The sequence below is a fragment of the Sardina pilchardus genome, chromosome 4 (assembly GCF_963854185.1).
Source record: "Sardina pilchardus chromosome 4, fSarPil1.1, whole genome shotgun sequence".
Classification (NCBI taxonomy): Eukaryota; Metazoa; Chordata; class Actinopteri; order Clupeiformes; family Clupeidae; genus Sardina; species Sardina pilchardus.
In genome coordinates this window covers 25,119,647-25,189,646 of record NC_084997.1, presented here as the reverse complement: position 1 = coordinate 25,189,646, position 70,000 = coordinate 25,119,647, and the positions used below count along the sequence as shown (strand labels likewise).

Genomic DNA, 70,000 nt, shown 5'->3' with positions numbered 1-70,000 from the left:
TGAACGGTGGTCAGGCTGTTGGACTGACAGCCAGCTGTGATCTATGGCAAACATGAGAACAAGGTTTTACTAATAAAATACCCCACCTTCATACTGTACATGTCACATAAATAACCATTGCACCGTTACAGACTTTAATCAGTGACAAAAGCTATGCACGTGAAACTTAATTTATGACTGAATGAAACCTTTGTTGCCCCGAGGGGAATTTGTCTTGCACTCAATGATATAGATAACATACTGTAACGGACTGAGCCTATCTGTTCCAGACTTGAGCTCTTAGAGTAGTCTGGCTATCACCAGACTGAGCTCAATCTTTTAAGATTGAATATTAGTATGGGGAGTCTGCGCTTTATTTCTACTACACGAGAGGCGTCTGTCCTTAATCCTGTTTGGATTAAGTAAGTTGGTGTTGTTTGTTGTTTACCTCAACATATCTGTTATCAATGTATTTTTCTTCAGAATTAGCCTCCAGTTTTCCAAGAATGTTGGTTACACACCGTAAGTGTGTAATGATGTAGGTATGAACATATACGCAGCGCTGTAATGTGGCATCATTGTCAATTTTGGCAAAAAATCTGACCCCCCCCCCCCCCCCTATATATATCCATATATATATATATATATATATATATCTGCACACGCACGCACGGACGCGTGCACGCACACACACACACACACACACACACACACACACACACACACACACACACACACACACACACACATACTCTTATACACAAATGCAAACTCACACATGCACACGCTCATTCATATAACCTACACATGATCTGCAAGAGTAGCCAAGATTAAGTAGCCAAGCCCAAGAGTAGGAGATGTATGTATATAAATTGCAGAAATAGGAGATACAGACAAGTTGACAAGCGTAATTTATTTTTGGGGAGAGAATGCGCAGAACTGAGCAGCGGTCATAATCATAATTGTACCACTACGAGGTACATCTAGTTTCTACATTGTCAACTGGCAGTACAAGTTAGCCATTGCGGCCTACCTTGGCTTTGTCTGTGCTATGGGCAGGAGTGGAGAGTGGAGGAGGGAGCGTCGGCTATGGATGAAAAGAAAGGGAAACATTAAGCCAGTGTGCAGTAGTCTGGTTTTCACCTAGCCTGGCACGCCCTCCCAGTGACGCAACGCCTTCAGGCTTTTGCTGCTGGTCTGGTCAACTGCTCATTGAGAAGGATTTCTGAGTTCCCGAAATCTGCGGAACTGCCCCCTTTGGTCGAGAACCAATCAACTTTGAGCAGCTCCAACGGCTCAGGGTAGAGGCGTGTTCAAGGCAGCGGAAAGAGTGTTGTTATTGGTTTAAACTCGGCAATCCGCTTTCTGACATCTACCAGTAGCAAACCGAGGCACTTAAAGGAGGCGGGTCAACCAGCGCTGGCAAGAAACCGTGTTAACACAGGCTGTTGGTCAGACTAAAGTCTCGTAGAGCCTTTGAAAGTCGATGTTAATCAGGCTAGTTTTCACCATACTAAGCTCAATCTTTTAAGATTGAACATTAGTCTGGCGAGGCTGCGCTTTGTTTCTCCTGCACTTCGCGTCGCTTAAGTTTCAGTTTCGGCGCGTCACCGGCCAATGGCGTGCCAGGACTAGAGCATGGACGTTTCTGATTGGAGCCAAAGATTCTGGCAGTAAACAGAGGATTTTGATCTGCTCCTGTCCAGCCTGAGCTGCCGGGCAAAATTCAAATTTCCCGGAAGTTCAGGCAGGGTTCACCCAGCCTAAGTGTGCAGGGCAGGGGCGTTTCTAGACGTTAAGGACAACCTGGGCTTAGCCCCTGGGATGTGTGCGTGCGCAAAGCGCGCGCCGAATTTTTTTTTAAGGGGACATTAAGGAGTGCGCGAAATGAAGAAGGCAATGGAGGATCTACAGTAGCCTATTATGTTATAATCCTACATTGTATTTTTTACAAGGAACACAAGATAGCCTACTTATAGGAAGAGCACTGAGAGAAAAATTAGGCTTATCTGACTATAGCTGTTACAACTACCCATAAGCTTACACTATCCAGAGACACACTACAGTGTACCATGTGGATGACAAGGAGTCTGAGTAGATAAAGCCTATTGTAGGTCTAAATCAAAACATACAATTTTCCTTTTGGAAGTTTAAGCGGAGGACTTTTAAGCCTAGCCTACACTCATCTGCTCCTCTCAGAATGTGTGTAGACAAACACATAGTCCTACCAAGATTCATATCAAGCATCTGCCATGGCTATATGACAAACAGGGGTCTGACTCTGAATACACAACTTCTGATAGGAAAAATAAATTATTTTGAAGTGGGGGAAATGGGGAGGTATGAAAAAATGCAAAAATTTGATGTGATTTCAAAAAAAGGATTTCTCGTGATTACCGCTAATTATACAGATACATTCCATACGCCATTGATCTCCTGTTTATTTTGATATGCAGTTTGCCATAGGTCAGTAACGAAATCATGAGATATTTCACAGAGAAGAATGGGTATGACGCAGAACTGCATGTGACATTCATTTTTGTATGTAACTGTAATTTTCAACGCTAAGTATCTCGCAAACAGTTTCTCATAGAAACTAGTGGCTAGTGCCACTGGAAAGGCCAGGTTACGTAGTTTCATATGATATGCCTGTTATTTCTGTGCGAAAATATCTCGCAGCAATATGACCAAAAAGAATGGGTGCTGCCGTGGCCGCATGGTGAGTCTCTCGGAGAAGGCGGGTCGGCCGGCAGCCCGATGGTAATAATCTTCTCGCGGCCCGGTACCCATAGATTGAGAAACACTGGGCTAGCCCATGTAGAAACGTGTAGCTAGTGTTGTATTGTGATGCCTGTCGATAGCTTGCTTAGCCTACTACTAGTGGTGCTCAACATTTAGCACCAGGCAAATGCTGGTTGATTTTGAAACTGGCTGATAGATTCAGCATTAAACAAATTACCCCGGGCTCGGCTCAAATTACCCCAGGCTGAAGCCCCGGTAAAATCGGCTGGTGACGCCACTGGCAGTGAGTTCTGCTGGCTTGCCATCATATTTGTTTACTAAACAGGAAATGCCTGTTGGGGTTGTCTTTAGTGAGTTGGGGTTGTCTTTAGCTTTGAATTTGTGATATTCAGGACCACTATTTCCCCTTTCCCAGCTGCATGCTCAGCTGGTGTGTATTTGTGTTTGTTTTGTCTGTGTGTGCATGTATGTGTGTGTGTGTGTGTGTGTGTGTGTGTGTGTGTGTGTGTGTGTGTGTGTGTGTGTGTCTGTGTGTGTGTGTGTGTGTGTGTGTGTGTGTGTGAATCAGTGTTGATTACGTGTGGATGTGTGTGTGTGTGTGTGTGTGTGTGTGAGAATCAGTGTTGATTACATGATGTGTGTGTGTGTGTGTGTGTGTGTGTGTGTGTGTGGTCTGACATTGGCTTACACTGATTCACTCACACACACACACACACACACACACACACACACACCTGCAAGCTTAAACACAGTGTCGGCCTCTCTCAGATGTCCTAGTTTGTAGATTAGAGTTAACACCAATGCAAATGTAAGTGTAAACAAACAGAATTTCTGAGCTTAGTAAGCAAACATCCATGCATGCACGGACGTGCACACACACACACACACACACTTGCATGCATCATCCCAACCTGCAAAACAGTAATTTCAGAGAAACATCCTGAATACCCCACACACACAACAATGTAGGGTGTATAGAAGTCAAATCAATCATCAAAATATATTATAATGTGTGGAATGGATGATAATGTGTCTGGCCTCATCATTAAAGACTCCCTGTGTGGGGTGTGTGTTTGCGTGTCTGTGTGTGTGCGTGTGTGTGTGCATGCGTGAGCGGGGAATGCAGAGTCTCATCAAACAGGAAAAGCTGGATAACTGAGCTATTTACCAAAGAAGCATGCAGATTGGAAAGAAGATGACTCACTATAGTATAGTAGAGACCTATAATGGAAGGACACACAGCTTGCACACTTTCATGTTGACCTCCGATCTGCAAAGCACATATACAGTAGCTGTCATAAAGTCATAAAGATATACTGTACATACAAAAGTTAGTTATGAGTCTGATTGCAACTTCAAACAAAGTACCCCTCGCTCAAGATAACCGGTGCTAGAAACAAACAGAAACTGAAATGTCAAAAGAATTTGTCTGCATACTTAAATACTTTCTAGATTCTTTACTGAAAGGCCAAGCTTTTGGTCATTCAACCATCATCAGAGCATAACAAACATTTCACATCAACACCAGTTCAGATGTGTCAATCAATTATGTTCTGATTGCGCAAGAGGCACTTCACAAATGTGGATATTCTGGTCTCTGGCCAACACTTAATATCTTGACTGCATGGAGTGCATCTGTTTTGAATGGGTCTGTCTGCCACTGCTTGTTGTGACTGACTGCTTGAGTTGAGATAAACATCTATGTTGTTGACACTGACAAAGTCACTGAACAACCCCAGGGTTGAGTCAGCATGACCCAGATCATACATTTTAGGTGAAGAGGCACACACGCACACACACACACACACACACACACACACACACACACACACACACACCCGCACGCACATGCATACACACACAAAAGTCAGACAGTCAGGCGTATGATATAACACAGCCTATACTCACAATAGATGTTCAATGAATGTTTCCTGTAGCAAGGGTTAATATACAAAGTCCATTTAGCCCTTTACTTGAGGAAAGCCGAGGTGACTCCCTATCTATGATGTAATGTTGTCATGTGATCTAAATACTCATTCAAGGGTACATAAAGCATCGCCTCTATACCACACACACACACACACACACACACACACACACACACACACACACACACACACACACACACACACACACACACACACACACACACACACACACACACACACACACAGCACACAGCACACAGATCCAGGGCACTGATTTTGTTCTCTCCATGGCCTATCTGCGGAGTGAGTTGATGAAAAGATAGCACTACAGTTCAAAGCAGGGATCAAGCTGGACAAGAAAGTAAAAAAAAGTTGGACAGGGCCAGAGCAGAGACAAGGAAAGCAGAGGAAAGGAGAGGAGAGGGTGGCAGGAAAGGTGGTATCTCATGCCCAAACCAGAAGCCACTGAATATAGGCACATATACAGTATATACAGTATATATATTGTTTTCTTCCATCATGAATTGGTATGCGGTGTGTATCCATGGTGAATTGAGAAAGTGGTTGGGAAGTAGACCCCTATAAGTCAAGACTGTTCCAGTATGCACACTCACAGCCAAAAGAGAGACACAGGGACTGTCGAGCAGGGCTGTCAGATATAATCTTGGGTGTTTTTTGCGTCAGGTGTTTTTGTTTTGTCTCTCCCCTCTCCCTATAGAGCGAGCGCCTCCAGGTTGCTGCGTCTCCCCCAAATGAGCAGTGGTGCACCTGGACCAATCACAAGGCCCTCAGCCTCCTCCCGCCACCAGGAGCAGAGAGATAATTCTCTGGCGGCGGGTTATCCCTGACTGGATCATTTGTTTCCTGCGACTTACTGTAGCTTGGATTTTGGTGCTTACAAAATAGCTATCGATACTGGACTTGTTTTTCTTTCACCTTGTTTTTCTTGCCTCTGTTTTCTCCTGCGCCGTCAAGGGTAACATCCGCCGAGGTCACAACCAGCTTCAATGAGGATGGAACACTCATAGTGACCAATCACCCTCGCTAAGCCGATATGAGGTCATCAACCCAGCTGTAAAATGGGTACCTGGGGTTCTGCTGGGGTTCTGCTGGGTTCTGCTGTTTTCTGCTGGGTTCTTCTGGGGGTTACCTGCGATGGTCTGGTATCCCATCCAGAGGGAGTCCACAACTCTCATCTGCTTAGCACTTAGAAACCAGAGATAAGTTACGGCCTTATTAGCCTACATGGCTAGGATAAGATTAATTAACATGCATATTGGTGTTCACAGTTAACTAAACTATGCTCTATGAACTAGGAGATCTGGCAGAGGCCAGCACTGTGTCTGTATTAGAGTGTGTGTGTGTGTGTGTGTGTGTTTGAGCTGATTTGTGTGCAGACATCCCAAGTCTCCCGGAAGTTCCGGGAGTCTCCAGCATATTGATAGCGGCTCCCTGACGCCCGTAAATTAGATAAAATCTCCCGTAATCTAGAGCGAGCGAGCAAGACCGTGCAAGTTAGGATTAGTAAACCCTTCCTGATCCACCGGCGATTTGGATTTCGCCCTGCAGCTCAGGCTGGAAACCTTCACATCTCTCCTGCTTCCTGTCCACGTTTGCTGGGACCAATCATAAACTGGATTATCCACCAGGCACACCTGGATCGTTGTGTTGTGATTAGTTGAGGGACTATCCGAACATACGGAGTCGTTTGACCTATGCCCATTGATCATGCCTCTTGTGCAGCAGAAATAAAACGCAGACTCCCCAGTATAAAGAAACATAGGACAAGATGGAATCAGCCTTTATGTGCCAACGCCTACCAAGAGACTTCCAATAGAAGTGACACAGAGGAGTTTTCAAGTGGGCACCCCCCTTCATAAATGTTTCGTTGATTTAAGCCCACAACGTCTCCAGAGGGCTCAACAGTGACTTCAGGCGTCCCAGAAGCACCCCCCCTCTGTGTTACCCCCCTAACTGCCACTTGAGGCCCAGCAGGTGTCCTTTCGCTTCAGCCAAAGCCATTGACTGCTCCTTTCAGCTGCCTCTGACGCCGCTTTGATGGCATGGCGCAGGCTTTGGCCTCTGACTCCTACATCCTTGAGCAACCTAGTCGTCTGTGCCTTTCAGCTGCTCTAAAGATGTTGCCATCAAAGGAAGTTGTGGGAAACGATCAACATGATCGTTTCCCACAACTTCCTTTCGGCAGCACCAGGCCATTTCACCAGCGGTCTGCGCCCTGCCATTTTCCTCTCGACTGCAGGTCTTGCTGGTTGGGTGGGTGGGATGGGACTCACCACTGTAGCCTTCTGTGTGCTTGAGGTTACATCTTGTGCAACAGAGGTGCTGATGCACTGCAAACTGTGGTTTGCGTCCTGTTGCTGTGACTTGACACCTTTCTAAAAATGTAGTCAACGCGAGGCCTCTGTGGCCCTTCTCTCAAACACCCTCCCTTTCCCTGGTGTATCCTTAGTCCCAAGTGTGATGTTACTTTACTCCACCCGCAAACGCAGTTCTGCAGCTTGTGGCCCACTACTGCCGATGCAGCTGTAGCAGATGACATGGTAATCTCTTGTACAGCGCTGTGTCTCGTAGTCGTTTCCGGTCCAGTGTCTGATGCCGTACGTTCAGCCGACGAGTCTTCTTGCGCCCTCATTCTCGCAGACTCTGAGGGTATTCTTTTCATTAATCTTGACGTAGCAGTAGCGGGTGCTTTTTCGACATGGTACTCATGCGAAAGCTACAGACATGGGGTGCTAGCCCAATACTGTCCCATTGGGGTCTGTTCCCTCCTGTCAGCTGTCTTTCCATGCTGCCACAAAGACTTTCCCTTGTTGCTCACATCTCTCCTGCTTCCTGTCCACGTTTGCTGGGACAAATCATAAACTGGATTATCCACCAGGCGCACCTGGATCGTTGTGTTGTGATTAGTTGAGGGACTATCCGAACATAAGGAGTCATTTGAACTATGCCCATTGATCATGCCTCTTGTGCAGCAGAAATAAAACGCAGACTTCCCAGACTAATGTTCAGTCTCGTCAGGCTCGTCAATGGCACTTCTCGTTATAAACCGTCTCTGGTTTTGGTAACTTAGCAACAATAAACACTTATCGAAGCGCCGAGAGGAGGAGGTTGTGGGCGCTCTGGCTGTAAAAAACGCGTTTGGTGGACACAGCACCTCAGTTTTCAGTGTAGGCGGGCTTTTATCTTTTTTCTCTCAAACTAAATGAGTCAGTAGGTTCCTCTCATGCTGCGTTTATACATCCTCCCTCGCTCCTCGATCCTCACTGATCTACATAAAGAATGATGGGGCGGCAACAATGGGATAGTCTATCCCTTCTTCTATCTTTCTTTATGTAGATCAGTGAGGATCGAGCCCCGAGGAGCAAGGGAGGACGTATACACGCTGCATGAGAGGCACCCAGTGTAACTAGAAACAGCAGGAGCATCATGGCAGTCAGAGCCCCCCCAAAAGGAACATTTACAGTAAGACCCATTTCACATCCGACTACACGAAAGTCTTTAGTCTCATAAGCATAAAAAAATTATGATATTTTGCACACTGCACTGATTGAATGATTGCAGAATGTTTTTTGAGTAGTTTACAGTAACAAGTGTCATTTTATTTGCATATTATTCAGGCCTATACTAGATGGCTAGCTCATCTGTATTTCACTTTTTTTTTTTGGAGGGGGGTGGGGTATTCAGGATGTTTCTCTGAAATTACTGTTTTGCAGGTTGGGATGATGCATGCAAGTGTGTGTGTGTGTGTGTGTGTGTGTGTGTGTGTGTGTGTGTGTGCACGTCCGTGCATGCATGGATGTTTGCTTACTAAGCTCAGAAATTCTGTTTGTTTACACTTACATTTGCATTGGTGTTAACTCTAATCTACAAACTAGGACATCTGAGAGAGGCCGACACTGTGTTTAAGCTTGCAGGTGTGTGTGTGTGTGTGTGTGTGTGTGTGTGTGTGTGTGCACATGCTTACTGAGCTCTCAAACTCTCAGTTATTGCAGTAAACAGTGAAACTTGTGTACTCAGTGTTGTGCCCTGTGGTTTGGTAATGATCCGTATAAAATCCTTGTTTGTGTTGTTGGATTCTACGCGTCTGACTGAATTTGAGAAAGACTGGATTGTCCAGTAGAGTGTAGATGATGTCACAGAACAAAGGCTAACTGGAATGCACATGTCCAGTAGCCGTGAGATGATGCGCTGTATCTAAACAACTGAGAGCGATGTTGTGGCTAGATGTCTGTGAGATTTATTCTAATCTGTTCTGATGAAGGAAGTTAGAGCACGCTTCTAACCTAGCTGTTCAAACTCAGCCCATTTCGTCATAATCTGATGAATGTGCCTCCCCTTTGTCATCATCATATGAGCCAGGCTTTACAGCTGACTAACTGGCAATAGAAAATATCTGACCTAACTTGTCCATGTAATGAACACTTGGTGTAGTTTAGTTGGAAGTCAATGTAGATGTTGGCAAAAGTTTCCTTTTTTTGCCAATGTCTCCGTCAGGTTGCCATTTATCTTTGCATATTTAATGTATTTATTTTCATGAGGACGTTAACAACGTTGGTGTCTTGGCAAGGTTAAGATATGTTGTGTGTTTCACTCTTCATAAATACATGTATGTTTGTTGAGATATAATAATTAGAGAAAGAAGGCTCAATTATTGGTTCCAAAGTTTGTATCTCCTAGAGAGAGAGAGAGAGAGAGAGAGAGAGAAAGGGAAAGGGAGAGGATAAGAGAGAGACATAACCACTGTCTATACTGTACCCTTAGTCAAGTTTCCATTTAAGTTTTTCAGATCCGCCTCAGTCTGTGAAGATTACATAAATGGTTGATGTTTATCAGTGTGGTGCAGACGCCAACCCTAAACCCGTGTAAACATGTTCAAGATAGTAAAAGAAATAACAAAAGCATGGTACCACAAACCACACAGACAAAACTGTTTCTCTCTGACCCACGGTGTAAAGGAGTGAGATCTGCTCCCTTCAATGTGCGCTGCAGGGTCTTTAGGCGTGTTGAATGATGAGATACATTATATTGCCAGAAGTATTTGCTCACCTGCCTCACATAAGAACTTCATTCACGTCCCATTCTTACGTAATTAATAGGGTTTAATATGATGACGGTCCACCTTTTGCAGCTATAACAGCTTCAACTCTTCTGGGAAGCCTTTCCACAAGGTTTAGGTGTGTGTTAATGGGAATGTTTGACCATTCTTTCAGAAACGCATTTCTTAGGTCACACACTGATGCTGGCCGAGGAGACATGGCTCTCATTCTCTGCTCTAATTCAGCTTCACTGCGTGCCGGTCATGATTAGATCTAATTTGTGGGCATCAGGAGCCGTTAAAATGATCCGTTAAAATAGCCCCACATTATCACATACCCTTCACCATAGATTGACATGGTGTGTTTTCCAGTAAGCCTAATTCCAAAGGCCAAGGGAACTTAATCAGGATGCGTAATATCCTGGATCCATGAAATAGCTGGCCTTTGAAAATAAAAACATATAAAAAAATCCTCCTGCTCCCATGAAAATTTAACATAGGGGTCAAATACTTTTGCCCCCTAGCATTTAAGGAAGAACATTTATGTATTTACGATACATTCTTCAATCACAAAGAAAGTTGGTTAAAGCACGCCTCTAACCTGTCTGTTCAAATTCAGCCCATTTGTCATAATCTGATTTCAGTTGAATGTACCGTCCTTCCCCTTGGTCATCATATGACCCAGTCCTCACAGCTGACTGACTGGCAATAAAATATATTTGCCCTAACATTTTGTATTTCACTCATCTTTAATAGTGTGTTGTGATATAATAATTATTGAAAGAAGGCTCAATTCTTGGTTCCAGTATCAATTCTCGGTTCCAAAGAAAGTTTGTATCTTATAACCTAGGACATGGCACACACCTAGAGAGAGAGAGAGAGGACCACGGTTTGTACAATGAGAAAAAAGTTATTGTGGTGGAAGGCTGACCAGTTCCCTTTATCAAGTTTCCGTTTGTGTTTTTCAGATCCTCCTCAGTCTGTGAAGATCACACAGAAGGATGATGGCTATCAGTGCAGTGCAGATGCCAACTCCAAACCTGATGATACATGGTCGAGGTAATGACCGAGATGAACAGCATGGTACCACAAACCACACAAAGGATACTTTTTGTCTCAGACCCACGGTGCAAAGGTACCGTGTTGCAGATGCGTCGTGAATGATCCCTAGATTTGGGAATCCACCAGCCACAGTGGCAGGTGCACAAAACATATCATTTATGCCCCTGGTCCACTGCACTGTTGAACAACCTGAACTACCTGAGCCTCAACATAAAAAAAAACTAAACAAAACAAAAGAACTGATCATCGATGACAGGAAGAAGCAGGACACACACACACACACACACACACACACACACACACACACACACACTACTACACATCAATGGGGAGAGGGTGCATGCAGAGTGTCCAGTGTGGTACGGAGCAGTTTGGCTGCAACCGGAAGTCACTGCAGAGGACTATAAAAAATGTCCAAAACATCATCAACGAACAATCACCTTCCATGGACACCATCTTTAACTCCTGATGCTTGCAGAAGACACACAACATTCTGATAGACTCATTCCACCCTGCTAATTATGACTGGTGCTAGCGTAGTTATTGTCTTTTTTTTTCCTTTTTTTTTCTGTCATCTACTTCCTGAATTTTTGGTTAACGACACACATACGCACGCACACATACAGTATATACACGTGTGCACACACACACACACACACACACACACATACAAAGACACACACACACACACACACACACACACACACACACACACACTCTGTTATCCAAAAAAAGCAAACTCACACAAACTCGTTTCTATAGCCTACACATGAACTGCAAGAGTATTATTCTGGAATTATTTAGACTTTTACTATTGTGCCAATTTTAATTTTATTTTTATGTAGGCTACGACTACTTTTAAACTGTTCATTTGTTACATTATACATGGCTTTGGGCCAAGAACCATGACCATATAGATCGTCAGCGGGATTACAATAAAATCCTTTCCATTGTCATTGTTTGTGATGTTAAGGGTGGATGCCCTCCTCTGTTATGTAATATGCCTCGTCTGACGTGACTGCTATTGCTAGTGTGTATATGGTTGTTAGTGTTATTTTAGCTTAGAATTTTATCTTTTGGCCACAGTTATAGATCAGCAGACCGAGTCATAACACCTGCATGCAGTCGAGACAGAGGCAGACGCCAACACACGTTTCTGTGTCAAGGTATCTCTCTCATCGAATGCCTCTTGTGCAGTCCGAGAGAGTGCAACTGTATGGAAGCCAAAGCTTGTTGCAGCAGAGTGTTTTGGTACCCAGGACAATGGAGGTGTTTTTAAAAAAAAAAAAAAAAAAAACACAGTGACAGCTGCCTGGGTTAGTGACTGGTTAAATGTCAGTCCTAATATCAGTCAACTGCACTTCACAGGCCCTGAGTATGTGTCCGGGATACCGTCAGGACCAGCAGCCTTACGTGCATTAATGCTGCTCAGTGCTGCACAAGCACACATCAGTGGTGGAGAGTGTGAGGGGCTGGTGATCTGCTGTGGGCCTTGACAGCCATCTCCTTGGGTGCCAATCAAAGCAGAAGTGGTTCAGCTCATCAGGCAAGGAGGTGTCGGTAATAGCGGGGTTGGTGTCAGTAGTTTTGGAATCTGATGTCTCATTACATGCTTCAGGGGTCAGAGCTGTTCTTGAAATTATCCTCAATCCTTAGATTTTGGTTGTGCTTGGCCTTTTTGATGCCCCTTTTCAGGTTAGCCCTGGATGAGCTATGGGCTTGAGCATCACCTGATTTGAATGCAATGTCTCATGCCTTCATAATTCGTTTGAGGGTGATGACACTGTTGATGTTGTGGTTGACACAGTCCAAAATGGAGGCGATATGAATCAATGTCCGTGTTGGACTCACGGGAGGCCTGAATTGCGAACGCTCTCCAGTTAGTGTTTTCAAAATACTGCTGAAGTGCCGAGCTAGCACGCTCTGGCCACTCTGTGACGGCCCTTACTGTTGCTTTCACACGTTCAATGATTGCTGAATTTGGGCAGTATGCATCATCTGACTGATAACATCAGAAGCCACTTCCCTTTCATCATAATACTGCCTGACGACTGTGGGATTTGCTTCTTTGCACATGAGCAACACCGTGTCCATGTTTGTTTAAAATGTCATCATGCCCTTTTCAACATGGAAAGTGTGGTGGTGTGCTGTGGTGGGCAGTTTGGGAAATGTAACCTGTCGCTAGCTAAAAAGGAGCCATATTAAAGAGCATACTGTACGTCGGGTTCGTTTTTTATTATTATTATTTACCAGCTAATGTATAGATAACTCAGTATACATATAAATATCCTTTAAATTATTACTGTATTATCATTGAAATTATTTTTATTGGGTTATTGCATAAGTTTCCAAGCAATATTTACAAGGTCAACATTTTAAGTGATGGAAACCAATACTAACAAATGTTACAATATACATTGAAATCAATGTCTGAAAATAAAATAAAATAAATAAAATACCAGGAAATAGTCAAATTAAATATTGAGAGAAGAAGCAAAAAAAAAGAAGGGGGGAGGGGGGGGGGGTGCAGGGCATAAATATACCGTTATATGCTAGGTCTAAAGTTATTTTCTATATGTTCTATAAATGGCTGCCACACTTTTTTAAATCTTTTATCTGAGCCACCAAGGGAGCATCTCATTTTTTCTAATTTAAGATGTGCCATAACATCAGTCACCCAGCGTCCAAATGATGGTGGGTCAGCTGATTTCCAGTTAAAGAGGATGAGTCGTCTAGCCAACAGAGATGAAAAGGCTAGTACTTCTGATTGAGCGGTTGTGAGTTCAGAGCCTAAAGGTGCAATCCCAAAAATACCAATCATGGGGTCGGGGTCTACATCTTTATCAAAAACCTGAGTGTATGCATCAAAAATTGCAGACCAAAATGGACGGAGCTTAGGGCAAGCCCAAAACATATGATACAGCGTTCCTGCCTCCTGATGGCACCTAAGACATGTTGGATCGGAACCAGCATATATCTTAGCCAGTTTTGCTCTTGACAGTTGGAGTCTATGGCAGATCTTAACCCTCTATTGCATGGCGTTGCCATATGGCAACACATGCTTTATCTTAGTGTTTCTAATTAGCAGTAACACAAAACCTACATTTTATTATCTATATTTGAAAAAGGGAATTTAAATTTTGATTTAAAAAAATAATTGTTAGGTCACATGACTAGGATATATTGTTAATACTTCTATTTATACAGAGAGGTACCTAGGTGACCACCACCACCTATGGGCTACCTTTGGGTGGTCAAAATTCAGAATTTAGGAATAATTTCTTTGAGAAAAAAAAATGAAAACACTATCTGGAGTATGTAAACATGAAGCATTTATCATTAAAATAACTTTATATATAATGAGTTTCTTGTAAATTGGCAAAATGTATTTGTTGCCATATGGCAACAACATGCGAATATTGAACTTTTTATGTCCATTCAAATGAATGGTATCATAGGATTACAATAGGATTGCATAGTACTAGTATACTCTGGGTATATAAACAACTTTTGACAATATTTTGATGTAAAAAAAACATTTTTACACTTTTATTTTTAATACCAGACATATTGGAGTCTTTTAGGACAATGTAAATGTTTACCAATTCGCAAATTGTTTGTGGAATGAGGTTCAGATAGTATAGAGACTGGAGCGGTGAAGATGTATTTTGTGTTATATGTCACTACACAGTCAGCTAGACATGCTGTTTTCATCATTTTTGTTTAGGATTTTTGAGAACATAAAAGCACATTGTTTTCTTTTCCATCAAAGAAGTATCAGGATTAGCTATAATGCTGCAATGAGGAGAAAAACATTGATGTATGTAGCGGATAGAGACTGCAGTCACTCATCCTGCCTCTTTGGCTACAGCTTTAGCACCTGAGGCCCAAAGGTCAAGGGCAAATGGGGTGACCCTTCTCTCCTCTCACTATAAATGGTGTAAGAAGTGGGCTGGCTTGCTGTGGAGCCATCCAAGGCATGCCCAGTGTGTACCTGTTGTATGAACCGCAATAGAGAACCCTAGGTTAGGTTGACCCTTGAATGTGGGACCCCAAATATGATTTAGGCATGGCTTAGAGGGTAGGAGAAGTTTGTCAGGGGTGTATGTGAATGATACCTATGTCTCTCTGTTTGTACAGTATGGATTTGCACACTCTCTGAAGGGGGGGGCTCTATGACGGTGTGGCCTCACTACAGTTGACTATGTCCTCTGACTGCAATAGAACCCTATACATTTGGGGAATGAAAGGCATCTAAATTAAATACAGTAACTTAAATGATGACATTATTTAATATAAACTTTGGTTTTGATCACAACAATTACGTTATGGCCCTAAAGGAAGGCTATATATTTCCAAGGCGGACTGCACTATGGCAATATCACCATGATATAGTCACTTTATTGTCCAAAATACAGTTAAATCTGCATTATGTTAGGTTAACAACTCAATGTATCAGAGCATACCTAATGTAAGCTTAATTAGATTCATTTTTAAAACATTTATAATTAAATAAAAGTAAGTTTTTGAAGAAAAATGGGATTTTATAGCATTTTCCACGACTGCGCATTGTTGCCATATGGCAACAAATTACCAACTACCCCCCCTTTAATTTTTTTTAATTTTTTTTTTTCAATTTTCATTATTTAAACCATTTTAAATAAGAAAAAAACATTAAAACATTTTTTTTAAGTATTGGTGATAATTCATGCAATAGAGGGTTAAACTGCAGTACCCCATGCCTGATACATATGGAAGAAGAGTGTATCTTCTGTATAGCATATTGCCAATTCACATCAAGGATTTCTCTTCCTAATTCCTCTTGCCACTGCTCCTTAATGTGATCGAGGGAGGGTGTGTCTATCGCTTGAATTGTGTAATATAATCTAGAAACTAACCCTTTCCCAGATGGGTCATAGTCAAGGCACTCGTCGATCCAAACTCGGCCTGGTAAAGTTGGGAATGAAGAAAAGTTTTTTTTAACATAGTCTCTAACCTGCAAGTACCTGAAGAAATGTGACTGTGGAATTGAGTAATGTTGTACCATTTGCTGAAAGGTGATGAATATACCATTAGAAAAAAAGTCATGAACACAACCCAGTCCCCTTTCAGACCATGTCCGAAATACTGGGTCCATCATAGATGGTGGGAAGCAAGGATTTGCTGTAATTGGGCAGGCTGATAGACTAGTTCTGTGCTTAACATGCGTCCTGAACTGGGACCAGATTTTGAGAGTGGCACTCACAATTGGATTGTTGGTGAGATGCTTTTTACTGAGAGGCAGTGGAGCGCATACCAACGTGGCTAAATGTATTGGAGAACTTGCATCTTGTTCCATCAATGCCCATAGAGGCTGGCTTTCTGAGGGGGACATCCAAAATAGAATCTTGTGCACATTAGCGGCCCAGTAATAATTAATAAAATTTGGAAGACTGAGGCCTCCATCATTCTTGTGTCTTTGCAAAAACCCTTTCCTAATCCGTGGGACGGCCTTATTCCAGATAAAGGAGGATATAGCCTGATCTAGATCTTTAAAATATGATTTGGGAATAAAAACAGGTAGTGTTTGAAACAAAAACAAAAACTTGGGTAAGACAGTCAATTTGACAGAATTAATACGCCCAGCCAGAGATAAGGGTAAGGTTGACCAACGGGACAGGTCACTTTTAGTCTTATCTATCAAGGGTTTAAGATTCTTGTTATATAAATCCTTATAGTTACTTGTCACTATGATACCCAGATAAGTAAAGCTGTCGCGCACCACTCGGAATGGATATGAGCCCAGAGACATCAGCCTAGACTGTTTGTTCATGGGGAAAATCAAGCTTTTTGTCAAATTGACTCTGTAACCAGAAATTTTGCCAAAGTCTGCAATAATTTGCAACACAGCTGGAATAGAGGCGCTTGGGTTTGATAGAAAAAGGACTGAGTCATCAGCATATAATGATACCTTGTGTGTAATACCCCCTCTTACTATACCAAAGACTTCAGGTGAGCTCCTAAGAGCGGTTGCAAGTGGCTCAATAGCAATATCAAAAAGAAGAGGGGACAATGGACAACCTTGTCTGGTTCCTCTACAGATGGGGAAGTAGTCAGACAGAGTTCTATTGGTTCGGACAGCCGCCTGAGGAGCAGAATATAACACTTTAATCCAAGTCTGAAAAGCTGGGCCAAAACCAAACTTGTCAAGCACCTTATATAGATAATTGTGCTCTATGCGATCAAACGCCTTCTGCGCATCCAGAGAGACAAGTATTTCTGGAGAAGGTGATAACTCAGATGTATAGAGCAGATTGAGCATTCTTCGCACATTACTGAATAAATGTCTACCAACCACAAACCCTGTCTGATCAGTATGTATAAATTTAGGCAAGACTGACTCCAATCTAGAGGCTAATATCTTTGTAAGAATTTTATAATCACACTCTAGTAGACTTAATGGTCTATAGGATTCACATTTGGAAGGGTCTTTGTCTTTCTTAAGAAGTACAGATATTGTAGCTTGGGCCATCGTTGTGGGCAGAGTTTTATTCTCAAAACACTCACCAAACACTTCTAGTAATAAGGGTGCTAACTTCGCTGCAAATTTCTTATAAAATTCGACGGGAAAACCGTCTGGTCCTGGGGCTTTACCAGATTTCAGACGTGTGATTGCATTAAGAATTTCCTCTACAGAGATGGGTTGATCCAGAGCTAGACTATCCGTTTCCTCAATACCTTTCAGCTCTAGAGCATCCAACCACTGGGTTATTGTGCTGTCGGTAGCAGAGTCCAAAGTGTACAAGTCCTTATAAAATTGCATAAATTGGCTGTTCATTGTCCTCTGATCACAGGTGACCTTCCCATCAGGCATTGCTATTTCTCTAATTAGATTTGTAGATTCAGATTTTCTTAGCTGATGACTCAATAACTTGCCTGCACGCTCACCATGCTCGTAATGCTCACACCGGGATCGTAGATGTAAATCCTGAGCCTGACTGGCTGACATGATGCTGTATTCTGTTTGCAAAAGGAGCCTCTCCTTGAAGAGCTCAGGTGAAGGTGTACATGCATGCTGTTGATCTACCTGCTGGATTTTCTCAAGCAATTCAGTTTGGCGTGCAGATAATCTCTTATTCTCACTAGCTGTATATGAAATGATAATACCTCTAATGTACGCCTTCATAGTTTCCCATAATGTACATCTGCTTATCTCTGGAGAATCATTAGTTTGTAAAAAAAAATCAATTTGGACAGCTAGATAGTTCACAAAATGTTCATTTGAGAGTAGACGTGGGTTTAAGCGCCACACACGCTGCGGAAAGACATGATCTGGGAAGCAAAGTGCCATACTAACTGGGCTATGATCTGATATAACAATGGCTTCATAGCTAACTGAACTGAGCAGGGAAAGTAATGCATCATCCAATAGAAAGTAGTCTATCCTGGAATATGATTGGTGTACAGGAGAAAAGAAAGAAAATGCTTTAGATAGTGGGTTTTTATGTCTCCATGGATCAGTAACTCCATATGCCTGTATGAAAGAATTGACTACCTGGGCCGCCTTGCTCGTAGGCCTAGTAGTAATCCTGGAGCGATCTAGATCTGGATTCAAAACACAATTGAAGTCACCCCCCAGAATCAATCTATGTGTCTCTAGAGCTGGAAGTTGGGAGAGAACGTGTTCAAAAAAATGTGCATCATCCCAGTTGGGTGCATATATATTAGCCAATACCACTGGAATGCCATATAGCTTCCCTCTAACTAAAATAAACCTGCCATTTTTGTCAGCAATGACTTCACTCTCTACAAACTGGACACCATTACGGATTACAATGGCAACTCCACGTGACTTACTATTGAATTTAGAATGGTAGACCCAAGAATAACCTTTTCTCTGAAGTCTACAGTGGTCTTTAGGTCTTAGATGTGTTTCCTGCAGATATACTATATCTGCAGACATTTTCTTGAGATGTGCAAAAACTTTGCTGCATTTAACTGGATGATTAAGACCGCGAACGTTCCACGTGACAAGCATCGTTCGTGGACTAGCCATATTTTAAGTCATAGAATACTGAGACATAATTTATTACTAGCATAATACAAGAGATGTATATCGCAAGAGGCCTCTGCAAGGTATAATGTGCGGGGTAACAAAACCAAAACAGGAAAATTGAGAAAGATATAGAAAAATAGAGACAATGAACATAGAACGATGTTCTAACCATGCCTCTACGCGCGAGGCTACAGGAGTCCGTCTAGCACGAACTCTCATCCAATGAAATTAAAGCTTACCATGTGTCTCGCTAGAGCTGACAAAAACTATTGGAATTGTTCACTAACACAAATGCCCCATCACACTGATGAAATATGTGATTTTAAACTAAACATATAGAACTCAGGGCATGCTCTTACTAGATTTAAGTGTCATTAGATAAAGTCACATTGACCGCTTGAACGCTTAGCCTATTCAAATTAATCTACTGCATATGTAACAGGGTGGTCAGGGCAACCACCCCAAATCTGTAGCCTGACTACGCCACCCTGGGGCCTAGCGCCTCAGGGAATCTTTAGGAGCTTGGGACCTTTACCAAACAGAGCTGCACAGGTTCGTTAAAGCATATTGGAGACATGAATTCCTTAAATAAACAATTTATTGAACACAAAAGACAGACATTCAACAGAGACAGAGCTTGCCTGAGGGGGCAGGCTAATATCAAGGGTGATAAGTTTGTACCCAACACAGCAATTCTACAGTATGAAAGTGTTAGGCTGGGATTATACTTGCCGTTAGACCAAATATAAGCGTATGCGCCCGTGTGCGACCTGCTGTGTCCTGTGTACAGACTCGCTGCAGGATTACGCACCTTACTGGAGGTCTTCACCAGGGGGAGACTAGTAGCCTAATATCAGATGTGGATGTGGCCATGTGCCATTGTTTACTCTCATGATTGCCCCCAGCTTTGATGTCGATAATGCATCTTGCAGTCACTTTGTTTTGGCAATGATCGCCCCCTACTTTCTTGTCAGTATTGCATCTCGCGGACGCGTCGTGTTCGCTTGCGACGACGTGCACGACCGACGCACCAAACGACCGCAAAATACGCGAGGCAGCCATGATGCGTACACGAACGCGTTGTCTACAGCAAGTCTAAACGTGCCTTTAAGAAGTAATGCAGCTCTCCACAGCAAGCAACTCTCAGTACACACACGTGCAATTACTATAGTTCCCCAGCAGGTGACTAGGCCCCCCCCCATTAACACTCTGCCTGCTCACGAAAGAAAGACAATGGACAAAGACAATCAAACCAAAAGTAACAGACAAAATAGTAAATCAAACATCAAACAAAACTAAAGGAAGACAAGACAGCAGCCTGACCAACTGTAGCAGTCCGGAGAGCAGGAAACATCACCACTGCTGTGGTCCGGACAGGCAGGGCACCCAGCTACAGTACATAAAATGATAAACATTAACCACAATGACAAAACTAATACAAACAGAAACACTTAAAAAGATGGCATACCTGGTGGAAGGCTCTGGTGTGCTCACACACACACACACTTTCTTGCAGCAGAGCCTCCATTGCTGCTAGCCATCAGACTCTTAAATAGCCAGTTAAGCAATTAAGGTCACTGCCCCGCCCCTCGTTAACTAAGGCAGGCCAGAGGGAAGACACAGGGCCAGCAGTCAGACTCTACCCTACTACATTCTTCCCCCCCAAGATGTATCGTCGTCCCGACGATACACCGTTAAAATGAGCACATGAGGGGTTGGTAAGGGCTCACCTGGGCACATATGAAAGTCAAGCAGGTAAGTGGCAGCCAGGTTAACCCCAGTGCTGCCACTCAACCCCATGATGGGGACGAGTCTGGTCACTGGACCAGACCCCAGATACAGGGGACCCCGCGGCCAGCGCGGCTACCCAACACTCCGGTGGCATGCAGCCTGGCCAATGGGCCAGTTCTGCTACCCAGATTCAGGGGACCCAGTGTCTCAAGCACTGCTACCCAACTGGGGACCCAGTGTTTCAAACACTGCTACCCAACACACAAGGACACAGCATGGTCAGTAGGCCAATGCTGGAATGAGGAACACCAGGGGCCCCTCAGAAAACCCCGCTAATGGGACCCACCCCATGACCCAGTGATTCTCTGAGGCTGACCCCCGGCTACCTATTAAAATGGTTAAAACCATGACAAACACACACATAACCCGACATCCCCCCATAAGTCCATACATCATGCTCATCCCACTCCAACATGAACCCTGACGAAAGTGGGTAGCAGTCCTTCCATGTGTAAGGGTGCCTTAGACTGTGGACATAATTATTCTGTGCACTTTCATTTTGACTGTCAAACCCTCCCCTGTGAAGAACTACATTCAATAGCAGCCTAGGACATGGATTGGCGGTAAACCAATCAGTGGCTGAGGAAGTTGGTGTGCCGTCCAATGGGGTGTGTGGAGAGGGCGGGACTTGGAGGAGTAGCGCGAAAAAGGACAAGGATGGAAGATGGCAGCCTCCGTGGACTCGACACGTTAGCTAAGTAAGCCTGAAGAAAGTGAACTTATTTTACCGAGTTGCATATATATTTGCTAAGTTTAGTGTAAAGTAGTGTTATTGTGTCCCTGTGGTGGACGAAGAATATCTGGAGCGGTCGTGTCACAGAGAAGAATAGACTTCAATCAACTTTGCGTCGTTGCTGTTCAGAAAGTGTATGACGTCGTAGCGTGAGGAGGAATTGCCTCACTAGTTATTTTACTGTGAAGTTAAACTAGCTTTAGAGAATATCATATTAGTGTCGTCGTTCTGCTGGATCGACGTTGGACGCTTCATCCTGCCAGCTTGTACGAGAAACCAGCGCTTCTCCCTGTCATCTGTCCCTCCTCTCTCCCACCCCCGCGGCACTCTCGGTGTGGTCTGTGAGTATTCCCTGCCACATGAGACTCTCCACTCCAGTCACTGACAAGACGTGCATCCCGTGAACAATACTTTTTGTATGGAACACTTTTACGTGACCATCTAGTGGCTTGACACTGAGTGAACACTTAACGAAACAGTGACAACAGTGATCAGCAGTGAGAATACTCGTGACTTTTGTGATACTGGCGTTTTGCCTGCAAGGGTATTTACAATGTGTTACGTGCTATTGATGTTATGATGTATGGATGGGGGTTTACTGAATATAAATGCCTGTTTTGAGAGTGTTGTTAAGACCTACTGGTTATGGTGAGCTATACTTATGAAGTACGTTAGGGAGCTTGTGATTTACAATTACTACTGTCATTATTTGGGTTTTCTACTTCAAATGGGTAACTGTTTGTGTTAGGTGCTCCTCATTTTCAGTTTGATAAATTCCGGAGTAAGGCTTCATTTATGTGTAGATCTAAGGATCTAAGTATAGGACGTTTTCATTTTCAAAGAGTTCAATTGTAGTTAAAGCAATAGAGAAATAAAAGGTAACTTTTCTATACCACAACATGAGTGTGCTGGAGTGAGGTTACATTATGGCGTCCACGAACAGGATATTTACCTAATCAAAACCCCTCACTACTATTCTTAGACTTATTAGCCTTTGTTAGTGCCATTCAGAAGTAGGGTCTCAGTCATCAGGCTACAGTCATGGATGCCTTGAAGAAACAATTTGAAGAGCTGCAAGGAAAATTTGAAGAGCAGTCGAAACACATGAGGGAACAGGCACAGTTACTTGCGCAGGCAAGAAGTGACCAAAGGGATGCAATGGAAATGGCAAAGGTGGTCATTGAGCAGAAAACCCCCACTACAGTATACATACAAAGAGACAGAAAATGTCCAGACTTTAGTGGTGCACAAAAAGAAGGGGAAATGTGCATTGAGGAATGGATCACAGCTGTTAAGTCCCACTTTTCAGTATGTAAAATTCCAGATGAGGACAAAGTTGAATTAATCAGACAACATGTGAAAGGGGAGGCCAAGGTAACTGTAAAACTGAGAGTCAAAGATGATGAGACTGACATTGGAAATGTTTTCAAGATGCTAGAAGAAGTTTATGGGGATAAAGTTCCAGTGGGCATTAGGCTGAGGGAATTTTATGACCGGAAACAAGCAGCAGCTGAGCGGATACGAGCTTACGGGTACGACTTAGAGGAGAAACTTCGCCGTCTAAAGCGTCGTGATCCAAAATGCATCTCGGACACTGATGTCATGTTGAAAGAGCAGTTTGTCCTTGGCCTCAAAGATGATAACCTCAGAAGAGAAATAAAGAGACAGGCAAAAGAACAGTCAGGGCTAACATTTCAGGAGTTGATGAAAGCAGCAATTGATTGGTCAGAGGAGGAGGAGACCTCCCAAACCACACGTGACAAAAGCCATACTCGTAGCACCGTAAATAGTGTAGCCACTGAAGACACACCTTCAGCATTGACATTACAGTCTCTACATGAAGCAATCCAGAAATTAGCTGCGAGACAGGAAGAACTTTACAGCGTAGTACAGAGGCCTGAAAAGCATGTAACCGTTAGGCCTAAACAGCAAAGACCCCCACAGAGGGACGAGTTGGGACAGCTGATATGCTACAACTGTGGGGAGCCAGGACATATAAGCAGGGAATGTCGGATGGGCCAGGGGAAACGGCGCCAAGCTAATGCTATCATATCAGATGTGTCCGGGGGCGATCAAGATGGTCAGGCTGAGGGAGCTATCAAAACAGCAACCGGGGGGGCTATCAATCCAGCATCCACACTCGTGACTGAGCAGAGAGCTGCACCAATGGGTGCCTTTGGCAACTGTTTCACGGTTGATGTCAGCATAGATGGTGTTAAGACATGCTGCTTGCTTGACACAGGCTCGGAGGTTACCACGATGTCTGAGGACCATTTCAAAAAGCACTTCAGAGGAAAGGCATTGTCCCCAGCAAAATGGGTCAAGTTGACAGCGGCCAACGGGCTGGATATTCCGGTTTTGGGCTGTTTGTACACAGACGTTGAGTGTTTTGGGAAGAAACTAACCGGGAAGTGTGTGTTCGTGCTGCGAGATGACACAACCAGGGGGAAGGCGTCTAGTCAGGTACCTGGCATCTTGGGCATGAATGTCCTTTGTGACCTGCGCAGTCTTTTTAATGACATGCACGGAGTGCAGATGATGGATCGCCACAACGAGTCTTCTGGAGTGGGAAATTTGCACCGTGTGTTTGTACAGATGGCAAAGGAAGAACAGTTTGTTGGCCCCAAAGGCAAGATTGGCTATGTTAAAGTTGCCGGTCGTCAAGCTGTCGTGGTACCCCCACTAAGTGAAGTCGTTATTGAGGGCCTTTGCAGAATTCCTCCGAAAGTTCACAGCCAGGTGTTAGTTGAGGCTTCCCCAACTATCAGCATGCCTCATGGGCTGTTAGTTGCGAATGTCCTGACTCATGCGGTAAAGGGAAAGGTGTCAGTGCGTCTTCTCAATGCACGTCAAGAGCCTGTGGTGCTGCCCCCTAGGTCGAGAGTTGCAGAGCTTAGCAGGCCAGAGAAGGTGTTCCCAAAGGACATGCTTATGTTTGAGGAGGCTGAAGGGGAGCTCCATGTTAGAGCACTGGAGGGTGAGAGTGCATGTGAGAATCACCACCCTGGGAGGCTGACAGTGCCTGTCCAAGCCAATGTAATGGGGCTCACACCATCGGAAGTTTCTCAGCTCAATGAGCTGTTACAGAAGTATGGTGATGTTTTCTCAAAGGGAGAGGGAGATTATGGGTATACTACAACGGTGAAACACGAGGTTCATACAGGTGACGCCCATCCTATTAAGCAACGGCACCGGAGGATCCCACCTCATGTGTTTCAAGAGGTGAAACGGCATGTGCAAGACCTTGTTTCACGAGGCATTTTGAGAGAAAGTTGTAGCCCGTGGGCTAGTCCGGCAGTCATTGTTATGAAGCGCGATGGGTCCGTTCGATTTTGCTGTGACTATAGAAAGTTAAATAATGTAACCCATAAAGATGCATACCCTCTACCAAGAGTTGAGGAATCCCTGGATGCACTGGGACAAGCACAACTATTTTCATCATTAGATCTGACATCTGGGTATTTCCAGGTAGCTGTCGAGGAGAAAGACCAGGAAAAGACAGCAGTGACCACACCTTTTGGGCTGTTCCAGTGGACACGCATGCCTTTTGGGCTATGCAATGCCCCGGCGACATTTCAGCGCCTTATGGAGTCAGTCCTAGGTGATCTAGCATTTGATGTCCTGCTTGTGTACTTAGATGATGTCCTGGTATTCTCCAGAGATTTCAAAACTCACTTAGAAAGACTGGACTTGGTGTTCAGCAGGCTTCGTAACCACGGGTTGAAGCTGAATCCAAAGAAGTGTTTCCTGCTCAGACCTGAAGTTAAGTTCCTTGGACATGTGGTGTCTGCAGGAGGGGTTCAAGTCGACATGGAAAAAGTGAGGGTCTTAGAGGATTGGCCGACTCCCCGCTCTGTGAGAGAGGTGAGGCAGGTGGTAGGGTTCATGTCTTATTATCGGCGCTTTGTTCCCCATTTTTCGCAAGTAGCTAGACCCTTGCATGCCCTGCTGAGCAAAGTTAAGAGGGGGGATAAGGAAACTCACCAGTACTTTCAGTGGAGCAAAGAGTGTCAAATGGCTTTTGACAAACTGAGAGCTTGCCTAATGGCACCTCCTGTGCTGGCTTATCCTGACTATCATCTTCCCTTCATCGTGACAACTGATGGAAGCAGACAGGGTCTTGGGGCTGTGTTAAGTCAACGGCAAGACGGCATTGAGCGGGTTATAGCGTATGCGAGCCGGGGTCTGCGTGGTTCGGAGCGAAATGACAGGAATTACAGCGCGTTCAAATTAGAACTTCTCGCCCTGAAATGGGCTGTCACGGAAAAGTTCCGTGACTTACTAATGTACGCCAAGTTCACAGTCATCACAGATCATAACCCCCTCCGACATTTAGAGACTGCCAACCTTGGTGCCGTTGAAGAGAGGTGGGTTGCCCAGCTGGCAGAATTTAACTTCGAGGTCCACTACAAGCCAGGAAAGTCTAACCAAAATGCCGACATCTTATCCCGTCTCCCCACCACCCTTGAGCCTGAAGCAGAAGATACGGGTAAAGATTTCCTAGTCATTAAGGAGGATGAAGTGAGAGCCAGCCTGTGGCCCTCCCACAAGGATTACCTCCAGGAACCAAGGCAGGTTCAAGCAACTCAGGCCGCTGTGAGATATAGAGTAGGTAGTTACTGTTGGGAAGAGGTCCGGGACCTTCAGATGCAGGATCATGATGTTGGACCAATGCTGGAGGCAGTGAAGATGGGCAGACAACCTGGCAAGCAGCAGTTGCGAAGTCTGAACTCATCTCAGCGGAAATTGTGCAGAGACTGGGAGAGACTAAGGCTCCAACGGGGGGTGTTGGTCCGATGTTTGCAAGACCCGCGTGATGGGGAGAATGTTTGCCAACTGATTGTGCCCAGATCGCTACAACGCACAGTCTATGAGAGCCATCATGATCATGGGGGTCACTTTAGTGTTAAGGGCACCTTGGCTAAGCTGAGCCGAGGCTATTATTGGCCGTCCATGACCAAGGATGTTGAGACTTGGGTGAAACAGTGCACTAGGTGCAGTCTAGCCAAGGACGTGTTCCCAAAGGCTCAAGCCCAAATGGTGTGTAGCAATGTCACTGTCCCTTTAGAGGTACTAGCCATGGATTATACCTTGTTAGAGCAGTCAGCAGGGGGATATGAAAATGTGCTGGTCCTCACTGATATGTTCACAAGGTTTACAGTGGCAGTTGCCACAAAAGATCAGTCTGCACGCACCACCGCTGCTGCGTTAGTCAAACATTGGTTTTCCTATTATGGGTGCCCTGCCCGATTACATGCTGATCAAGGCCGGAACTTTGAGGCCAGTGTGATAAAGGAACTCTGTCGCACATATGGTATAGCAAAAAGCAGAACAACGCCCTACCACCCGCAGGGGAATTCACAATGCGAAAGATTTAACCGCACGATGCATGAGATGCTAAGAACTCTCCCGGCGAACAAAAAGAAGAACTGGAGAGAGTACTTGCCAGAATTAGTTATGGCGTACAATAGCCACATTCATTCATCTACTGGGTACTCTCCCTTTTATTTGCTATTCGGGAGAGATGCCCGTTTGCCCCGGGATGTGCTTGGGGGAATGGATCTCAGTGACAGCGATGCAGAAAATCTTGACGACTGGGTGCTGAATCACCATGAGAGACTGCGGGTGGCGGCAGACGCCGCGCGGGCTGCGACTCAAGGTGCCTCAAAGCGACGAAAGAGGTTGTATGATCGACGGGCACGTGGCGCACTCATTCGGCCTGGGGACAGAGTCCTCCTGAGGAACCACAAACCACGTGGCAGGAACAAGATTCAAGATAGATGGGAGCCGGACCCTTACCTTGTTGTGGCCCAGAGCCACCCAGACATGCCCGTGTATACTGTTAAGCCTGAGGCTGGTGGCCCTACCAAGGTGGTACATAGGGACCAAATGAAACCGTGCATATTTGAGACCCCTCTAACAAGTAGGCCCCCCCAAGAGCATAGAGCTCCCCATGAATCTGAATCCGATTCCTATGACTTAGTCTGTGTCCCCCGTAGCTGTAACCCCAAACCCACTGTCAGAGATACACACTCTCACCATAGTCCCTCAGACGACACTTCTGAAACTGATGAGGAGGTTAGGAGTAGGCAGAGTGAACAGGGTGGGATCTTAAGCGCTGACGAGCACGAGTCACATGGGGAAGTACAGTCAGATGATACAGCTGCGATAGGAATTGACAGTGACAGTGAGCAAAGGTCATTCAGACCTCAGAGGAGCACCAGAGGTCAACTCCCTGGTAGATTCAGAGATTTTCTTACAAAATAAGAGATGTTTAAGCAATATGAAGTGTTAATGTTTTGTTAATGTTCTGTTCTTATTGCTCTGTAAAAACAACAAAAAAAGTACTTGCATGGACTTTCAGAGAACGTGTAAATTGTGGAGAGGTATATGTGGCAGGGTTTGAAGGGGGGGAATGTAAGGGTGCCTTAGACTGTGGACATAATTATTCTGTGCACTTTCATTTTGACTGTCAAACCCTCCCCTGTGAAGAACTACATTCAATAGCAGCCTAGGACATGGATTGGCGGTAAACCAATCAGTGGCTGAGGAAGTTGGTGTGCCGTCCAATGGGGTGTGTGGAGAGGGCGGGACTTGGAGGAGTAGCGCGAAAAAGGACAAGGATGGAAGATGGCAGCCTCCGTGGACTCGACACGTTAGCTAAGTAAGCCTGAAGAAAGTGAACTTATTTTACCGAGTTGCATATATATTTGCTAAGTTTAGTGTAAAGTAGTGTTATTGTGTCCCTGTGGTGGACGAAGAATATCTGGAGCGGTCGTGTCACAGAGAAGAATAGACTTCAATCAACTTTGCGTCGTTGCTGTTCAGAAAGTGTATGACGTCGTAGCGTGAGGAGGAATTGCCTCACTAGTTATTTTACTGTGAAGTTAAACTAGCTTTAGAGAATATCATATTAGTGTCGTCGTTCTGCTGGATCGACGTTGGACGCTTCATCCTGCCAGCTTGTACGAGAAACCAGCGCTTCTCCCTGTCATCTGTCCCTCCTCTCTCCCACCCCCGCGGCACTCTCGGTGTGGTCTGTGAGTATTCCCTGCCACATGAGACTCTCCACTCCAGTCACTGACAAGACGTGCATCCCGTGAACAATACTTTTTGTATGGAACACTTTTACGTGACCATCTAGTGGCTTGACACTGAGTGAACACTTAACGAAACAGTGACAACAGTGATCAGCAGTGAGAATACTCGTGACTTTTGTGATACTGGCGTTTTGCCTGCAAGGGTATTTACAATGTGTTACGTGCTATTGATGTTATGATGTATGGATGGGGGTTTACTGAATATAAATGCCTGTTTTGAGAGTGTTGTTAAGACCTACTGGTTATGGTGAGCTATACTTATGAAGTACGTTAGGGAGCTTGTGATTTACAATTACTACTGTCATTATTTGGGTTTTCTACTTCAAATGGGTAACTGTTTGTGTTAGGTGCTCCTCATTTTCAGTTTGATAAATTCCGGAGTAAGGCTTCATTTATGTGTAGATCTAAGGATCTAAGTATAGGACGTTTTCATTTTCAAAGAGTTCAATTGTAGTTAAAGCAATAGAGAAATAAAAGGTAACTTTTCTATACCACAACATGAGTGTGCTGGAGTGAGGTTACACATGGGTTGATCCCGACCAACCTGCGGAGGCGCCATCCGCTGGGCTGGTCAAAAGGAGGCACAGAGGACTTCACCACGGTGAGGGTGGGCACTTGGGGATGTTGGAGGCTGGACTTCAGAGGGTTCCTGGTGCTTGATCTTCTGGTCAGCTGCTGTCTTGTCTTGGAATTAAGGAAAACAAAGAAAACAAGCACAACAAGAATCTAACAAAACAAAACAAAAACAGGAATTCATGTCTCTTTGCTTGCTGCCGACTTACGCCAGAATGTAACAGGGTGGTCAGGGCAACCACCCCAAATCTGTAGCCTGACTACGCCACCCTGGGGCCTAGCGCCTCAGGGAATCTTTAGGAGCTTGGGACCTTTACCAAACAGAGCTGCACAGGTTCTTTAAAGCATATTGGAGACATGAATTCCTTAAATAAACAATTTATTGAACACAAAAGACAGACATTCAACAGAGACAGACAGAGCTTGCCTGAGGGGGCAGGCTAATATCAAGGGTGATAAGTTTGTACCCAACACAGCAATTCTACAGTATGAAAGTGTTAAGAAGTAATGCAGCTCTCCACAGCAAGCAACTCTCAGTACACACACGTGCAATTACTATAGTTCCCCAGCAGGTGACTAGGCCCCCCCCCCATTAACACTCTGCCTGCTCACGAAAGAAAGACAATGGACAAAGACAATCAAACCAAAAGTAACAGACAAAATAGTAAATCAAACATCAAACAAAACTAAAGGAAGACAAGACAGCAGCCTGACCAACTGTAGCAGTCCGGAGAGCAGGAAACATCACCACTGCTGTGGTCCGGACAGGCAGGGCACCCAGCTACAGTACATAAAATGATAAACATTAACCACAATGACAAAACTAATACAAACAGAAACACTTAAAAAGATGGCATACCTGGTGGAAGGCTCTGGTGTGCTCACACACACACACACTTTCTTGCAGCAGAGCCTCCATTGCTGCTAGCCATCAGACTCTTAAATAGCCAGTTAAGCAATTAAGGTCACTGCCCCGCCCCTCGTTAACTAAGGCAGGCCAGAGGGAAGACACAGGGCCAGCAGTCAGACTCTACCCTACTACATTCTTCCCCCCCAAGATGTATCGTCGTCCCGACGATACACCGTTAAAATGAGCACATGAGGGGTTGGTAAGGGCTCACCTGGGCACATATGAAAGTCAAGCAGGTAAGTGGCAGCCAGGTTAACCCCAGTGCTGCCACTCAACCCCATGATGGGGACGAGTCTGGTCACTGGACCAGACCCCAGATACAGGGGACCCCGCGGCCAGCGCGGCTACCCAACACTCCGGTGGCATGCAGCCTGGCCAATGGGCCAGTTCTGCTACCCAGATTCAGGGGACCCAGTGTCTCAAGCACTGCTACCCAACTGGGGACCCAGTGTTTCAAACACTGCTACCCAACACACAAGGACACAGCATGGTCAGTAGGCCAATGCTGGAATGAGGAACACCAGGGGCCCCTCAGAAAACCCCGCTAATGGGACCCACCCCATGACCCAGTGATTCTCTGAGGCTGACCCCCGGCTACCTATTAAAATGGTTAAAACCATGACAAACACACACATAACCCGACATCCCCCCATAAGTCCATACATCATGCTCATCCCACTCCAACATGAACCCTGACGAAAGTGGGTAGCAGTCCTTCCATGGGTTGATCCCGACCAACCTGCGGAGGCGCCATCCGCTGGGCTGGTCAAAAGGAGGCACAGAGGACTTCACCACGGTGAGGGTGGGCACTTGGGGATGTTGGAGGCTGGACTTCAGAGGGTTCCTGGTGCTTGATCTTCTGGTCAGCTGCTGTCTTGTCTTGGAATTAAGGAAAACAAAGAAAACAAGCACAACAAGAATCTAACAAAACAAAACAAAAACAGGAATTCATGTCTCTTTGCTTGCTGCCGACTTACGCCAGAATGTAACAGGGTGGTCAGGGCAACCACCCCAAATCTGTAGCCTGACTACGCCACCCTGGGGCCTAGCGCCTCAGGGAATCTTTAGGAGCTTGGGACCTTTACCAAACAGAGCTGCACAGGTTCTTTAAAGCATATTGGAGACATGAATTCCTTAAATAAACAATTTATTGAACACAAAAGACAGACATTCAACAGAGACAGACAGAGCTTGCCTGAGGGGGCAGGCTAATATCAAGGGTGATAAGTTTGTACCCAACACAGCAATTCTACAGTATGAAAGTGTTAAGAAGTAATGCAGCTCTCCACAGCAAGCAACTCTCAGTACACACACGTGCAATTACTATAGTTCCCCAGCAGGTGACTAGGCCCCCCCCCATTAACACTCTGCCTGCTCACGAAAGAAAGACAATGGACAAAGACAATCAAACCAAAAGTAACAGACAAAATAGTAAATCAAACATCAAACAAAACTAAAGGAAGACAAGACAGCAGCCTGACCAACTGTAGCAGTCCGGAGAGCAGGAAACATCACCACTGCTGTGGTCCGGACAGGCAGGGCACCCAGCTACAGTACATAAAATGATAAACATTAACCACAATGACAAAACTAATACAAACAGAAACACTTAAAAAGATGGCATACCTGGTGGAAGGCTCTGGTGTGCTCACACACACACACACTTTCTTGCAGCAGAGCCTCCATTGCTGCTAGCCATCAGACTCTTAAATAGCCAGTTAAGCAATTAAGGTCACTGCCCCGCCCCTCGTTAACTAAGGCAGGCCAGAGGGAAGACACAGGGCCAGCAGTCAGACTCTACCCTACTACATTCTTCCCCCCCAAGATGTATCGTCGTCCCGACGATACACCGTTAAAATGAGCACATGAGGGGTTGGTAAGGGCTCACCTGGGCACATATGAAAGTCAAGCAGGTAAGTGGCAGCCAGGTTAACCCCAGTGCTGCCACTCAACCCCATGATGGGGACGAGTCTGGTCACTGGACCAGACCCCAGATACAGGGGACCCCGCGGCCAGCGCGGCTACCCAACACTCCGGTGGCATGCAGCCTGGCCAATGGGCCAGTTCTGCTACCCAGATTCAGGGGACCCAGTGTCTCAAGCACTGCTACCCAACTGGGGACCCAGTGTTTCAAACACTGCTACCCAACACACAAGGACACAGCATGGTCAGTAGGCCAATGCTGGAATGAGGAACACCAGGGGCCCCTCAGAAAACCCCGCTAATGGGACCCACCCCATGACCCAGTGATTCTCTGAGGCTGACCCCCGGCTACCTATTAAAATGGTTAAAACCATGACAAACACACACATAACCCGACATCCCCCCATAAGTCCATACATCATGCTCATCCCACTCCAACATGAACCCTGACGAAAGTGGGAAGCAGTCCTTCCATGGGGTGATCCCGACCAACCTGCGGAGGCGCCATCCGCTGGGCTGGTCAAAAGGAGGCACAGAGGACTTCACCACGGTGAGGGTGGGCACTTGGGGATGTTGGAGGCTGGACTTCAGAGGGTTCCTGGTGCTTGATCTTCTGGTCAGCTGCTGTCTTGTCTTGGAATTAAGGAAAACAAAGAAAACAAGCACAACAAGAATCTAACAAAACAAAACAAAAACAGGAATTCATGTCTCTTTGCTTGCTGCCGACTTACGCCAGAATGTAACAGGGTGGTCAGGGCAACCACCCCAAATCTGTAGCCTGACTACGCCACCCTGGGGCCTAGCGCCTCAGGGAATCTTTAGGAGCTTGGGACCTTTACCAAACAGAGCTGCACAGGTTCTTTAAAGCATATTGGAGACATGAATTCCTTAAATAAACAATTTATTGAACACAAAAGACAGACATTCAACAGAGACAGACAGAGCTTGCCTGAGGGGGCAGGCTAATATCAAGGGTGATAAGTTTGTACCCAACACAGCAATTCTACAGTATGAAAGTGTTAAGAAGTAATGCAGCTCTCCACAGCAAGCAACTCTCAGTACACACACGTGCAATTACTATAGTTCCCCAGCAGGTGACTAGCCCCCCCCCCATTAACACTCTGCCTGCTCACGAAAGAAAGACAATGGACAAAGACAATCAAACCAAAAGTAACAGACAAAATAGTAAATCAAACATCAAACAAAACTAAAGGAAGACAAGACAGCAGCCTGACCAACTGTAGCAGTCCGGAGAGCAGGAAACATCACCACTGCTGTGGTCCGGACAGGCAGGGCACCCAGCTACAGTACATAAAATGATAAACATTAACCACAATGACAAAACTAATACAAACAGAAACACTTAAAAAGATGGCATACCTGGTGGAAGGCTCTGGTGTGCTCACACACACACACACTTTCTTGCAGCAGAGCCTCCATTGCTGCTAGCCATCAGACTCTTAAATAGCCAGTTAAGCAATTAAGGTCACTGCCCCGCCCCTCGTTAACTAAGGCAGGCCAGAGGGAAGACACAGGGCCAGCAGTCAGACTCTACCCTACTACATTCTTCCCCCCCAAGATGTATCGTCGTCCCGACGATACACCGTTAAAATGAGCACATGAGGGGTTGGTAAGGGCTCACCTGGGCACATATGAAAGTCAAGCAGGTAAGTGGCAGCCAGGTTAACCCCAGTGCTGCCACTCAACCCCATGATGGGGACGAGTCTGGTCACTGGACCAGACCCCAGATACAGGGGACCCCGCGGCCAGCGCGGCTACCCAACACTCCGGTGGCATGCAGCCTGGCCAATGGGCCAGTTCTGCTACCCAGATTCAGGGGACCCAGTGTCTCAAGCACTGCTACCCAACTGGGGACCCAGTGTTTCAAACACTGCTACCCAACACACAAGGACACAGCATGGTCAGTAGGCCAATGCTGGAATGAGGAACACCAGGGGCCCCTCAGAAAACCCCGCTAATGGGACCCACCCCATGACCCAGTGATTCTCTGAGGCTGACCCCCGGCTACCTATTAAAATGGTTAAAACCATGACAAACACACACATAACCCGACATCCCCCCATAAGTCCATACATCATGCTCATCCCACTCCAACATGAACCCTGACGAAAGTGGGTAGCAGTCCTTCCATGGGGTGATCCCGACCAACCTGCGGAGGCGCCATCCGCTGGGCTGGTCAAAAGGAGGCACAGAGGACTTCACCACGGTGAGGGTGGGCACTTGGGGATGTTGGAGGCTGGACTTCAGAGGGTTCCTGGTGCTTGATCTTCTGGTCAGCTGCTGTCTTGTCTTGGAATTAAGGAAAACAAAGAAAACAAGCACAACAAGAATCTAACAAAACAAAACAAAAACAGGAATTCATGTCTCTTTGCTTGCTGCCGACTTACGCCAGAATGTAACAGGGTGGTCAGGGCAACCACCCCAAATCTGTAGCCTGACTACGCCACCCTGGGGCCTAGCGCCTCAGGGAATCTTTAGGAGCTTGGGACCTTTACCAAACAGAGCTGCACAGGTTCTTTAAAGCATATTGGAGACATGAATTCCTTAAATAAACAATTTATTGAACACAAAAGACAGACATTCAACAGAGACAGACAGAGCTTGCCTGAGGGGGCAGGCTAATATCAAGGGTGATAAGTTTGTACCCAACACAGCAATTCTACAGTATGAAAGTGTTAAGAAGTAATGCAGCTCTCCACAGCAAGCAACTCTCAGTACACACACGTGCAATTACTATAGTTCCCTAGCCTGGCACGCCCTCCCAGTGACGCAACGCCTTCAGGCTTTTGCTGCTGGTCTGGTCAACTGCTCATTGAGAAGGATTTCTGAGTTCCCGAAATCTGCGGAACTGCCCCCTTTGGTCGAGAACCAATCAACTTTGAGCAGCTCCAACGGCTCTGGGTAGAGGCGTGTTCAAGGCAGCGGAAAGAGTGTTGTTATTGGTTTAAACTCGGCAATCCGCTTTCTGACATCTACCAGTAGCAAACCGAGGCACTTAAAGGAGGCGGGTCAACCAGCGCTGGCAAGAAACCGTGTTAGCACAGGCTGTTGGTCAGACTAAAGTCTCGCAGAGCCTTTGAAAGTCGATGGTAATCAGGCTAATAGTTCCCCAGCAGGTGACTAGGCCCCCCACATTAACACTCTGCCTGCTCACGAAAGAAAGACAATGGACAAAGACAATCAAACCAAAAGTAACAGACAAAATAGTAAATCAAACATCAAACAAAACTAAAGGAAGACAAGACAGCAGCCTGACCAACTGTAGCAGTCCGGAGAGCAGGAAACATCACCACTGCTGTGGTCCGGACAGGCAGGGCACCCAGCTACAGTACATAAAATGATAAACATTAACCACAATGACAAAACTAATACAAACAGAAACACTTAAAAAGATGGCATACCTGGTGGAAGGCTCTGGTGTGCTCACACACACACACACTTTCTTGCAGCAGAGCCTCCATTGTTGCTAGCCACCAGGCTCTTAAATAGCCAGTTAAGCAATTAAGGTCACTGCCCCGCCCCTCGTTAACTAAGGCAGGCCAGAGGGAAGACACAGGGCCAGCAGTCAGACTCTACCCTACTACACATACATTAAGACAAAAGATGTATTACACCTCAGTTAGCTTGGTAATTACGTTACCGACATAGTCCTTTGCTTTGCTGGGATCTTTAAATTTCTCTACAGTTCCGTCCGGAAGTGTAATCTTCAGCTCAGCAGGGTAGACAACACCGTAGCGAAGGCCCTTCAACTTGCATTCACGTAGTGTTTTCTTCACGTCGTTAAACTTAGCCCGTTGTCTGCTAACTTCTAGTGTGTAGTCAGGAAAGATGCGTATGCCGTCGCCGTCAGCCGATTTAAGGAGTTTCCCTGCAGCCTTCTGAAGGATGGCCACCTTGTCTTGATAGTAGTGACACCTGACAACAAATGCTCTGGGCGGACTTTCCTGAGCAGATGAGACTCGCAAAGCGCGATGCGCCCGGTCGAGTAGAGGTGCTTTCTCCATTTCCAATGTGTCACCCAGGATGCGTGATATGTAGCTGACAGGTCCCTCACCACTCTCCCTTCCTTCCCTCACACCAATTATTCGCAAATTACAGCGACGTGATCTGTGTTCAAGGTCTTCGTTACGTTCTTTAAGTGTGGCTATATCTTTTTTCATAGAAGCCACTTCCAGCTCGAGTGTGCTGACTGTTGTAGCCTGCTGGTTAGCGGCGTTCTCAAGCCGCTCATACTGTTGGTCCAACACTTCCATTCTGCTATTGGCATTGCCCCTGTTCGTTTCCAGCTCCTCCCGAAGCTGGTCTACCTGTCTCCTGATGTCTGCTGTTTGGCCCTCCAATTTCTCGTCTATTTTCGCCAAGAGCTCCTCTTTGAGGGAAGCAATTGCATTAAGTATTGGTTCTTGCTGTTCCAAGGCCATAGCCGAAGCAGTGTCCTTACTGCTAGCCAGGGAAGAGCTAGCCGAACTTTGTTTATGTAGTGAAGTGGAGTTTATGTCCCTGTGCCTTTAAGGCATAGCGGTAGCTGTCGCGCACCTCACTGACGTCAGGAGGTGCGACGCTGATTGCACCAATTGATGGCTTCAGTGTTTCCTTAAAAGCACATCCCTGGTGTTGCTGCTGTAGCGGCAGAACTTTGGCTAGTTGGCTACCGTTCGGGTTTACTGTCTGTGGATATTTGCGTCCTGGCTGCAAAGGTAGGCTATGTTTTAAGCTGGTTTTATTCTGAGTAGTCCCGTCGCCTGATTGAATGTTCTAAACTCTGCCCTCACCCTAGGGTGCAGTCGTTGGGAGATTGTCTCTGAGTCTTAGCACAAATTGAGGTGCTTTTTGTTACTACCTTCCACTGCGATCAACCAGAGTGTTGCAGGCTGGAAGCTGTGTGGTTTCTACTGTTTTGGTACGTAGCTGTTGTTGTACGTAGCTGTTCTTTACACCGATAGCATTAACCATAGCCTGACATCAGTTGACCCTCTGTAAACTGCTCTCATTAGGCTGCGTGGATTTACAACGTGTCTCCTCTGATCCGAGGGAGGTCCTGGGAATTCCTAGTGGTGGTACGTGACTCTCAACTTTTATTTTACCACCAAAGTTGTTATACATATGTGCTTATATGTATCTCCGGTACCCTCCGTTGCACAGGTGGCCTGATCACGGCGAGTAGCCGAGTCTTCCGTCTTCCGCCGCTGACTGCTGTTTTGTTTCTGGCTGCTAACTTCATTTTGTCTGTCCAGCTGCTCCGGATCTTTGCGCTCGGCCAGTGCTGTACCGCTCGCGTTCGGCCAGATCCTGTGTGGTAACGTGTGTGTGTGTGTGTGTGTGTGTGTGTGTGTGTGTGTGGATACGTGTGTGATTGTGTGGAGCCATTATTGGTGTGTGTACATGTATGTGGGTGCATGCGTGACTGAGGTGCATGGTGCATGTGTGTAGGTGTGTGCGTGCATATGGTTATTTTGGTTTATTTGTGGGTTCTATCGTATATTCTGTCTGTATTCCTTGTTTCTGTGTTTTCTTTTCCAACCCTTTTGTAAGTCCCCACTGGCGGCAAGTCCTCCCCTGTGTCTGGGCGCTTAACACCTTTTGCCTCTATTTGTAGTGCTCTGGTCCTTGGTGCCTTGTGGTGCCTGCTTGGGGTGTATTGGTTTTGCTGTGTTGAATGTATTGTTTTGCTATCTCACTCTTTATAACCGCCTAATCGGGTGAAGAGGGCTTGTGCTCTATGTTGGATAACCAGTGTGGGTTGGTTCTGTTCTTTCTTTGTTTCAGGAGCGAGGACACGGCAGGGAGGCTAGGCACCTGGTGGTAGGGAACCTCTGTCTCACCGTCAGTGCAGTGTAGTGTCACCGTGGTGTTCGGTGCAGTGTGCGTGTGTGTGTGTTCACGTGTGGTCCTTCTGACCCTCCTTCCAGAACGCCTCCCTGTGGTAAGTCTCTCCTCCTGTTTATGTGTTTGTCCATAATATCCATAATAACCCATAAGCCTACTGAACCAGTTCTGTGTGTGTGTTGTCCTGTTTTCAGCTGAGTGTTTGTCACCCCCTCATTGCGTAATTCTGTTACTCACTTTGAAAATAAAGAAATTATTTGTATTTGTACTAAGAATCCAGTCTCTGTCTCCTATTTGCACGAACCTGTGTACCTTGTGCTGGTTCTTTGGTTAAGCCGCCCAGCTATAATTATTAGTCTTAGTCCTAGGGGGACTTACATCCCCTAGGTGGCGTAGTCGACACATTCCCCAATTCTAATTGGTTCCCTGGTCCCGCTACATTCTGGCGTAGTCGGCAGGATAAGCATAAACGAACAGAGACTGGTATTCTATGTTTTTTTTTTTTTTTTATAATCATTGTGTTTCTGAACTTTGTTCAATTGTTGCAGCGCCCTTTGTATGCACAATTGTTGCTGTATGCATGTATGTACTGTATGTGTGAGTTGTGAAGGTGCTTTTCCAGAAACAAAACAGCAGCCAGTTTTGGGAGCGGCCTGTGGTGTGCAGCTGTCCCCGGAGCCTTAGTCTGCCAACCTGTGTGAGTTATTAATTTTTTTTCCCCTTTATTGTGTACGGGTTATTGGCTAGAATGTCCCAAGACGCAGAGGAGCTTAGAGACGTGATAGCCCAGCTTCGATTGGAGAATGAACGGCTAACAAGGGCTAATGCAGCAGGTCCCTCCAATCCAGCCCCCTCAGTTCCACTAACTACTGAGCGATTGGTATTTATCCCCAGGGAAAAGAAGTGCCCCATATTCCGAGGGAGCCTAGGGATAAGTATAAGGGAGTGGAGGGAGGAAGCCACGGCCTGCATGCGGGCCCGCCATTTATCCTCCATTGACAAAGCATATTTCCTCTTTGACCATTTGGAGGGAGAAGCTAGGGAGGAGATTCGGTATAGATCCCCGGCAGAGAAGGAGGATCCAGATAAAATCTTTAGTATCTTGCAGGAGTTGTACGGGTGCCCTCAATCTTATGTAGCCCTGCAGGAAGCCTTCTTTTCGAGGAAGCAACAGGAGGGTGAGTCTTTGCTTGAATTTTCTATTGCTTTAATGGCTCTAATGGACAAAGTACAAGGGCGTGCGCCTGAAGGCATTATTAATGCTAATGTTCTTCTTCGTGACCAGTTTGTGGAGCATGTTCGGGAGGGTGCTCTTCGTCGAGCATTGAAACAGTTTATTCGTACCCAGCCCCTTGCCACATTGATTGAAGTCCGCAAAGAAGCCATTAGATGGGAGCACGAGGGTTCTGTGGAGCCACCCCGACCCCGTAGTTTCTCTCTCCCATCTGGGGGGGACAGAGCCCTCGGGCTTTCAGGTACATCGTGTGCAATGACTACTAGTGGTAGCCATAGTGACCTGGCCCCAAAGTCAGAGTTGGCAGAGTTGAAGGACATGTTAAAACAGCAACAGCTCCAGATAGATCAGCTTACCCGTAGTATGACTGCCCTACAGGATCCTCCCAGACGTCGGTTTTCCCGAGATGGACCCCTTATTTGTATGCGGTGTCGGCAACCCGGCCATTATGCTAGAGACTGTGATGGTGAGAGGGCGGTGGGTTCCTCCCTAGGGGTCTCAAGGAATGACTCACGACTCTCAGACAACCGGTCTTCCCGATCAGCCCAGCAGTCGGGAAACTAGCACCCGCCGGGCTGATGAGCCAAAGTCCGGCTGGGGTTTTCCCAGGCTCTAGTACAACGCCAGGTTTAGCTGGCATGGTGGAGGGTTTAATGTCTACTTGTCCACATTTACTTGTTCTCATGGGCGGGATTCAGGTCCCCTGTCTGCTGGACACGGGGTCCATGGTGTCTACTATAACCGAAGGTTTTTTTTCTCAAAACTTCAAACCATGGGGTCAGGAGCGGCTGCATTCATGCCAGTGGTTGCAGCTGCGTGCAGCAAATGGCTTAGAGATTCCGTATTTGGGTTATTTGGAGCTTGAGGTTGAGCTTTGTGGTAAGGTGATGGGTAACTGTGGTGTTCTGGTCGTCAGGGATCCTCCGGGGGATGTACGCTCTCAGACTCCCGGGGTGCTCGGCATGAACGTGATCCGTAAATGCTACCAAGAATTGTTTGGGCAGCATGGTCTCACTTTGTTTGAGCTGCCATCGGTCTCCACGGCCCCCCGCACTGTTTTCCATGCGCTCCAACAGTGCCACCAAGCAGTTAGCCAGTCCAACTTTGACAGTGGCGGCACAGTGAAGGTGCGTGGAAGGAGACCTTGTAGAGTTCCAGGGGGCACAGTCAAAATGGTGGCAGCTACTTGCTCCGAGCAATATTCCGGTTGTAGCACTTTGCTTGAGCCTGTCGAATCTGGGCTACCAGGTGGTTTGTTGTTATCTCCCGCCCTAGTGCGAGTAGTTCAAGGCACTGTTTACATCCCAGTGGTTAATGTAGGTACTACAGCTGTAGTTTTGTACCCTCGCATGCACTTGGGTCAAGTGAAGACCGCCTCCGTTGTCAGCTTGCCTAAAGATGTGGTGGAGGTCCGGTCCATTACTGCCTCCCCTATAGGTACATCTCCGGCCGTTATGACTATCGAGGATGAGCTAAGAGCGCTTGATCTTTCCCCCCTCACTGGCCCCGATCAAGAGCAGGTTCGGGCTCTGTTGTTGAAGTATTCCTCCGTCTTCTCGGCAGGCGAGGGTGATTTAGGTTGCACTACCCTGATCTCCCATGATATCCCTCTGTTGGATCAGGCCCCGGTTAAGCAGCGCTATAGGCGCATTCCACCATCTGACTACGAGGCCGTTAAGGCTCACATTAACCAGCTTCTCCAGACACAAATCATAAGGGAAAGTAGCAGCCCATTCGCCTCACCCATTGTCCTGGCCAAGAAGAAAGATGGCAGTTTAAGAATGTGTGTTGACTATCGGCAACTCAATACTAAGACGCGAAAGGACGCCTTCCCTTTACCGCGTATTGAGGAGTCCCTAGATATGTTGTCAGGCGCCCGCTGGTTTTCGACCATGGATTTGGCCAGTGGGTACAATCAGGTGCCAGTCTCTGAGGCAGACCGAGCCAAAACAGCATTTTGTACGCCATTCGGACTGTTTGAGTGGAATAGGATGCCCTTTGGCTTGTGTAACGCCCCCAGTACCTTTCAGAGGCTTATGCAACGTATGTTTGGGGACCAGCAGTGTCAATCAGTCTTATTATATTTGGATGATATTGTTATCTTTGCATCTACTGTAACCCAGCATCTGCAAAGGTTAGAAATGGTCCTGACCCGGTTGCAAATGGAGGGCCTCAAGGCCAAACTCCAGAAGTGCACCTTTTTCAAGCAGGAAGTACATTATCTGGGGCATGTCATTTCACAAGAGGGTGTGGCAACGGATCCCAGCAAATTGGAAGCGGTGGCCAATTGGCAAAGACCCACAAACGTTTCAGAGCTTCGCTCTTTCCTTGGCTTCGCTAGCTATTATCGGCGCTTCGTAGAGGGGTTTGCCAAGTGGGCCTCCCCTCTGCATCGGCTGGTAGCTGAGCTTGGCGGAAGCCGGTCCAGGAGGGCGTCTAAACGGAGTCTGTTGGAGTCTTGGTCTGATGAATGTGAGCATAGTTTTGAAGGGCTGAAAAGCAAATTAGTATCGGCACCTGTTCTCGCCTATGCCGATTTCCATCGTCCCTTTATACTCGAGGTGGATGCTAGTTACAGTGGCTTGGGTGCAGTGTTGTCCCAGGAGCACAATGGGAAAGTGCGGCCAGTCGCATATGCAAGCAGAGCCCTTAAGCCCACGGAGAGGAACATGAGCAATTATAGTTCCATGAAATTAGAGTTCTTGGCTCTCAAGTGGGCTATAACAGACAAGTTTCGGGAGTACTTGCTGGGAGCTAAATGTCTTGTGTATACGGACAACAACCCTCTCAGCCATCTCTCCTCGGCCAAACTGGGTGCTGTAGAACATCGGTGGGCTGCACAGCTAGCATCCTTTGATTTCGAACTGAAATACCGCTCTGGAAGGTCTAATCGCAATGCCGATGCCTTGTCAAGGCAGTACCAACCAGAGCCGGGAGATGTGCAAGAGGTGGCTCCAGGAACTGCTGTCCCCAAACTGTTGCAACGGGCAGCGTCCCCAGACCTGAGTATCCAGGCGTCACAGTTAGTCATCTCGGTCTTGCCCTCTCATGGCCCTAGTGATATGAAATTGTTACAGGCAGCTGACCCCACTATCCAGAAGGTTCTGTTGTTCTGGAAAGATCAAAGGCAGCCCACTAGAGTAGAAAGGGAAGAACTTTCTCCTCAGGTGCTACTGCTATTGCGGCAGTGGGATCGCTTAATTGAGTCCGAAGGGGTACTCTATCGTAGGGTGTTTCATCCCAATGGAGGTGAGGAGTGTCGTCAGGTGGTTTTACCGGCCTCACTGCGGTCTGACGTTTTGACCCAGCTCCATCAACAACACGGGCACCAGGGAGTTGGCCGCACACTGGAGCTGGTGAGGCAGAGATGTTACTGGCCTGGATTGTCTTTGGAGGTACAGAAATGGTGTGAAGAATGCCCTAGGTGCCAGGTGGCAAAGGCTTCACGTCCACCGGCCTCCACTTTCATGGGCCATCTCTTGGCGTCACGGCCCAATGAGATCATTGCTGTTGACTTTACAACATTAGAACCCACTACTACTGGTCTAGAGAGCGTCTTAGTAATTACGGATGTATTTAGCAAGTATTCAGTTGCTATTCCTACACGTGACCAGCGAGCCCCCACGGTGGCCCAGGTTTTGATAACTGAGTGGTTCTATAGGTTCGGCATACCTGGCCGTGTCCACTCTGACCAAGGGCGGTGTTTTGAGGCCCTCTTGATTCAACAGCTTTGTGACATGTATAGCATCCAAAGATCGCGAACTACCCCTTACCACCCTGCCGGCAATGGTCAGTGTGAACGGTTTAACCGTACCCTGCACAACCTCTTGCGAACCTTGCCGGCATCCCGGAAGCCAGACTGGGCAGCTTGTCTACCCCATGTGGTGTTTTGTTATAATACTACTCCCCATCAGGCTACTGGGGAATCTCCCCATTTTTTGATGTTTGGGCAAGACCCACAATTGCCAGTAGATTTCCTGTTGGGTAGGGTCCGTGAACCAGTGGGAGGAAGGGTATGCGACTGGGTACAGGACCATCAGGCCCGACTACAGATCGCCTTTGATGGGGCACGAGAGCGCCTGGCGGCTGCGGCAGCCTACCGCAAGGACAGGCATGACCAACGTGTCAGGGACTCACCTTTGAAGGAAGGGCAGAGTGTGTACCTACGCAACTTGGGGGTACGTGGTCGTAACAAGATCCACGACCAATGGAGCCCAGTTGTGTATACGGTGGTACGAGCCCCGCCTGATGGAGGTGCAGTGTACACCATCGCTCCGGTTACTGACATGGCTAAACTAAAACATGTCCACCGCAGCTTACTGAAGGGAATAGTTGGGCCGCAGGCCTTTCCCAACCCACCTGTCAACATTCCTGAGGATGAGTTGCCTCCATTAGACTTGCCACTAGATCAGGAACTTGGTGGGGAGGAGGACCTCCTGTTTTGTGAGCAGGTGAGCGCACCCCCCCTTAGCAGTCACGCCCCTCCCACTTCTCATACCCTCCAGGCGGAAAACCTACTGAGAACTGAGATTCAGGATGTGGCTCCTTTGGATCCAGCAACCAGCCCCCTGTCTTCTGAGCCAGGTGACATCCCGCTGTTATTGCCATCCACCAGCACTGGTGATGCTTTGCAGCGCCGGACGGCACGACCCAATGCTGGTCAACACTCCAACCCCCACCGGCTCCCACGAGGGGCGACTGACATATGACAGGTTGGCATTGGCTAGGGTGTTCTAATTATATTACCCTCTTCTCTGCTTAAACCCCCCTTCAAATAGGTGTAAGCTTTATCGTCGGGTCGACGATAAAAGAATCAGGGGGTAGATTGTAGTGAAGTGGAGTTTATGTCCCTGTGCCTTTAAGGCATAGCGGTAGCTGTCGCGCACCTCACTGACGTCAGGAGGTGCGACGCTGATTGCACCAATTGATGGCTTCAGTGTTTCCTTAAAAGCACATCCCTGGTGTTGCTGCTGTAGCGGCAGAACTTTGGCTAGTTGGCTACCGTTCGGGTTTACTGTCTGTGGATATTTGCGTCCTGGCTGCAAAGGTAGGCTATGTTTTAAGCTGGTTTTATTCTGAGTAGTCCCGTCGCCTGATTGAATGTTCTAAACTCTGCCCTCACCCTAGGGTGCAGTCGTTGGGAGATTGTCTCTGAGTCTTAGCACAAATTGAGGTGCTTTTTGTTACTACCTTCCACTGCGATCAACCAGAGTGTTGCAGGCTGGAAGCTGTGTGGTTTCTACTGTTTTGGTACGTAGCTGTTGTTGTACGTAGCTGTTCTTTACACCGATAGCATTAACCATAGCCTGACATCAGTTGACCCTCTGTAAACTGCTCTCATTAGGCTGCGTGGATTTACAACGTGTCTCCTCTGATCCGAGGGAGGTCCTGGGAATTCCTAGTGGTGGTACGTGACTCTCAACTTTTATTTTACCACCAAAGTTGTTATACATATGTGCTTATATGTATCTCCGGTACCCTCCGTTGCACAGGTGGCCTGATCACGGCGAGTAGCCGAGTCTTCCGTCTTCCGCCGCTGACTGCTGTTTTGTTTCTGGCTGCTAACTTCATTTTGTCTGTCCAGCTGCTCCGGATCTTTGCGCTCGGCCAGTGCTGTACCGCTCGCGTTCGGCCAGATCCTGTGTGGTAACGTGTGTGTGTGTGTGTGTGTGTGTGTGTGTGTGTGTGTGGATACGTGTGTGATTGTGTGGAGCCATTATTGGTGTGTGTACATGTATGTGGGTGCATGCGTGACTGAGGTGCATGGTGCATGTGTGTAGGTGTGTGCGTGCATATGGTTATTTTGGTTTATTTGTGGGTTCTATCGTATATTCTGTCTGTATTCCTTGTTTCTGTGTTTTCTTTTCCAACCCTTTTGTAAGTCCCCACTGGCGGCAAGTCCTCCCCTGTGTCTGGGCGCTTAACACCTTTTGCCTCTATTTGTAGTGCTCTGGTCCTTGGTGCCTTGTGGTGCCTGCTTGGGGTGTATTGGTTTTGCTGTGTTGAATGTATTGTTTTGCTATCTCACTCTTTATAACCGCCTAATCGGGTGAAGAGGGCTTGTGCTCTATGTTGGATAACCAGTGTGGGTTGGTTCTGTTCTTTCTTTGTTTCAGGAGCGAGGACACGGCAGGGAGGCTAGGCACCTGGTGGTAGGGAACCTCTGTCTCACCGTCAGTGCAGTGTAGTGTCACCGTGGTGTTCGGTGCAGTGTGCGTGTGTGTGTGTTCACGTGTGGTCCTTCTGACCCTCCTTCCAGAACGCCTCCCTGTGGTAAGTCTCTCCTCCTGTTTATGTGTTTGTCCATAATATCCATAATAACCCATAAGCCTACTGAACCAGTTCTGTGTGTGTGTTGTCCTGTTTTCAGCTGAGTGTTTGTCACCCCCTCATTGCGTAATTCTGTTACTCACTTTGAAAATAAAGAAATTATTTGTATTTGTACTAAGAATCCAGTCTCTGTCTCCTATTTGCACGAACCTGTGTACCTTGTGCTGGTTCTTTGGTTAAGCCGCCCAGCTATAATTATTAGTCTTAGTCCTAGGGGGACTTACATCCCCTAGGTGGCGTAGTCGACACATTCCCCAATTCTAATTGGTTCCCTGGTCCCGCTACATTCAGCAGGTCCACGATTACCAGGCATAGTTGAAAAAAAGGGCTACCATGAATGGCAATGTAGCAGTAGTTTAAATGACTTAGTCGCTCAACACTTAATTACAGCATATGTAACTCCATTTTGTGAACTTTAATGTTCGGTTCTCAACTCTAGCGAGGAGCACCAGAAAACACGTCCTCCTCACATGGCGCAGCAACCGGAAGCCCCTAAATTATTACTGTAATTGCACTACAGTAACATGTATAGCCAAATTGGCAAATGCTGCAAAATGGCTGCCACATCACTACCCTAACTAAAACAAAGGGCTTCCTTAAGGTGCAAGGCCCATATAATTATCATAGAGTGAAACCCATATGATAGCCACTTCTGAAATGTATGTAAAACATTTGTTGTGAATATAATCCATCCATGTTTGGTATTGAATTAATACTTGTAAAGTGGGCAACAATCTTCATTAGGCTATAATCTAATGTAGTTGTAGACTAAGGTTGCTTTCATACTAGGTCCGTTTAGCTGGACCGGACCCGAGTGCAGTTATTTCTGCCGTAGTTGGTCTCTGTTCACATTACATGTTTGTCTGCGGACCCGGGTCCGTTTGCGTCATAATTAACACGAACTTCCAGAATTCTGTTTACAAAATATCACTTGGCAACACAGCAAAAGGCAGTGCAATGAAGAGGACAAAGGTAAAGATTCTTTAGAATCTTCAGAACGTTTGCTTAGCAACCTGCTCCAGGGTTCTAGCGAACCGGACCCGAGACCACCTTTTCAGGCGGACCCGAGTCCGGTCCGGGTCCGCACCCGAGTTCGGTACGGTTGCGTTCACACTATCAAAAACAGCCGGACCATCGGACCAAATGAACCCGGGTCCGGTCCAGCGGACCTAGTGTGAATGGGCCCTGAGAACTACACTATAGAGTTTTAGGTGATTGATTCACCTAAACACCACACCTACAGCTCTCAGTGACAGAAGTCCTGGTGAGTCGGGGGTGGGCTGGATGAGTGATAAAAAGGGGAGATGTTCCTCACCTCATTCTCTTATTCTCTTGGCTTTGCTTGGCAAGATGTTGGGCTAGCCTCTCTCTCTCTCTCTCTCGTGCACATTCAAGATGCGTTCTCAATTAAATAGCACAACGTTGAACTTGTGGAGACTGAGAGGACCCGTATCATCATTGCATGTAAGCCTAACATGTTGTTGCTGTATTTTGACATTGCAAACGGAAGAATGAAAAGCAGTTTGAAGTAAAGCCACTTATATTTATTGGCTAGATGTCGGTGTCCCCGCTACGTCCCTTGGTTCCGTACGCACAGCTCGTAATGCCGTACGCGCACAGCTCGTGATGCGCGCGGTGGCAGCAGCAGCAGCAGCAGCACTGTTCTGCATAGTCAAACTTTTCAAACGTTAAAAAAGGCTTGCCATACGGCACTGACACTGAAGCAACGCCAAACGTTGGGCAGCATGTTTGACATAATTGCCCTGTTATCACATGAGTCATTAACGTTGTTCTCAATCTCTTCGGGTGGAGCTTGAGTGGGAGTGTTGCCAGGAACCAGTGACAGCGCACACGCGACACCGGCTCCCCTGCATGGATTGGTGGCATGCGATTCAACTACTCGAATGCCTTGAACCGTCTGTTTAGCTTTGACCAAATGTTTATATTCACTTTGCAGTACGTGTGACTTGCTAGTGCGGAACTTTTCAGCCGTGTCGGTATTTACTTATTTTCAAGCAGGGATCATCCAACCAAACTGTGAGCGTTCACTGAGTGATCATGCACCTGCGAAAGATGGTCCGAGACATGGTTCTTTAAGGTTTAAGAAGCTAATATCTTCCGTTACTGGACACTGGAGAGTTACAGACAGTTATTTCTGGAGCTCTTCTGATTTGACCTGGTGTTTTTTTTTATGTATCCCTTTTACTTTCTTAAACTAAGTAAATTAACGCACGACGAGTCATCTTCAAGGACGCATCGATTTGAAAGATGAATCTTGGATTGTGGCTGTGTCTGTCGGTGGTGTTACACAACAGTAAGTTCCATAAAGTTGTTTTCATTACTGACTGTTGTGAACTGACTCTATAAATAACTACTGTATGTCACGTGTGAGTGTTTGGCTGTACTTTAGATAGTCCTGGATAAGGTCCAGCAAAGGTCCAGCTATTTTAGGGTATTAGTATCTGTGTGTGTGTGTGTGTGTGTGTGTGTGTGTGTGTGTGTTTGTTTGTTTGTTTGTTTGTGTATGTTTGTGTTTCGCGTGTGTGCCTGTGTGTGTTTAGACCTGTATTCAAATGCATTTTACTGATCAATGCAAATAATTGTATCCTTTCGTTCCAAGTGGCCTATGCGGAGTATGAAGATGGCGTGGTCGTGAATGTTGGCATGGAGGTCAAGCCACTCTTCAGCAGTCATGAAACCACCCTTGCAACCTGTGTGGCTCGTGCTCTCGACCCCCCTGCTGAGGTATCATGGGATGTACTCTCCCTCGGTGCCGTGGTAACATCCGCCGAGGTCACAGCCAGCATCAATGATGATGGAACACGCACAGTGACCAGTCATCTGAGGGGTGTGCCTGCCAAGGAACTGAACCAGAAGGAGGTGCGATGTTTGGTCAGACACCCCGCGCTAAGACGAGAAAAAGTCTACAACTACGCCATAGACATTCACTGTGAGTTCCTATATCGTTTACATGTGAATTGGTGCCCACAGTTCACTCTAGAGGTCGACCGATTGATCGGCCAGCCAATCAATTGGTCGATTAGTCAGCATCGGTCGATGTCCGAGTATAGTAGGCCGAATAACTAAATTAATTGATTTGTTCAATGCTGTTCCTGGGAGAAAACATCTGAAATTCGTATCTTCCAAAGCCCTAAATATTTAATTTGTTAGCAATGCAATTGTTCTGTTCATATAGAATGAAATTGACAGTAACCAGCTGTACAGTAGCTTAGATGTAGAGACGGGTAACCTGCACCAATACCCACAAGGTTAAATTCCGATAGACCATATTGATAAGGTCTGGCGTAGGGCTGCTCAATTATGTTAAATATCATGATCACGATTATTTTGTTCAATATTGAAATCGCAATTATTAAATATGATTTATCAGTGATTTTGGAACTATCATCCATATTCAAAATGTAATTTTGTAATGTAAAATGATAATGCACACAGCTCAAGAAAAAAGATAATTCAATTTATATATGTTATTTTCATAATTGTTGGAAGTCATAATCACGATTGATCAATTCATTTGATTAATTGCACAGCCCTACTCCGGTCTAATCCATTCGGTTTTTGGTGTCATCTCTCTCTTTGTGTGTGGGGCGAAGTAGTTCACACACACACACACACACACACACACACACACACACACACACACACACACACACACACACACACACACTGCAACTGCAGACACAGAGCTGATCAGAATGATGGTAGAAAATGATGGTGTTATTATGGAGTGCCCTCTATACTGCCCCTACAGGACAGTGTTCCAAAGGGTGTCATTTTCAGGACAGATTGCAGTGGAATGCAGCCATCTAAATTGTACTACACGTGAGAAAGAAGTATCAACATACTGTAGTTGCTCCGATACAAGATGAAATGTGATGCAGTGTCATAAAGGGTGTACCTACAGTACTTTTAACAATTTAAAGCAACACTAAAGAGTTTTTCGTACTTAAAATAATGTTTCCAAAATCATTTCAGCGGTTCATCAACTCGTAACAGGGTGAACGGCACTTCTGCTTTCACTTTGCGGCCCTCTATCGGCTATAACCACACTATGTAACTTTACGAGGAGGGGTAGTGTATCTGTAGTTTGATTAAATGAAACATCAGAAACTGCAAATTTGACTTGCTTCGATGTCGCAATACATCATACTTTCATAAAATCATGCAACATATTCTACCTTGTCTGTTATTTGCTGGATAAACAAATACAAATCTATGTGACAGAGGGAAAGTGCTTTATTGTTGCTTTAAGGAAGTTTCCAATGGAAAATATATGGTAGGTGCCCTTACAATGAGTTAAACTTGAGTTTCCATACAGGTTCCTTTCTGATGAAGAAGAAAAAATCATGAGATAGCACTGAGGCACTATGAAGTGTCCTTGCAATGAAAAGGATTGAATCGCAGTAAAATGAGAACAAGTGCCCTCTCCCTTACCATGTGACCTCTGGGAAAGGTTTGCCTTAAGTCATTGCCATATTGTGAGTGTAGGGTGCCACCAAATGCTGTTTTCCGTATTCCTGCAAGGGCAGAACAGTTAGGTTAATATTTAACTGACATTTTGATGTTCTCATCCAGGGGCACCTGCAGGAATGAATACTCAGTATTGTGTGCCATGAGGACATTTCACTTTACTTCGACCGAAAAACATTAATTTAGTTCTTGCAAGGCTATGTCGTTGTTGAGAGTCTGTGCCTTGCTTTTTTGTGTGACTTGTTAGGTAAATGAATGCTCATGTTAGTGGGTGGCGATAGAGCAAATTGATGGCCTTAATTAAGTGATGCGTATACGACAAGTGAAAAGTAGATATTACAAAGCTAGATACCACATGGGCTCCAGAATTGATCTCTTACAGCAGTTATACTTTTAGTCCACTACATTTCTACAAGACCTTGGTTCCTTTATGGAGACCTTTATGATATTTTTTTTTTCTCCAACAAACATTGCAACTGCACTTACCAGTGGTTGGGTTGCTACCAGAGCGCTATGTGCCCCACTTCTAAATCTTTGAAACATAGGCTTCCAAATAGTCATATTTGTACATCTAAATCTGTCAATTCCTTTCCACAAAACCCACCAGAAATCATCTTCTAAGGGGGTTATTTTCAAAGCGTTCTAAGAGGGGGGACTTGTCCACAGGCTTGAGCTGAGGCGCCAGCTTTCTAAGGTCTCTTCTAAGGCCCTCTTCATTTCCCTGTCCATGGGGTACAGAGGCTCATATTTTACACATCGTAACCTTTTGTGTGAGGTTGGGACCCCATGTTGTGAGATGCCCTATAATTATGTTTTTTTACCCTTGCCCTTCAAGAAGTCATGTGTATGCGACTGAGAGCCTGTGCATGTGTGTGTGTGTGTGTGTGCTCACAAACTCTCAGCTTTCACACAATACAGTGAACAGTCAGCAAAACTTGTGTAGGCTACTCAGTGTTGTGCCCTGTGGTTTGGTAATGATCCGTATAAAATCCTTGTTTGTGTTGGATTCTAAGCGTCTGACTGAATTTAAGAAAGACTGGCTCGTCCAGTAGAGTGTAGATGATGTCACAGAAAAAAGGCTTAATGGAATGCACATGTCCAGTAGCAGTGAGATGACACGCTACATACCATAGTCTAGCAAGTTAGAATTTTTGGGGAATCTCCTACGACTCCCATGTTGACACTGATACTGTGACGACACGCGACGAGAAGGCTACGATAAATGATCTTGTAATGTGGCCACTCTTGCGGCCACGACACTGCATGATTTTGTGGTTCTCTGATCGCCAGGTCTGACATGGTCAATCGTAAAAGATAATCGTGAAAGACAAAAAAGTCGTGTAGTCTGTACAAGCCATAACAACTGGGGAGAGCAACGTTGTTGCTAGAGCCTGTGACGTTTATTCTTATCAGTTCTGATGAAGGAATTTAAAGCACGCCTCTAACATGTATGCTCATAATCTGATTTCAAATGAATGTGCCTCCCCTGTAGTCATCACATGAGCCAGTCCTCACAGCTGACTGACTGTCAATAGAAAATATCTGCCCTAACCTGTCCATATAATGATACACTTATTACCTCCGCCAAGGAGGTCATGTTTTCATTGGGGTTTCTTTGTCTGTCTGTCTGTCTGTTTGTTTGTTTGTTTGTTTGTTCCCAAGATAACTTAAAAAGTTATGGATGAATTTTGGGGACTCTGTGGCACAACAGGCTACAGCAGTCGTGCCATATACGGGTCCAAGTGCCCACGGGGACCCAGGTTCGATTCCGACATGCGGTCATGTCCCGATCCCACCCCACCCGATCCCATGTCCCTCTCTCCCACTTGCCTCCTGTCTAAGTCTTCACTGTCATATCAAAAAAAAGGCAAAAAATATATGCTTAAAAAAAAAAAGTTATGGATGGATTTTAATGACATTTTCAGGAAAGGTCTGACAATTTTGGGAGTGATCCATCTCACTGTCTTGATCCAGGAGGCGGTTATGTTTTCGCTTGGTGGAGTGCTTTTCTAGTTACTAACTGGTGTAGTTTGCAGCAAAACTTGGGAGCCACACAGGAACTTGTTTTGCCAATGTCTCCATCAGGCCTCCATGTACTGTATTTCTCTATTTTGAATGCATTTATTTTCAAAATATACACATGAGAATGTTGACATTTTTGGTGTCTTGCCAAGTTTCTGGATGTTGGAAGATATTTTATACATTTCATTCACTCGTCTTTAATAGTTCATTGAGATATGATAATTAGGGAATGAAGACTTTTTTTTTTCCAAGAGAGTTTGTATTGTATAGCTGAGAACATTGCACACCTAGAGAGAGAGAGAGAGAGAGAGAAAAAGAGTTGATTGCAGTTTATTTGCATTGTTTTTAAGTGTCCTGACTGCATCAATGCAAGGTTTTTAGAGAACTTTTGTCACCCGCCCTGTTTCTATTTGCCTTCTGACAATCAAACTAAAATTAGTTAATCAATTACAACTACCCTATTTTGAATGAGAAATATGTTGATTCATGGTACAGAGACATACAAGAGAGTCGTTCACTCGGATCCTATTAGGACATTGTATAAGGCTGACCAGTTTGGTCTGTTTTGACTGTCTAAGTTTCATCTGTGTTTTTCAGATCCTCCTCAGTCAGTGAAGATCACAGTGAAGGATGATGGCTATCAGTGCAGTGCAGACGCCAACCCCAAACCTGATTATACATGGTCGAGGTATGGTTCGCAGTCGGTGGGAATGTCTATTAGCTGCATTTTTCCTACCCCATGCTTTGTGCGCACCCACCCTAGCCTCTGAATGTTTACAAACATCAAAAGGGTTTATTGTCTCGCCGGTTATTTTCTCTCAATAAATTAAACAAAACTTCAAAAAGAAATAATGAGGACCTGACCTCATGTATGTGGTATGAGCGCTGTAGCCTGTTGCGTCACAGCGCCCTCCATAGTCCCTTCATCTTCTCAAGGAATGTATATGCTGGCTAACCCTTGAACACATAAATTCAGTATGTTGAGCCCATTTCAGCTGAGAGTCAGATACACACACACACACACACACGCACGCAGGCAAACACACACACACACACACACACATACACACACATACATACATACATACATACATACACACATACACACAAACACGTGCGCGCGCACACACACACACACACACACACATACACACACATACATACATACATACATACATACACACATACACACAAACACGTGCGCGCGCACACACACACACACACACACACACACACACACACACACTCACATGGAAGTGCAGCGATACAGACACACTCACATACACTCAACCATTCTACGTCACTTCATCGACTGTGCTCTTTTTCAGAGATGGCCATCCCCTGCCCAGTGGGGTGAGAGCAGAAGGGAGCAGGCTGTACCTGAAGTTCACTCCTAAGCTGAACGGCCTGTACACCTGCGAGGCCGCAAACGCCCACGGCACTGCGGAATGTCACAACACTCTGTATGCAATCACCGGTAAGACTAGTATGTCGCATTGTATAAGTACAGTATGTTTGAGTTTTTGTTGTGTCAGAGAAATCCAACAACATAAAATACACAGCATGTATTTTAGAGTCATGCTTAAACACAAAAGCCTGTAGAAAAATAGAGTTGATTGTGTGATTTTCATTGGCACTAGAAGGCACTATCAGAGGAATCTTGGACATCTGTCTACATAATGTCTACACTGTCTGACTGTGATATTTCTCAGAAAACTGTTGACACAAATGTAACTGAATATTCTCATCTTTTCTCTTTTAGAGGACTCAGGGACACCCATCTATCTGACTCTGGCTCTTGGAGCTATTATCTTATTCGTGCTCTGGAATTTTAACGTTAATTTTCTGTGAGTGTGCAGGAAGAAACAGTGCTCCTCACTCATGAGTCAGCAGGCTATGATCTTATTCATGTTCTGGAAATGTCAAGGTCACAGTCACAGTTAAGTTTTGTCCAGGAGCTGCTCCTGTAGAAGTCCCCAAACCTCTCAATGCCGTTGGCCACCTATCCCCACACTGGACCCAGGTCACCCTTGTTTTTTAACGTCCATTTTCTGTGAGTGTGCAGGAAGAAACAGTGTTCCTCACTCATGAGTCAGCAGGCCGCTAGTCTTCTCCTCAGATGAGCCGCTCCCAAACCACACAGATGAAAATCAGCAGCAGATGTGACAAACATCCTGTGATTGTACTACGTCCAGTGGAAATAATGGATGTGTCTCCAAATTGTTACACAGAGTGTCTGAACTCCACGAGAAGCAGGAAAGACTGTTTGTTCCGGACTTGTTTGTGTGTATGTTTCTTCCTTTAACCATCCTTACTGATCTCAAGTCTCACTCCCCCTTTCAATCTCCAAGGAGGGGCATCCTGGTGTTTCTCTCTGTACATGGGGCAGTGAGTGAGGTATAAATCCGTATGACTCAGACTGGCAGTCACTCTCCCTTGCAACACCGAGTATGTGCGTGACCCCAAGGATAACATGAGGGTTAATAACTAATCTAATGATGGGATGTAATTGGACATACAGTAGGGCCTAATCACTGGACCTTGAACGGTGCCAGGTTTTTTTATTGGCCTTTTTTGGATTATGTGAAATTGTTCAAAATAATGCAAAACAAATGCTAAACAAAGTAAATTGATTTAGTATTGCCCGTTGGGTGACTTGAGTTGAGGAATATGCAGCCCAGAGCCATAGAAAGAGAGTTGCGACACTCTTTGATGTTGCCGCCATGATCAAAAGTTCCAAAAAAACCTGTGCTGAATGGCTGAATCGCAGGAGGGTGGGATGTACTTCCGATGCTGGAAGGTGTAATCAATTAACTCATTGACTACTGACCAAGAGATTGGCTGTAAACAGTTCCAAAAGCCCCATAACGAGGAAATAGCCTGGAAAAAGCGCTGCCATTTTTTCCAATGGAGGTCTATGGGAGTGTCGCCACTCTGTTTTATCTACCGCTCTGATGCAACCTATTGTGATTCCTGACTGACAAAAAAAGGCTCACAGGCTCAGGGTGTCATACAGGCTAGGACCGCCCCTGTTCTTCTAAGCATTTCCCTTTTCTTACCTCAACACTCCATGGAGCTACCGTGATGTCCTTGACTCTTCATACTGTTACCAAGACACACTTTTTGTGTTTTTACACACACACGAATACACACACACACACACACACACACACACACACATACACATACACACACACTCTCACTCTCACTCTCACTCTCACTCTCACTCTCACTCTCACTCTCACTCTCACTCTCACTCTCACTCTCACTCTCACTCTCTCTCGCTCTCGCTCGCTCTCTCGTTTATTAAGAATAATAAGTCATTCCAACATGTTTTTTTGGCTGAACAGGATATGAGAGTATATTGTCCCTTTCTCTGGGTGGGAAGCTAAAGACATTGACAATAGCTACGTTTACATGCAACCATCGGAATGACCAATCGGATCGGTCAATCGGATCGGTGGAAGTTTACATGGCAAGGAGTATTTTGGAAGCGCGCGTTTACATGTCAGCTTTACGCACATATAGCCTGCTTGCAGTTTTGCTCCCCGAGAGGGACGTGAGAGCTTATAGCCTATGACGTTTGAGGCGTGAGATATTCCCTACTTCCAATCCTCTGCCTCTGCTTTCTTCTGTTCAAAAGCAACATCATAGGCCTAGAGTTTCGTTTCTTTTCCTTATAATTAGAATGACTAAAACGACGAAAATATAAATTGCGTCCTAACACACTCACTGGCCGATTTCACACTGCACAGCAAGTCGGTCAGCAAATGCTAACTTCATGCACGGTCATACAGAAGTATTCCAAAGCCAAAAATATAGCTGATTATCGTGTAATCTGACGGGGTTGCAAACCACCAAAACGTCGGACTGTTCGCTAGTTGTTTTGCACCTCAGATGTTTAACAAGTCCCGGCAACACAAATTCAAACTTGTACGGAAATGCATTCAATCAGGTCCTTGCCGTCTACCTAGCTTCCACACTGTTCTTTCAGACATCGCAAAATATCTGTCTCCACTGTAGTCTCCGAAACATAGCCTACCTGTTAATATTTGGCTTTCAGAAAACGAGACTTCATCACTGCATTTCAGTCGTTGCTTTTACCAAAGCCAGTTAGCCAAAGCCTACGCAACTGCCTGCAGCCTAGTAGGGTAGGCTAGGCCTACTTCCTAAACTTCAAAGATGCTGTCAGATTTTGTGGTTGTTTTGAAAGTGTCACGAAACTAATAGCCTATTCTTCCGATGCCATGTTATCCGTCACTGTTCAACCCATAGACCTAAAAGAAACATATGGTTCAGCCTCACGCCCAGTGCTTATGTTTACACCTAACCAAAGATCTTTCATTACTAGCTTTAACGCTCTCTGCCTACACCGTGGTGGCTTTTTTGATAAGAGAAATATTGCGCCTCCTTTTCTGAACATGCGCAGAAGGGAAGAGTAGCAGGGAACGATCCGATCCAGTGTATACATGACAACTATTTTACTACCGGACGGGTCCGTTCCACCTCTTTCAATCCGATCCAAATTTCAATCCGATCGGCGATTTTCATTCCGATTGTCTTGTTTACATGAAGGAATTTCATTCCGATTGGGCCTGAATCGGATTAGAAAGGGTGCATGTAAACGTAGCTATTGATCACAATGTTGGCAGAAACACAGAATCAACACACTAGCCACGTTTACATGGACCGTTTTTTGTCATTCCGATTAAACTATTCCGATTGAACATTTTTGCGCCGTCTGTTTACATGGGCTACATTCTATTCCGATCAGACGTCTGTAAGCGCTTTAGAATCTTTGATCGGAATAGCCGTTGTTTGCTACTTTTCATTGGGAAGATATTACGGTCAATCCGATTGACCGTATACATGAGTGTTCATTCGGAATAGGAATGGACTACACCACCTCTTCTATTCCGATCACAATTCTGATCGGATCAGGATTTTCATTCCGATTGAGGTGTTTATATGACAATTTTTATTCCGATTGAGCTGTTTCTTCCGTTTCTAATCGGAATAGAAGTGTCCATGTAAACGGGGCTACTGACTCAGATGACCGTGCTGGAAGAAAATAGCAAACTCTTGTCAGGCCAGGTACATTTGAACCTTAAAAACTTTAAATGCAGTCAATGTTTGATAGATAAAAATGTGTGTTTTAGACTTGTCAACCCTAGAGGTGCATTTTGTTTTGTAGCAGCAGCTAAGTCAGATATTACAGTATTAATAATGAGAACAGTAGCTGCAATCAAGGTGTGCCTGCCTCACCATCTGAGTCATGCCTTCATGACCTTTGGGTCTTCTGTAGAAAGGCAGAGACAAAAAAACGTTTTTTTTTTCATGTTTCGACATTTTTCATGTTTCACTTCATGTTTCACTTCATGTTTCACTTCCTCTTAGTGGGCAGTTGACATGTTCAGTGTCACGTCTACAACACATATGTAACCGGGTGGTCAGGGCAAACGCCCAACACCCCATGTCTGTAGCCTGACTACGCCACCCTGGGGCCTAGCGCTTCAGGGAATCTTTAGGAGATTGAGACTTTTCTTGAGACAGCGCTGCACAGGTTCTATAAAGCATAAGGAGACATGAATTCCGTGAATAAAGGATTTATTAAACACAAAAGACAGACATTCTAACAAAGGGGGAGGAGGGCAAATAGCTGAGGCAGGCAGAGCTTTCCTGAGGGGGCAGGCTAATATCAAGGGTGACTATTTCCCACCAATGAAGTCACGGCAAGCATATGAAAGTGTTTCAGACTGTCGTGGAGCTATCCACAGCAAGCAACTCTCAGTCACACGTGCAATTACACTAGTTAGCAAGGAATTTCAGTGCAATTATGTATCACTGATAAAGCTTCTACTTGGATCAGAGGCTGGGCTCTGCATTTCCTGCCCGCCTGCACCTGATGCCTACTGATGCCACCTTCGAGCCCTCGGAGTCCTAATGGAGTATAGCTAATGTCAGGGGTGGAAAAAATCCAGTTTCAGAAAGTAAAAGTCCTACTACATACTGCATTTAATGCAGCTGATTCTAATTAGCACAGCTCTTCAGCTAGGTCGAGCAGCTAATTTATGAGATCACCCATGCTAAGTGCACAGGTAGAACCAATACATGATCAGACTTTTACTCTCTGAAGCTGGAGTTTTCCACCTCTGGCTAATGCCCCTCAGAGTTCCGATTAGCCCGTTTCACGAGATGTCAGACGCCAAATACTACAGAAGAAGAAGAAGTATTCATGGGTTTCATCAGGTCCCTTTCCACAGGTGTATACAATCAAGCACCTTGATTATCAATGCAGACTGCATGGTGCTTGATTGTATACACCTGTGGAAAGGGACCTGATGAAACCCATGAATACCTCTTCTTCTTCTTCTGTAGTATTTGGCGGCTGGACATGCTGGAGGATACCCAGCAACGCTTCGTCTGACATCACCGTGAAAAGGGCTAATTCATGGGTTTCATCAGGTCCCTTTTCACAGGTGGGTTAATCAAGCACCATGCTGTTTGCATTCATAATCTAGATACTTAATTTTATACACCTGTGGAAAGGGACCTGATGAACCCCATGGGTGCCTCTCATTCGGGTTTTATACATCCTACCTTCCTCCTCGGGCCTCGATCCTCAATGATCTACATAAAGAATGATGGGGTGGCAACACTAGATCAGTGGGAACGCCGCTCGAGGATTGAGCATCGAGGAGAGATGTTGAGAGGCACCCCATGAATAGCTGATGCCTCCCTCAAGCCTCTCTGGTGTGAGACTTCCTCATTCAGGCTGCTGAGAGGGAGCTGAAGCTTGCTGCTTATTCCATAACTTGCTTGTAATCAGCATGGCAGTCCCAGCCATCTGCAGAGGTTGCCTCTGACCTCTCTGTGGTCTAAGCTATATTGCCAAAAGTATTGGGTCACCTGCCTTGACTCACATATGAACTTAATTGACATTGTATTCTTAATCCATAGGGTTTAATATGACGTTCCACTGTTTGCAGATACAACAGCTTCAACTCTTCTGGGGAAGACTTTCCACAAGGTTTAGGATTGTATTTATGGAGATTTTTGACCATTATTCAAGGTAACACGCTGATGTTGAACGAGGTCGAGAGACTGGTTTTCAGTATCCGCTTTAATTTATCCCAAAATGGTTCTATTGGGTTGAGGTCAAGATTGTGTAGGCCAGGCAAGTTCATCCAAACCAAACTCTGTCCTCCATGTGTCACATTCTGGTGTTTGGTGACGGTGTATTGTGTGTGAACACTTATGTGCATGTTTGTGTGATCTGATTCTATCATTTGCAGTGATCAATGGAAATTCAACTTGTGCTTCTACAGTATGTGAACATGTGACATGGACTTTTCTTTGTGCGCTAGTGCTCAGTCATGTTGGAACAGGAAGGAACTGGGCTTGGCCTCTTGGTCTCAGTGAAGAACTCTGAATGCTTCAGCATTAATCAAGAGATTTTTGACAATTTCATGTTCCTAATTTTCTGTGAGCAGTTTGGGGATGGCCCCTTCCTGTTACTTAAGTTCATCAAGGCAAGTGACCCAATACTTTTAGTATTTCACCACTCATTCAACAAGAGGCTGTTGGATTCAACTTTACTATGGCTGCTCTCCATTAATTCCAACACAGTGTGACACTTTTTTAGAGATGACTGCAGTCCAACCATAACTTGCTTAAAACACAACTCTTTTTTTTTGTGTTTTTACACTTCCTTATCCACTAAATCATTTACAAACACATGTTTTTTTTTTTTTTTTTTTGGAGAGAGAGCAGGGGAGGGATCCGGAAAGGACCACAGGGCGGTAATCGAACCCGGGTTGCCGGCATATGATGCAGGTGCCCCAGCCAGTTGCACCACAGCTGAGGCCAACAAACACATGTTTTAATGGAAGGCCAGAGCAGAATGGAAGGGGGAAAGAGTTTAAGAGTTTAGAGATAACTGCAGTCCAATCATAACAATTGCTAAAATCACAACTCGGGTTAAGGAGGGTAATGGTCCTGCTGCTGGGATGTTACCCTCCTACCACCCCCTCCACATCTCCTGATGCACTGGCCTGTCCCCTGGTATCTCCTGGACACTGTGCTGGAAGACACAGCAAACCTTCTTGCCACAGCTCGCATTGATGTGCCATCTTGGATGAGCAGCACTACCTGAACGGCTTCAGCGGCTGGTACCGCCAGGGGTGGGACACTGACAAAACACAAATGTGACCAAAACATCAGCCAGAAAGGATGACAGCTGAGAAATGGTCTGTGGACACCACTTGCAGAACCACTCTTTCCACCTGTTGCCTGTTCCATGTGCACAACAACAAACATGTGAAATGGATTCACAATCAGTGCTGCTTCCTAACTGGACAGGCTGATTTCACAGAAGTGTGATTGACTTGGAGTTGCATTGTGTTGTTTTGGTGTTTCCTTTCCTTTATTGAGCAGTGTATAACAAACAGGCAAGTTTTATGAAATGAATTGAAATCTTCAGAAATCCAGGCTGAGTTTGCTACGTTTAGCCTAAATAATCAGACGGATAGCTTGCAGACAAACAGCCCGTTATCACTGCCCCTCAAAATTCCAGTGCTCGGCCCTGCACAAACACCTCATGCAAAACACATAGCCCAGAGGGCTTAAGTGAGGGCGCAGTACTCCGACGAAAGACAAACCAGATAAGATCTGATAAGATCTGTGACGGCCCTTCCTGCCCCTCTATTAAGCCTTTTCTACCGACAAAGAACCGGCTCTGTTCCCGATCGCGAACCAACATTTGAACCGTACGGAGCTTTTCCACCAAACAAAAGCCGGTTCGGAACGTGGCACCTTGTGCACCAGACTTCCGAATGGCACCACTTCAACACTAGGCTCGCTGTCGGTGGAAAAACACCTTATGTGTCTCTCCTTGGTTCCAGAGTGCATACTGACCTTTGGCTTTTAAGAACACTCTTTCAAAACCCCTTTGTACTTTCTAAATTCAGCATGAACAAAGCATGGCTGGATTCAGGGACGTGCACAGGAATTTTGAGGGGCAATTGCTCTGATCTGAAAACAGGGCACCCCCCAAAAAAAAAACAACAACAACAACACCAACAACTAATCACTTAGGCCTACCATTTTATGATGATTTTAATTAATTTCATAAAATTTGATGATGATGATTGTTCGTTTCTTATACATCACAAACTCACCTTTGTTGACAACTTCGAGGAGGCAGTCGTCTCACCAGACCACCGTGACAATCTCTTTGGTCTAGGGCCGCAACAGGCTGCCATGCAGGCTCAGCTCAGGTGCAGGTTGTATGCAGCGCAGCAGCTACAGACATTGCCTTCCCCCTACTGACTTCCCTCTCTGTGCCCGAATGGAAGTGAATGAGGCTCGAGGCTACATTTACGTTGCGATTTAAAAAAAAAAATCTAGGCCCATGTGAAATTATGCATCCATTGTAGCCTACAATTTATTTAATTTTCCCACTTTTGATATACTGTACTCCCCATGTCCACTCCTGGAGAATGTCATTTATATTGCTCTGAAATCCTGTCGTCGTGTTGTAATGAATGAGCCAATTTCACAGTGTCCAGGTGCCTGGCCTAGTTGATGTTAATGATGCCTTAATTGGCAGGGTAACACATCTTCCTGTTTCTGTCTTTCCTATAGACTGAGCTGTTCCAGAGGAAGTTAGTTTACACAGTGGCAACATCTTGTGAAATAGGCTCATTCAGTCCAGAGATGTATCAGCTGCATTTCTGCTCTGTGTGGCAAATGGCCTTGGCACCCCTCTTCCCCTGTCGAGATGATGAAGCACACTGAGGAGATCTGCAGGGAGAGCAGAGAGACACAAACACCTCATGGAAAACACAGATAACCCTGGAGGTGCATTCAAATTCACAATCACAAACATAGGCGATCGGTCACAAACAATCAGCAAACAGTCTGAGGAGGTAGTTCTCCGCGAACATACAGTACAATGGAACAGGATGTCAGTTTGGCAAGAGTTAGAATGGAATGTTGGCACAATTTTCATTCAAATTGAACTGATCAAAGAAAACATGTTCACCACGAATGTTCGCCACTGTTTGCCAAATTTTAATGGACCTCAGATGAGATCTTATATGTACTGTACAGTAATTTCCCGCATATAAGCCGCATTGTGTATAAGCCGCAGGACAGTGTTTTATGCGAGTCAAAATAAACAAAATCATATTAACACCATATTAACTGCCCCCCTCTATTAACCTTATAGCGGAAGAAATTTAGCAAAATCAATGTACAAGCCGCGGCTAATAGTCGAGAAATTACGGTATGTGACGGCCCTTCTTGGCCCTCTATGTGTCTCTCCTTGGTTCCAGTGTGTGTACTGACCTTTGACTTTTAAGATCACTCTTTCAAAACCCCTTGGTACTTTCTCGAGTCAGCATGACCAAAGCATGCCCATTAATAGGGCATGTAGATGTGTTTTCCTAATCAGTGGTCGGTCGCTTATGGATGGGTTGGCTGTAAACCGATTTGTCCCTCGTGGACTAACAAACTATTCTGAATCTGAATCTGAATCTTATTGGGGCATGGGATACCATCTTTCTATCCTCTATACCATCTTTCTAGTCCTTGATGGACTCTTAATTCCTCTGTCCTCTGTTTTCGGCTTCAGATACCCCTCTGCTTTGAACTGTGGCATTATTTCTTCAAGTCACTCATCAGACAAGGCATGGAAAAAACAAAGCCAGTGTGTTTAACCTGGAGGGGCTGCACATTTGGCTGTGTGTGTGTCTGTGAGTGTTATCATCCGGTATCCAGTTTCTCCACATCTTGCCATCGAAACTTAGGAATGTGGGGTGGTAAACTAGGACCTGGATGTTTATAAGATCACTTGTGTCAGACAAGCACTGGACGTTTCCTTCACTCTCTCACACACACACACACACACACACACACACACACGTACAAGCACATGCCCATGCACGCGTGTGCGCACGCACACACACACACGCACGCACGCACGCACGCACGCACGCACGCACGCACACACACACACACACACACACACACACACACACACACACACACACACACACACACACACACATAAACACACATGGTGAGAGATGGGGGAAGTGAGTTGTCTCATTATGTTCCCTTTGCAGAACACAATATCAAAACAGTTAAACCATTTAAGATTGACATAGATAAAGAGTGAGGGAGTTTATAACAACACACACACACACAAACACACACACACACACACACACACACACACACACACACACACACACACACACAATCCCACACACATATGTAAATGTTTAGTTATTTTGTTTTAAATGTGTCTGTTACTCCATCTCTCTCATTTATTCAAACATACTGTACACACTCATATGAAGACAGAAAACAACTAATCCATGGTAATTACCAGCAATAACTTGATGGTTAAGATGATGAGTTATTTATGCATGAATTCATTAATGACAATCAGTGAGTTCATGTTAAGTCATAATGATTCATGATATACAGTATTGTTAAAGGTAGATGTGTCGGGCAGTTGTGAGGAAGATGGAACAGCACTCAAAATAAGGTTTAAGATGGGATTTATTGGTTTCCCAAATAAGGCCAGCAAAGGCATCCGTTTAGAATGTTGAAAAAGGAGGAAAAATAAAATACTTTTGACTAAAGAAAGGGAAAACAAATTACTTGATAGTCAAAGAAAACTAAGACATAAGACTAGTCAAAACAATATCAAAGTTAGATCACAAAAGACTACGCAACTAGTCACAAATTTAGAGCAGAGCTTTCTAAGACTTACGTCTGTTCACATTCAACTCTCTCCTCCCAAGCAACTACAGGCATGGGCTTAAATAGGGCCTGATTGCACTCCTAATTGGATCATACCAATACATAACACAGGGGTGTTTCAGAATACCCGTTGACACCAGCTAAAACAGCCAATAAGAGTCTACACATCTAGACATCTGAAGATCATTCTTCTAAACTTTGGCATAAGCCTATAATCAACAAATCTATAAATCATTAAAACACAGAATCACACAAATTCGTCATACATGTACAAAAGAAAGCACATTTTAAATGTCTGATAGTAGGCAGCGCCTCGCTGCCGTGACGGTGGCGACTCGCCCCGTCACAAGTATTCAGGGATGAATTAATGCATGATTCATTCATTAATTCATGCATGAATTCATGAGAATTCATGTACCCTTATCGTAAAGTGTTACCTGAACCTTGTATGGATTAGTTTGCTCTCTGTTGAGCAGATAGAAAGCTTGAATGGGGAAAAAATCCATTTGGAGTCCATTGGGCTGGGCCACTCTCTTTCTGTAGTAATGCATGCACCACCTGGTAATGTAATGATACTATATTATTATTATAAATTATTGTTATTATTCTGGAATCATTTATGTCTTTTATTATCGCTATATGTTTTGTGTTGTCTACATGACTACTATTAAACTGTTTATTTCTAATGATGTTGCGTGTTGTTATTATTGTATTTAATGACCTCTCTATATAAATAAACTTGACTTGTCTATGTTGCTTTGGGCCAAAACCCATAACCATAACCATGTAGATCTTCAACAGGGTTATGTTTGTGAAGTGCTTACAGTGGATACTCTCCCGTCTACGCCTTGTCAGACTGTGTGTCAACTGTTCCCCTGCACTGTATCAAAAAGGTACAGACATTTGTTTAGAATTGTTTCTTTCAACCACAGTCATGTTATAAACAGTGTCAACCAGGCCAAATCAAAACAGCTGCGCTGCATGCAGTCGAGAAGTGTTGACAGGTGACACCCACACGCTTAACTGTATCAAGATGTCTCACACTTCAAATGCCTCTTGTGCCATCAGAAAATAAAAACAATATTTCGACAGTATCTATTGGCCTAACAGCTGCATGCATGCACAGAGGTCAAGATGGAAGTGAGCAGCCCATCTCCCTCTCCCTTAGATTTCACTGAATCAATCGGCAACCATTTTCTGTGTTAAAAAAACAGACTGGACGTATCTTTTGCAGGTCAGATACATGGTTTGTTACATGGTTATGTGTGTTAGCATTCTTACTCTGGCAGCACAAACATTGGGACCAAAATTAGAATCATTTAGACGTCCTGCAAGTCGGATCTGAGCCAAAACGTAACAGGTTTGTCCTTGGCCCATGGACAGGCACGCATTTCCAAATTAAGGCTTGTAGATTTTGTGCAGTCCTGCTAGGACTGAGACGGGACTGAGAACCTAACCTCCGACAGAGAGGTTGCAACAAACAAACAAGGTTGAGAACATAACGTCCTACACAGAGCTATCAACAAACAGACAGGGGTGAGAATATAACTTACTAGAGGTAGCAACAAACAGACGGCCTGGGAACATAACCTCGTTCTTACGAAGCCGCAACATAATGTGGAGACGGACATCAGAGTTTATCAAAAATATGGTATTTTATTGCAATAAATATATATACATACTAAAATCTAGGGGTTTAATATAGAAAAGGCACACACCCAAGAGCATGGCTCACTCTGGTGTGGACAAAATGCCAGCCCCTGGAGGCCATCTCAGCAGCACCTTATCCATACATTCAGGTGTGCACAATTAATGATGTTTTCTAAACAAGTTCGGGAGGAGCCAATAGGGTTGATTGACAGGCATCACTCACCCAACTTCCGTTCATAGGGTGTAAAACCCTCTCCCCCCTTGCTGCCCTTTACGTAATGCTGGAGTTGCAAAGCCTCCCACCTCCTCCCCTGCTCCTCCATTTCACTATTAGCTCTAAGCTCCAATGACCCCTTATCCATATGGGGTGGTACATCACTCGCAAATGATCTCCGCTATTAGCGTCCCAGGACCATGGCCAGCTACCAAGCCAAACTTGCCATTCTCTGTACTCACTTCAAGCAATCCAACGGGCGAACTAGTGAAGGCTGATTAGTGCCCATTCACCACCCAAAGGCTGCTGCACTGCCTCGGCAGGGCCAGTGGGGGTGGAGAGGGGCGTAACACTCCTTCACCAATGTAACATTATACACACAGGGGTGGGAACATTAAGGGCTGGTCACACCAAGAACTAACTACATATGTACACATGCACACACGCACACACGCACAGACACACATACTGTATGCACGCATGCACGCACACATACACACACATGCATGCACAGACACACACACGCTCACACGCACGTGCGCACACACACATGCACGCACACACGCGCGCACACACACACTCTTCAGCACTAAATAACAGTCCTTAAAGATCATATGCAGCGTGTGGGTCACTCTTTGGAAAAGAGAAATCCTATGCATATTGTGTCCCACTCCTCATTGAATTACTGTGCTATTCATTTGGTGTCCATCCAGCACCTGGAAAAAGAAAGTACTGTAACTCTATCAAGTTTCTGGAACAGTCACAGATGGCAGACCTTGACTCTCACAACTGATAACATCAGTTACCACTTCACATCGTCACAATACTTCCTTGCATATCAACAACACCAAGTCAAGTCAAGTCAAGTTTATTTATTTAGCACATTTCACAGAGGTCATTCAATATGCTTTACAGAAACAAAAGTAAACAGTACTAGCAACTTAAAGCCCACCCAAAATCCCTACCAGTCCACCCAAATAAAAAAAACTTTTTCAACTAAAAAGTAAAAAAGAAACACACACAAGGTACATCGAAACATAAAATGACACTAGTGTAATTAAAGCTTAATCAAAAGACAAAAACAGAGCTAACTTACAATGCAACTTACCATAGGCAGCTAGCTTCAATTACAGTAACTCACAGATCTCATTATATGGGCAAAGAGGGCAGCTTTGGATCCTTGTTGTAGGCCAACTTCATTCAATGGGCAGATCACATGATTGGGCACAATAATCAGACATCTACAGAAGCAATCAGATGCATACAGTACATTTGGTTCAATTACAGAAAGCATGACATACTGTGTCTAGTTCCTGATTGTTAGGAGTGTTAGGAGGAGTGGTGGAGAAATGCCACTTCTAAAACGGATAACTACGCTTGTCCGGACTCACAGACTCACATACTTTGGTGTGCGTTCCTGCAAAATTTATAAGGGCTTAGAGCTGTCCAAATGTCGAATTTCAAAGGACGTAAGGGTTTGAGTACACACTTACCGAGCCCTTTCCGAGAGTCTGCAGACTTCACCAAAGGGAATTACCCCCAGTTCAAAGTGTTGTGATGTTTACCGCAGAGACCATATAGGAACATCTGGAAATCACAAAGGTAAACAACAGCACGGCACATGGTGCAAGTGTCAGCAACGTCTTTGTTATTAAACATTGCCAAGGTACTGTACATGTGGTCTTGTGAAGTGCTGTCCCAATCCCATTTATACCTATCAGACCCCATGTGGCCTCACACACTCACTCACTTAGCACCTGAGATCAATTAAGTCTGTGAGTCCTTAGTCCTCAGGGCTCACTTTGGAATTCAGCCATAGATGTTTTGACTACGAGTAGTGGAGCGAAGAAGGGAGAGAAGATTCAATCTCCAGCACTGGGCCGACCCACATAACTTGTGCCGCAGATAATAAGTCTGACCCCCTGTGCAAGTCCTTGCTGCCAGATAGTTCCACATGTTGCACGGTCAGTCATGTGAAATCATAACAAACTTGCATAACCCAAAGGAACAATTGTCACCACAAAAACGCACTCACAGAAATATATGATGCCAAGTAAGATCATTCACTTTCGTTATGTATGGTGACAATCATTTTTTTTCCCACTGGATTTTGTCTCCTGTAGATTACTCTGCCATGGATTTCAGATTATGCACACATTTGGATATCTGCCAAATGGCATATTAGTGTACAAATTAACTAATTATTTCCCCTGTTCCCGGGGGAACTTACATGAGTCTAGCCTAGTAGTACAGCCTGGAAGGAGGTGTATTTATTCCCAATTCACATGGGTAGAAATTAAACCGAAAGTACTGCACTGGACTGAGTTACTTCACGTGTGATCTCTCCACCACCAGTATCATTTCCATGTAGACTGTCTCTGTTTACGTCTGTGTCTGTGTGATGAGTCTCGCTTCCTTCCCCCTGTGTTGGCGGTACACTGTTGCTGCCAGCCATATAGTGGCATGTCCACATGATACTTTATTGATCCCCAAGGGGAAATTCAAGGTCCCAGCAGCTTAAAACACCACACACAACATAGAATACAATGTAAACAGGAAAATACAAAGCAAATCAACAAATCAACATGACTAAAGGAGCAGTAAAATACTATAGATAAGATGTGCATGAATGTACTGAGGATTGGTACTGTGATCCAGTATGAGGTGTGTGTTGGCGGTACACTGTTGCTGCCAGCCATATAGTGGCATGTCCACGTCATGCCTGTCATTAGTGGCAACCTCCCATGGAAATACGTGTCTGATAATCAGGAGGAAACCATTTTACAGTAATTTGCTAACAGAACTCAAAACCAACCTGCAACCCAAAACACATAAATCGCCCGGGAGGCTAGGAAAGTCCTATGAAGGGCCATAATTACTGTATGTTGTGCCATAAAATCAAATAAACTCAGCAAAGATTATTAATTCCTTTAAATAGGGGATTTCATATAGTGGCCAATCAAAAACCATGCCTTTTCCCAGTCAAAAACAAAATCAACATTTGTGGGCAAAAAGCATGTAGGCCTAATGTATTGCTTAAGCATGCGGACCCACATGCTTGACAAGACCAGAAAACTTGGAATACAAGAGCTTTTTACTAAGCAAACTACGATATAAAGGCCACATGACATGACCAAAGCCTGACAAGGCATAGAGAGAACATGTTGGGTGCAAATGCACTGGTAAACTGCAGTCCAATAAGGGTTCGAAGAGGCAGGTGTGCAGGATGCAATACTAAACAGGAAAACAGAATGAGGTCAAGACCCTTACAAAACATCACAGCACTAGCCTGGGTGTTCCCATACTGCCTTGCGCAGTGATTTCTTTCACGCTGCTAAGGCAGTCTGGAAACTAACGCCCCCATTTTCGCCTGATGTTGGTGGCCAATAACAGAACAGGGGAGAAAGCAAGACCATGATGAGCTATGGAGAGACGCATTTGATAGACATCCGTGGCGCCCAATGAACGGATCTGGGCATTTTCAAATCCGAGAAAATGAACGTCTGGTTGCCAGACCACGTCTCATTTGAGAAGTGGTAGGCGCTAGCCAGGCTATCACAGCACAGCCTTTGAGAGCATTTCACTGGGGTTACCAAGCAACCATATTCCTTCATCAGTGTAGTTGAATTAGGCCCATGACCAGGCATGGACTGGCCATAGGGCATACCGGGCAATGCCCGGTGGGCCGACGCATATTTGGGCCGAGGCTGTCTATTTAATAATATTTTATTTTTTTATTAGGCTCATTTATATAACGTACGGCCACAACGGTAGCGAATCGCGGCCCATTGGTTGACTGCATTAATGGACATTGGGCTAGTCCAATGAAATCTCAGGGCCCTCCCTATCTCCCTCCCGGCTTCATCTCCCTCTTAACTGGAGTTCGACCGGAGTTTGAGACCGTCCGTATATGAAAATGTACGAAGACAAACCACAAAAGCGCAAGGGGGGCGCAGAGAAGTTGCGAGATAAAAGGCTAAAGCCTACAAGTGGATGCAGCAAAAATGATTTTTGAAAAATGATACAGAAATGTTTGCCACCACAAGTTCAAACAGGGCCGTCGACATATAGCAGCAGTGCAGAAGCAGCACCGAGTGCAGGCTTCAGAGAGGCACATGCGAGTGTGCAACAGTTACACAGAGGAAGGAGTAGCTATTCAAATTGATTCGGAGGAGGAGGAAGAGGTGAGAGACGTGACCCAGCAGGGACAGATTGAGGAGGAGGTCAGAATAGCTACTGTGAGGCAGGTAAGAAGGAGCCGAAATGTTGGCTGAACTTTTTGGGCGCACAACGAACAATTAAAAGTTTGAAATCTGCGACTGCTTCTTCCCCTTGCTTCTTTTAGATGTATTAACCTGCCTACTATGTAGGATTCAGCACCCAGTTAAGCAAAACAAAGTTGTATAGTGTGAGCGCGTCTTTTTGTGTGGTTTCTGTGTAGGCCTACCCCCCGCATTTGAATTGCGATACCCATTAAATTAACGAGTAAATCAACCTTCTGAAATCTTAAGACAGTCACGATTGGTCGAAATTGTTGTCAATCTTGACGCAGTACAACAAGCAAACTATCACATTTCTTTGCGTCAAGCAGACACCCATACACAC

General features: G+C 45.4%; 1 protein-coding gene and 7 long non-coding RNA genes across 9 annotated transcripts; 3 read left to right on the top strand and 5 right to left on the bottom strand.

Moving 5' to 3' along the window:
- Positions 1–20,045: 20,045 nt before the first annotated feature.
- Positions 20,046–20,333, bottom strand: LOC134078682 (uncharacterized). Its single transcript, XR_009938852.1, has 2 exons — positions 20,271–20,333; positions 20,046–20,192 (listed from the first exon to the last, which is right to left on the bottom strand). It is a non-coding gene; the product is annotated as an uncharacterized LOC134078682 (long non-coding RNA).
- Positions 20,334–29,365: 9,032 nt separating this feature from the next.
- On the bottom strand, positions 29,366–29,921 carry LOC134077844 (uncharacterized). Its single transcript, XR_009938770.1, has 2 exons — positions 29,859–29,921; positions 29,366–29,780 (listed from the first exon to the last, which is right to left on the bottom strand). It is a non-coding gene; the product is annotated as an uncharacterized LOC134077844 (long non-coding RNA).
- A 1,122-nt stretch (positions 29,922–31,043) lies between these two features.
- Positions 31,044–31,598, bottom strand: LOC134077843 (uncharacterized). The gene is made up of 2 exons (XR_009938769.1): positions 31,536–31,598; positions 31,044–31,457 (listed from the first exon to the last, which is right to left on the bottom strand). It is a non-coding gene; the product is annotated as an uncharacterized LOC134077843 (long non-coding RNA).
- A 1,122-nt stretch (positions 31,599–32,720) lies between these two features.
- LOC134078681 (uncharacterized) lies at positions 32,721–33,275 on the bottom strand. Its single transcript, XR_009938851.1, has 2 exons — positions 33,213–33,275; positions 32,721–33,134 (listed from the first exon to the last, which is right to left on the bottom strand). It is a non-coding gene; the product is annotated as an uncharacterized LOC134078681 (long non-coding RNA).
- A 1,754-nt stretch (positions 33,276–35,029) lies between these two features.
- Positions 35,030–35,312, bottom strand: LOC134078680 (uncharacterized). Its single transcript, XR_009938850.1, has 2 exons — positions 35,255–35,312; positions 35,030–35,176 (listed from the first exon to the last, which is right to left on the bottom strand). It is a non-coding gene; the product is annotated as an uncharacterized LOC134078680 (long non-coding RNA).
- Positions 35,313–36,453: 1,141 nt separating this feature from the next.
- Positions 36,454–37,954, top strand: LOC134078679 (uncharacterized). Its single transcript, XR_009938849.1, has 3 exons — positions 36,454–36,550; positions 36,631–36,753; positions 36,848–37,954. It is a non-coding gene; the product is annotated as an uncharacterized LOC134078679 (long non-coding RNA).
- A 5,909-nt stretch (positions 37,955–43,863) lies between these two features.
- LOC134078678 (uncharacterized) lies at positions 43,864–45,364 on the top strand. The gene is made up of 3 exons (XR_009938848.1): positions 43,864–43,960; positions 44,041–44,163; positions 44,258–45,364. It is a non-coding gene; the product is annotated as an uncharacterized LOC134078678 (long non-coding RNA).
- Positions 45,365–46,642: 1,278 nt separating this feature from the next.
- LOC134078675 (nectin-3-like) lies at positions 46,643–57,990 on the top strand. 2 transcript variants are annotated; one of them, XM_062534780.1, is made up of 6 exons: positions 46,643–46,707; positions 47,464–47,557; positions 47,864–48,193; positions 52,354–52,444; positions 53,085–53,233; positions 53,519–57,990. In XM_062534780.1, exons 2-6 carry the CDS (start codon positions 47,512–47,514, stop codon positions 53,605–53,607), a joined length of 705 nt encoding a protein of 234 aa, XP_062390764.1. In that variant the 5' UTR covers positions 46,643–46,707; positions 47,464–47,511; the 3' UTR covers positions 53,608–57,990. The 2 variants fall into 2 exon arrangements, with proteins under 2 accessions (XP_062390764.1, XP_062390763.1); XM_062534779.1 differs by lacking the exon at positions 46,643–46,707 and having other exon boundaries at positions 46,987–47,557.
- Positions 57,991–70,000: the final 12,010 nt, after the last annotated feature.

What these genes read in the sequence shown, in the direction of transcription:
- LOC134078675 (XM_062534780.1), top strand. Translation starts at nt 47,512, where the DNA reads ATGAATCTTGGATTGTGGCTGTGTCTGTCGGTGGTGTTACACAACA. An exon ending in CTACGCCATAGACATTCACT is followed by an intron (nt 48,194 to 52,353) that starts GTGAGTTCCTAT and finishes TGTGTTTTTCAG; the next exon opens with ATCCTCCTCAGTCAGTGAAG. An exon ending in CACTCTGTATGCAATCACCG is followed by an intron (nt 53,234 to 53,518) that starts GTAAGACTAGTA and finishes TTTCTCTTTTAG; the next exon opens with AGGACTCAGGGACACCCATC.